The sequence below is a fragment of the Capsicum annuum genome, chromosome 7 (genome assembly GCF_002878395.1).
Source record: "Capsicum annuum cultivar UCD-10X-F1 chromosome 7, UCD10Xv1.1, whole genome shotgun sequence".
NCBI lineage: Eukaryota > Viridiplantae > Streptophyta > Magnoliopsida > Solanales > Solanaceae > Capsicum > Capsicum annuum.
The window spans coordinates 36,695,367-36,767,455 of record NC_061117.1 but is presented as its reverse complement, the minus strand read 5'-3'; the positions used below and the strand labels follow the sequence as shown (position 1 = coordinate 36,767,455).

The 72,089-nt window shown below is 35.3% G+C and overlaps 1 protein-coding gene and 1 pseudogene across 1 annotated transcript; both read left to right on the top strand.

Moving 5' to 3' along the window:
- The first annotated feature begins 38,283 nt into the window (after positions 1–38,283).
- Positions 38,284–44,276, top strand: LOC107877082 (annotated as a pseudogene).
- Positions 44,277–60,646: 16,370 nt separating this feature from the next.
- LOC124885711 lies at positions 60,647–62,991 on the top strand. Its single transcript, XM_047393961.1, has 4 exons — positions 60,647–60,814; positions 61,073–61,447; positions 61,525–61,809; positions 62,761–62,991. Exons 1-4 carry the CDS (start codon positions 60,647–60,649, stop codon positions 62,989–62,991), a joined length of 1,059 nt encoding a protein of 352 aa, XP_047249917.1.
- The last annotated feature ends 9,098 nt before the right edge of the window (positions 62,992–72,089 follow it).

The following is a 72,089-nucleotide window of genomic DNA, read 5'->3' as shown; positions in this document are numbered from 1 at the left end:
AATACAAGTATGAAATAAACTTGGTCACATGCCTAATAATAAAATGTTTATAAAAAATGCATCTCAATGCAAGAGAATATGTGAAAGAAATGAAAACTCCGCTAAGTCAAAAATAAATTTGACTGGAATGGATGATATAATTATTGCAATCATTTCATAAATGAATATTGAGACCAATGTGAAAAATTGGGTGGTAGACTCTAGTGCTACTAGGCACATTTGTATAAATAAAAATGATTTTATATCATACACCCAAGTTGAGAAAGAAGAAGAAATTATTTATCTTGGGACCTCGAGAACTATTCAAGTTCTTAGAAAAGGCAAAGTTCTTCTCAAACTCACATCTGATAAAACCTTGGCATTGAGTAATGTGTTGCATGTCATAATATCAGAATTAATTTGATTTCTGTGGCGTTATTAGGAAAAGTTGGAAAAGGTTATATTTGAATATAATGAGGTCATATTAAATAAAAATGATATTCTTATTGGAAATGGACGTTGTAATCATGGACTTTATGTTCTTAATATTATCAATAATAATGCATCAGCTTCTGTTTATATGGTTGAGTCTATTTCTTTATGGTATACTAGATTAGGACATGTTAATATTAAATATATAAAAAAAATTGCAATCACTTGGTTTAATATCCGGTTTAGACACAAGTAATTTTGATAAATGTGAAATATGTGTTTAAGCTAAAATTACTAAAAATTGTTTTCAGTTAATAGAGAAACTGAATTGTTATCTTTGGTCCACTCTGATTTGGGTGATTTAAAATAAACTATGACTAGAGGTGGAAAAAGATATTATGTGACCTTTATTAATGATTTCTCTAGATTTACTAAGTTGTATTTGCTTAGAAATAAAGATGATGCATTTGATGCTTTTGTGTCTTATAAATCTGAAGTTGAAAATTAGCTTAGTAGAAAAATCAAGAGAATTTGATCCGATAGAGGTGGAGAATACGTATCTTTAAATGCTTTTTGTGAAAAAGAAGGTATTATTCATGAAGTAACTCTGCCTTATTCTCCTGAGTCTAATGGTGTAGCTGAAAGGAAAAATAGGACACTGAAAAAAATAATGAATTCTATGTTAATTAGCTCTAATGTACCTGATAATTTGTGAGGTGAAGCTATTTTATCGGCGTGTCATTTACAAAATAGAATTCCTCATAAAAGAACTGGCAAAACCCCTTATGAATTGAGGAAAGGTTATAAGCCTAATTTGAAATATTTAAAAGTGTGAGGTTGCCTTGCTAAAGTTCTTCTTCTTGAACCTAAAAAGAGGAAAATAGGTTCTAAAACTGTTGATTGCATGTTTATTGGATATGCTGAGCATAGTGCTGCATACAGATATTTTGTCTTGAAAAGTGATGTACTTGATATTAATACTATAATTGAGACAAAGAATATTGAATTCTTTGAACATATTTTTTCACGATATGATAAAATCTCTCATGCACCTGTTGAAAGAGAAAATGAATCGACCTCTAATATTGAGGAACTGAGAAGGAGTAAAAGGCCTAGAAAAGAATATTTTTCTTATGAAAATAATTTTCAAAATTTTCTTGTTGATAATAAACCATCAAATTATTTTGAAGTTGTATCTTCTTCTTATGCTAAATTTTGGAAAGAGGCAATAAAAATTAAACTTGATTCAATTATGAAAAATAATACATGGGTCTTAACTGATTTACCTCCTGTTGTAAAATCGATTGGTTGTAAATGGATTTCAAAAAGAAACTTAATTTGGATGGATCTATAGATAAATAAAAAAACTCGGTTAGTAGCTAAAGGATTTTCTCAAAAGCAAAATATTAATTATTTTGATACATTTGCACCAGTAACAAGAATTGCTTCTATTCAAATTTTAATTGCCTTAGCATCAATTCATAAGTTGTTTATCTATCATATGGATGTAAAAATAGCTTTATTATATGGAAATTTAGAAGAAGAAATTTATATGGTTCAACCTGAAGGATGTGTAATTTCTAGACAAGAAAATAAAATTTGTAAATTAATTAAATCTCTTTATGGCCTTAAACAAGCTCCTAAATAGTGGCATGAGAAATTTGATCAAGTCTTAATAAAAGAGGTTTTTCTTCTATTGAGGTAGATAAATGTGTTTATACAAAAGTGGTATACAATGATTATGTGATAATTTGCTTATATGTTGATGACATGCTTATATTTGGTACATGTTTAAATATTGTGGAACGTACCAAATTATTTTTGTCTACTAACTTTGATATGAAAGATCTGGGTGAAGTGAATATGATATTGAGAATTAAAGTTATGAGGAGTGAAGATGGTATAATGTTTTCACAAGAACATTATGTGGAAAGACTTCTTAAGAAATTTAAATATTGGGAGTTAACTCTTGTAGCCACTTCTTATGATGCTAATTCTAAATTTAAAAAAAAATAATGGTGAACCAGTTGCTCAGTCTAAGTATGCACAGATCATTGGGAGTTTGATGCATTTAATAAATTTTACTAGGCCTGATATAGTCTATGTTGTGTGTAGACTGAGTAGACATACTCATAATCCCAATAATGAGCATTCGTTTGCATTAATGCGATTGATGAAATATTTGAAAGGAACCGTGAACTTTGGTATCTTGTATAGTGGATTTTCTTCTACTTTAGAAGGGTATTGTGATGCAAATTGGATCTCTAATTTAGACGAGACAAAATCCACTAGTGGTTATGTGTTCACACTTGGTGGAGGTGCAGTATCATGGAGATCAGTTAAGAAGAAGATCATTGCTAGATCAACTATAGAATTAGAGTTTATGGCTCTGGAGGTAGCTGGTACTGAGGCTGAATGGCTAAGAAATTTCTTAGTGAATATCCCTTTTAAAAAGGATGATCTGTTGCCTCATAGCCCTTTGAAAAAGGATGATCTGTTGTTTGATATCCCTCTGAAAAAGGATGATCTGTTATCTAATATCCCTTTAAAAAAGGATGATCTGTTGTCTAATATCCCTTTTAAAAAGGATGATCTGATGTCTAATATCCCTTTTAAAAGGGATGATCTGATGCCTCCTGTGTATATACAATGTATTGTCAAGCCGCAATTGTTATTGCGAAGAATAAATCTTATAGTTGTAAGAGTAGACATATAAAATTGAGACATGATATTGTTAAGTAGCTGCTGAAAGATGGAATAATTTTCATTAATTATGTGATGTCAGAATTGAATTCGGCTGATTCACTGACGAAACTTGTGGGAAGATAATTAATTATTCAAGCCTCAAAAGAGATGGGGTTAAGGCTAATATGATTGTCAATAGGGATGGTAACCCAACCTATGTGATTGGAGATCCCATGAAGTAGGTTCATATGGGTGATAATACGTTGATATTGACTCTGTGCACTTATTAAGAGTGCTTGAACTGCTACTAAAATTGAGGGATAAGTTATTAATTCTTAATGAATTCATAGTCCTTACGGATGGTGTATTTAAAGCAGTGTACACTTGATGAATTTACTTATATGTGAAGTGGAATAAGGTCGTTCCTATGAGACTTTTGGCCTTAGTCTCTAGAGCTCACATGAATACCAGGCACGTGCATGGCCTATTGGCACAAAATCACATTGAACAATAAAATTACAGTCAAAATGCAATTGATAAAGTCTCTGGCACACAACAAGAATTATTCGGTTCATAAAAATATTATATTTCACTGCTAATTCTGTAAGTTAAATTTTATTGGTCTAAGTTTGGTTCATAGACCAAATGACACCAAACCTATTGCATTTTGTCCATACAAATCCAGCAAGTTAAAAAAAAATTCTATAAATTATTTTGAAATAATGTGGGGATTGTAGGAAAATATTTAGTTATTTCAAAATAATTTACATTTGAAGTGAATTGATTTATTCAAGAAGCCATCAAGAGATATACTTGAGAAGGCTTACTCTGGAAGCCATCAAGAGATATACTTGAGAAGGCTTACTTTGGAAGTCATCAAGAGGTGTACTTGAGAAGTTAAGTCTTACCTATAAATATTCTAAACTTACTGCAATCCTTATGAATTCCTTAAGAATTCAAAATTTTCCTCTTTAGTATTTCTCTCTTTTTTTATATATAATCTTGCTTAATGGTTCATCTATTATTTTAACTTGTTGATATTTGTATCAATAATTTTGTTGATTCTTGTACCCTCTGGTTAATTAAGGAAGACTTATTTAACTCAAAATATTTTCTAATTAATCAGGAAAGTGCTTGTTTAATCCTGGGGAAATATTTCACACTGTTGAAATAGTTTCTTAGGACAGTGCCTAGCACGACTTAAGTATAATTAATATATTAACTTGTTAAAAAGTAGTTAGATTACTGTTATGTTATTGTATTGCTAATATTATTAATATAATATTTTGTTAACAGTTAAATAATATTGTTGTTATTATTTTTCATTGTTCCCCAACAATAGATGTATTATTGAGGCACTTTACAGTTACCACCTAAAGTGAAGTTATCATCTTTTGTTGAGGATAAGAATTATTAGCCCAATTCATCTATTTGTAGCACATTCATTTTACACAGAGAGGGAAACTTTTTCTTCTCATCCTTCTTTTTCTGTTTCACTTCAATAAATATTTTTCGAATTTCACTTGGTACGTGATGATCCCAAAAATATATCTTTTATTGAAATTTGAATTTGTGAGTTTTGACTAAGAAGGAATGAGTACGTGCCGTTCCATCACAAGCTTTGGAACTCTTTTGCTCCTTTTTAGGATTGGATCGAAAAATTGAAGATACCAAACAGACGAAAGAGAAACAAAATTGCAAGTTGGTTTCACTTGTTAACTAACTGTAAGTCAACTTCTTCATGAATTACTACTTTTAACTTGATAATAACAAGAAGTCAACAACTACTACTAAATATTTTCTTTGTAAAAATTATTTTCGTCCTTCAGTTTATATATATATATATATATATATATATATATATATATATATATGTCAAACTAAATATTCTCTCTCATTTTTTTTTTAAAATAATGCGATAATGATTGATGAACTATAAGTTTATACCTTGACTTTATAATTTGTGTGGCCACTTCCAAACTTTTTGGACAATTATTATGAATATGGTTTTGATGATAATGATTGATGAACTATAAGTTTATACCTTGACTTTATAATTTGTGTGGCCACTTCCAAACTTTTTGGACAATTATTATGAATATGGTTTTGATGTATATTAATGTAGTGCACTTATGATTGTCTCGTATGAAACACTATGAGCACCAGAAAGTGGACGCTTCGGACTGCAGGTGACGAAAGAGTTTTAAAATGAGGTGTGGGTGACACAATTCTTAATAATTGAATGGGGGTGACAATTATTTTACTAAGGATTAAGAAAGTAAGATGAGTTTGAAAATAACCCATAAGTTTTTTAATTTACACTTTGATCTAATGTAAAACTTAATATAACTTGAAACGGAGGGAAAAAAAGACACATTTCTCTTTCTTCTCATTTATTGGAGTTTTCTCTCTCTTCGCAATTTTTATTGTTCATTGTTGTTGTTGTTGTTGTTGTTTTATTCATCATCTTATTCATTATCATCATCTTGTTTTTCATTATCATCTCTTCTTGTTCAGCATCATCATCTTCTTGTTGTTGAACATTGTTGTTGTTACCGCTACTGTTGCTACTTGATAAAATTTTTTAGGTCAAATTTTATTCGTATATCACTTGAGCATTACTTATTAGGTGATTTTAGTAAGTAAAATTATAGTTTTTAGTTGAATTTCTCATCTGGTTGTATCTGCTACTAATATTTTTTCAATAATGGATAAAACATGTAACGTGAATCCAACAGATGAGTAATCTGTTGCAACATATATGACTAATCTCTTGCAACAAATGAGCAATCTGTTGTAACATATATGACTAATCTGTTGCAATAGATTACTCATCTATTAGATTCATATTATAGTGTTGTTACATGAATCCAACATATGGGTCATCTGTTACAGCAGATTAGTCATATGTTGCAATAAATTACTCACTTGTAGCAACAAATTACTCATATATTGGATTCATGTTGCAGGTTCTATCCATTGTAGTAGTAGTAGCTATACCAAATAAAAAATTCAACAAAAATCATAATTATACTTACAAAATCACCTATACAATAATGTCCAAGTGATATACGAATAAAATTTGACCTAAAAAATTCTTAAATTTTCAACAGGGGCACAACGAATAAGTGAAACACATGAAAAATTTTATGAAACATGTAAAGAAGACAAAAATAGCATATCATACATCAAATGCAAAAGGATCAAGAGGACAAACGTTTGAGTTCTCCTTAAAACGTTTGAGTTCCCTAGTATTTTTGCTTTCTAATGGATGACCCATCTGTTATAACAGATTTTCTATCTGTTTGATAATTTCCAACAGATGAATTATCTCTTACGACATGTTAGTTATCTGTTGATTCAAATTAAGCAATTATTAATAATAACTAAATTAATTTACCTAAAATTAAAGATAAGTCTTTAAGACAATGGGACAAATATTTGAATTCTCTTAAAATGTTTCAGTTTCCTAGTATTTTAATTATTTTTCAATAGATGATCTATTTGTTACAACAAGTTAGTCATCTGTTGTAACACATGCTTATAACAGGTTAGTCATTTGTTGATTTAAATTAAGAAATTATTAATAATAATTAAATTAATTTAATTAAAGTTGAAGACAAGACATTAGACAAGGGGAAAACGTTTGAGTTCTCCTAAAAAATATTTAAGCTTAAGTATTTTAAATTATTTTTCAACACATATTTTGTCTATTTAATAATTTCCAACAGATAAGTCATATGTTACAACAACTTAGTCATCTGTTGCAACAGATGTCTAGATCTGTTTGATAATTTTCAATAGATGAATTAGTTGTTGCAACAAGTGAGTCATCTGTTGCAACAGATGTCTATATCTGTTTGGTCATTTTTAACAAATATTTTTATTTGTTTGGTCATTTCCAACAGATTACTCGTCTATTGTAACATGTTAGTCATCTATTGATTCAAATTAAGCCATTATTAGTAATAACTAAATTGATTACTAAAATAAAATATTAATAAGTTCAATTACAGTTTCAATTAATCCCATTATAATTACACGATCAACTAAGTATGGTCGTCTTGAGTAGAGTGATCAATTGATCAATTTTATTTGAAATGATTCAAACTAAGTCATCATTTGAAATAACTATATTTATTTAACTAAAATTAAAGATGAATTAGTAAATTCAATTAAGATTTCAATTAATCTCATAGTAATTATATGATCAATTAAGTGTTTCGTATTAAGTAGAATGATTAATTGACCAATTTTATTTGAAATAATTCAAGTTAAATCATTATTAGAAATAAATATAATGATTTAACTAAAATAAAAGATGAAATAGTAAGTTCAATTACGATTGCAATTAATCTCATGGTAATTACGTGATCAATTAAGTATTTCATCCTTAGCAGAATAATTAATTAATCAATTTTATTTGAAATGATTCAAATTAAGTCATTATTAGTAATAACTATATTAATTTAACTAAAATTAAACATGAATTGATGAGTTCACTTACAATTTCAATTAATCTCATAGTAATTACATGATTAATTAAGTGTATTCGTCCTGAGTAGAGTGATCAATCAACCAATTTTATTTAAAATGATTCAAATTAAGTCATTATTAGTTATAACTAAATTGATTTAACTAAAATTAAAGATAAACTTACAATTTCAATCAATCTCATAGTAATTAAATGATCCACTAAGTATATTCGTCATGAGTAGAGTGATCAATTGACCAATTTTATTTGAAATGAATCAAATTAGGTCATTATTTGTAATAACTAAATTGATATAACTAAAATTAAATATGAATTGATAAGTTCACTTACAATTTTAATTAATCTCATAGTAATTACATGATCAATTATGTGTATTCGTCTCGAGAAGAGTGATCAATCGACTAATTTTATTTGAAATGATTCAAATTAAGTCATTATAGTAGTTACTAAATTGATTTTCACTAAATTAAAGATGAATTGATAAGTCCACTTACAATTTCAATTTATGTATTCGTCCTTAATAGAATGATCAATTGATAAATTTTATTTGAAATGATTCAATTAAGCAATTATTAGTAATAACTAAATTGATTTAACTAAAATTAAAGACAAGACCTTAGACAAGGGGACAAACATTTGAGTTCTCTTAAAAACATCTGAGCTTTAGTATTTTAAATTATTTTCCAACATATATCTTATATGTTTGATAATTTTTAACTGATGAGTCATATATTACAACAACTTAGTCATTTGTTGTAACAGATGTCTATATTTGTTTGATAATTATCAATATATAAGTCATTTATTGCAATATGTTGTCATCTGTTGCAACATGTGTATATATTTATTTGGTAATTTTCAACAGATGTTTTTATATGTTTGGTCATTTCCAATAGATGTCTTTATTTGTTTGGTCATTTTCAACAGATTACTCATTTTTTGCAACATGTTAGTCATCTACTGATTCATATGAAGCCATTATATTAGTAATTACTAAATTGATTTAACTAGAATTAAACATAAATTAATAAGTTCAATTACAATTTCAATTAATCTCATGGTAATTACATGATCAACTAAGTGTGTTCGTCCAGAGTAGAGTGATCAATTGACCAATTTTATTTGAAATAATTCAAACCAAGTCATAATTAGAAATAACTATATTGATTTAACTAAAATTAAAGATGAATTAGTAAGTTCATTTACAATTTCAATTAATTTTATAGTAATTACATTATCAACTAAGTGTAACTTAAGTAGAATGATCAATTGACCAATTTTATTTGAAATAATTAAAATTAAGCAATTATTAGTAATAACTAAATTGATTTAACTAAAATTAAAGATGAATTGATAATTTTAGTTACGATTTCAATTAATCTCATAATAATTACATGATCATCTAAGTATATTCGTCTTGAGTAAAATATTAATTGATCAATCTTATTTGAAATGATTCAAATTAAAACATTATTAGTAATAACTTCATTGATTTAACTAAAATTAAAGATGAATTGATAAGTTCAATTACGATTTTAATTATTCTCATATTAATTACACGATCATCTTAGTATGTTCGTTCTGAGTAGAGTGATCAATTGATTAATTTTATTTGAAATGGTTCAAATTAAGCCATTATTAGTAATATCTAAATTGATTTAATAATTATAATTTCAATTAATATCATAGTAATTACATGATCATTTAAGTGTATAACCTATTGCAACAGCACAGATGAGTCATCTGTTGAAAATTATCAAATAGTTATACACATTTGCAACATATGACTTTATCTGTTTGTCATTTCCAACAGATTACTAATTTTTTGCAATAGATGACTAATCTGTTGCAAAGATGTCTTTATCTGTTTGGTCATTTTCAACAGATTACTCATCATTTGCAACATGTTAGTCATCTATTAATTCATATTAAGCCATAACTAATTTGATTTAACTAGAATTAAACATGAATTAATAAGTTCAATTATAATTTCAATTAATCTCATGGTAATTACATGTCAACTAAGTGTGTTCGTCCTGAGTAGAGTGATCAATTGACCAATTTTATTTGAAATGATTCAAATTAAAACATTATTAGTAATAACTACATTGATTTAACTAAAATTAAAGATGAATTGATAAGTTCAATTACTCTCATATTAATTACATGATCATCTTAGTGTGTTCATTCTGAGTAGAGTGATCAATTGATTAATTTTATTTGAAATGGTTCAAATTAAGTCAGTATTAGTAATAGCTAAATTGATTTAATAATTATAATTTCAATTAATCTCATAGTAATTATATGATCATTCAAGTGTATAACCTATTGCAACAGATTTAATCTGTTGCAACAGATGAGTCATCTGTTGAAAATTATCAAACAGTTATACACATATGTTGCAACAGATTGGTCATCTGTTGTAACAAATATCTTTATCTGTTGGTCATTTTCAATAGATGACCAATCTGTTGCAACATATGACTTTATCTGTTTGCCATTTCCCACAGATTACTAATCTGATGCAATAGATGACTAATCCGTTGCAACAGATGTCTTTATCTGTTTGGTCATTTTCAACAGATTACTCATCTTTTGCAATATGTTAGTCATCTATTGATTCATATTAAGCCATTATATTAGTAATAACTAAATTGATTTAACTAGAATTAAATATGAATTAATAAGTTCAATTACAGTTTCAATTAATCTCTTGGTAATTACTTGATCAACTAAGTGTGTTCGTCCTGAGTAGAGTGATCAATTGACTAATTTTATTTGAAATGATTCAAACCAAGACATAATTAGAAATAACTATATTGATTTAACCAAAATTAAATATGAATTAGTAAGTTCATTTACAATTTCAATTAATTTTATAGTAATTACATGATCAACTAAGTGTAACTTAAGTAGAATGATCAATTGACCAAGTTTATTTAAAATACTTAAAATTAAGAAATTATTAGTAATAACTAAATTGATTTAACTAAAATTAAAGATGAATTAATAATTTTTGTTATTATTTCAATTAATCTCATTGTAATTACATGATCATCTAAGTATATTCGTCTTGAATAAAGTGTTAATTGATCAATTTTATTTGAAATGATTCAAATTAAGACATTATTAGTAATAACTACATTGATTTAACTAAAATTAAAGATGAATTGATAAGTTCAATTATGATTTTAGTTATTCTCATATTAATTACACGATCATCTTAGTATGTTCGTTCTGAGTAGAGTGATCAATTGACTAATTTTATTTGAAATGATTCAAATTAAGTCATTATTTGTAATAGATAAATTGATTTAATAATTACAATTTTGATTATTCTCATAGTAATTACATAATTATTTAAGTGTATAACCTATTGCAATAGATTTAGCCGGTTGTAACAGAAGAGTCATCTATTGAAAACTATCAAACAGATATACACATATGTTCTAACAGATTGGTCATCTGTTGTAACAAATATCTTTATTTGTTGGTTATTTCCAAAAAATGACCAATTTGTTGCAACATATGACTTTAACTGTTTGTCATTTCCAATAGATTACTAATTTATTGCAATAGATGACTAATCTGTTGCAATAAATATCTTTATTTGTTTGGTCATTTTCAACATATTACTATTTTTTTACGACAGACGATCAATCTATTGCAATAGATGTCTTTATTTACTTGGTCATTTCCAATAGATTACTCATCTGTTGCAACAGATGGACCATCTGTTGCAATAGATGGGCCATCTGTTATCAATCTATCTTTAATTTTATTGTAATAGTAAATAATCTTGTGTTTTTATTTAATTTTAGTCTATGACCTTGCTCTCAACCAAACACATTCTTTCTTGTAATTGATTCTTTCGACTCCCGAACGCTAAAAAACCTATACCTCACAACATCTTAAAAAAATAGTCAGAATGAAAGAAAATAAGAATAAAATCAGTCAATCAAATATAGATTTTTTCATTCATTACATAAAAAATATTTACAACATTAGGTAGATCCGATAAAATAAACTACATATGATAAAAAAAATAGATATAACCTAATTATTATTATTATTATTATTATTATTATTATTATTATTGTCAATCGGAACTTCATTAGGCAACAGACCCCTCAGCCTTCGAATCCCACGAAGCACCTTTGCTCTCGCGGCGCTCAACTCTCACTCGAGTTCATGAACCAGTCTTTCAAGTTCCTACACGGTGTCAAGTAGAATTGTCATGTACCAAATCAGATCAGTCATATCTAGAACATGCATGAACAAATAACGTAAAATACTAAACCACATATACTACCAACTGGTAGTTTAACAAAAAAAATGTCAAACTTAACTAGAAAATAGATGTATGTTAATAATTTTCATATTAGAACAAGAAAATAAAACATACCTTAACTAACCAACAAGAATTTATTTTTGAGAAGTGATTGAAGATATAATGGCGGTTTTATGCGACATAAGATGCGAGAGATATCGCTGAGGAGACGTATTTATAAAAGATTGAATGAGTGAGTAGTGTAGTGTGTTAGGAAAAAAATCATGACCATTCACGTCTTTTTTAATAATTATATCTCTTAATTAAATCAAACTTAATGACTTTTTAATTATTTAAATTAAAAAATAGATTTAAATACGAAAAAGGTAAAAAGTCATAACTTTTCAGCTTTTTGGTATTTTAGTTATTTAAATTAAATAGCTACAAAATTATGTTTATCATATTTTTTTCATATTATTTATTTACGAATTATTTTTTTAATTACATGATCGAAAAGTCATGACCCTTGAGAGATGATCTATTTGTTGCAACATATGGTCCATCTGTTACAACAAATGATCCTTTTGTTGCAACATATGACACAACTGTTGGAGTAATTGATTCATTTTTGTAACATATGATTCATCTTTTGCAATAAATTATTCATTTGTTGCAACAGATTATTTATTTGTTGAAAAAATAAATCAATAGCAAGATTTATTCAGTAGAAACAATAACAAATCATCATTTATCAATACACTATTTTTACCATGAGATTAATTGAAATCGTAATTGAACTTACTAATTGATACGAGTGTGATCATGTAGATGGACTCATGTGGGTGTGTATTGAAGTTTTCCAAGTGTGTGTGTAAGAGAAGTGTAATTAAGGGCCTAAATACACACCAAAACAGCCCGTTATATACACTAGAGGGGAGGCCCATTCTTGAAGGGCCCTTTTGGTCATTTTAACTTCTAATTCTATTGTAATATATAAGAAATATTTCTAGGGTTTCATTGGCAGATTTTATATGTTGTAAGTCTTGCAAGACACAAGGAACATCAAGTCCTCTCTCCTTTGAGGCACCCAAACCCAAAATTGTAACTAGGTACATCAAAAGGGTAGATTCTCTTTTATTGTTTGCTTTGCTTGGAAACATTGATGCTTGGGATGTGGAATCCAAACTTGTATCATTGTAAGAGATCGGTTTATTATTGTGTGTAGCGTGAAGGGTCAAAGATTTTTCATTCTTGGGCTCTTAAGATTATACCTTCATATGGTCTATCTATCTATCCTTTTACTTTTCTTGTAATTGTGTTTGTGTTTTCGTTGTAACCTTCTGTTCTTGTTGCTATTGTTAACTCCGAATCTTTTGACTTTATTTTCATCTTTTTCTTCACATATTTTTTCTATTTTGGTGTATAAATACACCATTATATCTTGTATTTTTGTGTTTTTGTTGTTGGCCGAAACTAGTTCCAAAAGGGCTCATGGATTTCTTCTAATTTATGGATTGTTTTTGGACTGATTTTAGTGTTCCATTGTTTGTCTGGTATCATTGATGATACAAGTCAAATGGCCACCTTAATTTTTGAAGACATGATTGGAGGTCATCATTTAAAGGCTCAAGACTTGGTCACCCCTAGGGCACAAGAATATGCAAAGAAGGCCCATTTTGAGCACAAACAAGGCCGTGTGTGAAAGATTTCTTGGAGCATCAAATACTTGAGGACTCACGGTTTTGGAAAACACTTAATGGGTCATGATTTGGTCATCTTAATTAAGGGTATTTTGGTCACTTCATTGGGTCCAAATGCACTCCATGGCCACCCCACCCTTTAAGGGCATTGTTGTTATTTTGCCTTGTCTTGTAATAGAATATAAATAGAATATTTTAGGTCTTTTTCTCATTAGTTGTTCATTGATGTAAGACTTGAAACATAAAACACCTTTAGTTGTAGGGCTTGGAATATCCACCACACCAAAATGAGGGAAACAAGTGTGGATATCACTTATGTTGTAATGTTGGCTTGAGACGTTGGTGTTTAGATGAGGTAAAGTTCTTGTGTCAACGTAGGAGTTAGGTTAACCATTGTGTGTAGTGTTAAGGGTCCAATATTACCATATTCTTGGATTCTTAAGATTATACCAACCAAGGTCTAACTATCTATCCATTTTGTTTATGTTGAAATCATTTGTTTGTATTCTTGTAATTCAAGTCCTCGACTTGTTGTTCTTGTTCCATTGTTGTTGTTCTTCATCTTGTTGTTTTTAACATAGTTTGTTGTTATCTATTTTTAGGTGATAAACATACCAATACATTGTGTTCTTGTTGTTGTTTGTTGAATCCGAGTGTGATCTTCAAAAGGGTCCTCGGATCTTTGATCTTGTGGACTGATTTTGAAGTGTGTTTTGTGTTGTCCTTGTAATTCTTGGATCATTTCGTATCAGAGCCATCTTTGATTTTTTTCTGACAAGATTAATCTTGGTCTTGAGAGTTGAAAACAAAAATATAAAAAAAAAGAGTTGAAAAACTGGAAAAAAAATTCTAGAAAAGGAGTAATCTGCCCATTCTTGTTGTTCTTGGCCAAGAAAGTTGTTGTTCTTGTTGTTGTCTTGGACGAGACATGTTTCTTTGTGACTAGATCTTGTAGTATTTTGTTGTTTAGAGTGTTTCTAGTATTGGTTTCTTTCTTACCAACACTTAAAAGTGTCCAAATCTAAGCTTGAACTTGAACTTGTTGATGTTGTTAATGTGAACAAAGTATGGCTGATTTGATGTTGCTGTCATTCTAAGCCTTGACCGTGTTGAAGGCCTTGTTGTTGTGGAGTTGGGCGTTTGAATTTATTGTTGTTCTTGGAGATTATTGTTGTTTTTCTTGGTGTTGTTGTTGTTCTTCATCCTTTTCATCTTTTGTTAAAACAAAAAGTGAACATTAGATCCACAAAAGGTGAAAGACCAAGTTGTAGTACTTGTTGGTGAAAGATTTGATCACATCACTCAAAAGACTTGACAACCACTTTTCACCTACTTTCCTTGATTTAAGGACCTTGTTTCAAAGAGAAAGTACCAAGAAGGTCAAGTCTTCTTTTGAATTGAAAATAAAGCTCCAAGACCAAATTTCCCTTCATTAACCAAATCCACCATTTCCAAATTGTAGATTGGTCAAGACTTGAAATTGGAGAGTAAAATTTTGACAAAACATAGGCCAGTAGTGGACTGCCACATCACTAAATTACTGTTCATGCAACATTTTGAGTTCAACTTTTACATATCTTAGTTTCATTTTTTTGTTTCTTAGTTTCGTTTGTTTGTTCGAACACTAATTGACGGCCTAGTAATCTCCTACTAGCTTGTTATTTAGTTTTTATGCTCATTTGTTCGTGTTAGTGTTATTTTGTGCTTTTCTTGTTTATGAATCGTAGAATTTTTGGTTCAAGTTCGGACATTATTTCCTTGAGTCTTCAAACAAAGAATCCATTCCGACCAAGGAGTAGACTCATCCCTCGACTCATCACGAACTACAAGCCGACTTGCAACACTTGTGAATCCAAGTGTGAAACGATCATATGTGTGAGAGTGTGGTGAGGTTGTTTTGAACTAACTTGTGTTTTATTTTGTAGACTTGTTCTTTTTTTTTTTTTTAGGTGCAATTACGATGGAACCCGCGGCTACAAGTGCTATTTTGGCTAAACTTGAAGCTATTACCCGTCAATAGGAAGTGATAAATGAAAGGTTGGATTATATGGGAGTTTCAAGGGAGCAAGTGGGATACCCGGACACACATCAAGATGAAGAGCTCATGTGAGCTACGAGGTAAAAATATTATCCCCTACACTCATATGAACGTAGTTACGGTTTTACCTAGTGTAGGAGTGCATGAGTCTTCATTTTGTGATACTCTTGATATTGTTAGGTCACATAAGGACCAAACTCTTGTTGTAGGTACACAAGCACTAGTTGATCCTTTAGATGACGAAATTGATTTTCCTCATGAGAATGATTTGTGTCCATCTGGTGCTAGCACTTACAACTTGACTAAGGTTCCATACCAAGTGACGAGAGTATTCACACATTAGTTGACCCTTGTGAAAAACAAGGTGAGTCTACGTTGGTATGTGAATTGTCACTGTAACGCCCCAAAAAACGGGTCCCAGAGCGTCACACGGTGCTTGAGGCTACGAGTAGTCCCAGGTTAACACTTTGAGCCATTTTCATTTAGTTCAACACAAATCAACGGGATTTCCATAAATAACCCTCAAATATCAACAGAGTAATCATCGTCCAAGAATAAAAGAATTTCAGAAAGATAACAAAATACGACTTATTAGTCAACTCCCAACATCTATACTAATCTGACAAGCCTCTAACAAAATCAATAAAACCAGTGAGCCATTGAGACATGTCCCAACTGACTCATACTAAGTTATTAAATGTAAATGATTCTGTGAAACCAACATCAGAAATCACGTCCTCGAAACATGAGAACTCACCATAACAGAGGATGTAGAACAGCGTGCCCGAAGAATCACTGTCGAACCTGGAACTAAGCACCTGAACCTACATTCCAAAAAAATGCATCCCACATTCGAAGATGTGGGTCAGTACCATGGAAAGAAACCGAGTATATGGGGGTGTATGCAGTTGTATAAACATCATCATCATAAATATTTATAAAAAATATGCAGGATGTATGAAAGAATCACATAGCCCAAAGAAAATCATCATAATCATGAGAGGATGAAATAATTACAATAACACATATGAGTCATCATATAATTTGTCAATCACTTTCAGTTCATCAAGACTATCAATTCTCATAATGTAAATATCATTTAAATCTTTTGAAAGAATAACTTTCACAATTCCACTTACAAATCACTTCACCATTCACCATAGACACAAGGAAACACACACACACTGGGAGATCCTATAACCGACATAAACCATGTGAGCTACATGGAGTCCAACATAAAACCCACGTTGGGGAGAGTCGTCCTATCCTTGCCATCGGAGTAGGAATATCGATATCAAATCCACACAAACTAGTGATCACTATATAAATCAGCCTCAGGCTCACTCCTATGGAGGCACGTAGTTCGATGGAAGTAAGGTCACTTTATACCTCCCACTCGATGCTAAAAATTTCTTCCGAACTTAGCTCAAATCATTTCAAAGACAATCCATAACAAAACAATTTTAGTAATATATAAATATACATCGGGAGCCATCATGCTTCCCATCTATCAAAATCAACCACGTTGTGGATTTCTTTCACACTCGAGTTCAAAACAACTCCATTAAGATCAAAAGGTCAAATCATTCAAAATATCTCAAATATTCAACATCAACGTGCTTATAACACACTTTCTCAAAAAACACAATTTTCAATGGGGATTCACGACCCAAATATCAAAATCATGATAAATATCGTTCAAGATTCATGCTTTACATCTCCACACATGTAAATTCATCTTTCAAAATCATAAACATCAAGATTTCATAATAATCATCATAAGATATGGGTTCATGCTTCAAATTCGTAAAAATCAAATAAAAATCATGCCTTTGTAAAGAAAATTACTTTTGGGCACAAGAACGAAAGAGAGTTCTTGTTGAAAAACCCCACATACCTTGAATGATGAACTTTAGATCGATACTCATTTTTGAAATGTTAATCATGCCTTTGAATGATGGTTCTTGGAGTTCTTGAACTAGGAACTTAGAATCTTGAATAAATTTGCAGAATTAATGGTGAACTTGGGAGGTTCTTGAAGTTGGATGTAGGAGCTTAGGGTTTTCTTTTTGAGGGAATTTGATGAAATATAACATATAATGCTTCTAATAGGATTAAATATAGAACTTGGATGGATTTTGGGTGAGGGGGGATGACCAAAACGCCCCTAAAAATTAAATAATTCTCGAATCTGTCTTTAGGTGGACTATTTTGATAGTTTGAAGTAGATCAACCATAACGTTTTACTCCAATATCCAAATTAGATGAAACCAATTTCATTAGAAAAAGGACTCTCATATCTTTCCGTTGATATATAGTATCTTACCCATATCATTGTGTACGAGGAGTTATGATCATTTGAAGTTACCCCAAAAATTTGCTTTTAATAGGCTGAAGTAGATCGACCATAACTTTTTGCTCCGATATACAAATTGGATGAAACCAATTTTATTGGAAAGAGGACTCGCAGAGATTTCTGTTGATATATAGTAGATCACCCGGATCATTATGTACAAGGATTTATGATCATTTAAAGTTGGAATAAAAATACGCCAGGCCTCAGTACTTTTTCCTGCACGTTTTACTGTCACTACTATTCACGGTTCGATCGGAATGTTCATAACTCGTCGCTCGGGTGTCCATTTTGGATGATCCACATATCGTTGGAAAGATTATTCGATACTCTAATCAATGGTAAGTCATAATCTAAGACATTCCACACGAAAAATTTATAATTCATTCTAGAAGACAGAAACCAAAACGTTTACGCACAAAATTTCAACGAAAAATTTCCCGGTATTACATCATCCCCTCCTTGGAAACATTCATCTATGAATGACGCTAAACATGCCAAGATTAGATAGGTAATAGATCATACAGCTGAAACCATTCGTTAGACTCATCACCACATCATTTCTCACTCCGAATGCAACATAGAATGCATAAATTCAAGAAACTACAGCTGAACACATAATAAATGACAGCTGAACTGCTGCAAATTTTATCAAAAGTACATGATTTAGGAAAGAACAGTACCTTCGGCTTGATCAAAGTTCGCGGAAAATAGGTGCGGGTACTTGGATCGCATATCCGTCTTAGCTTCCCAAGTTGCACCATCAACAGATTGGTTTCGCCACAACACCTTGACCAAGGGACCTTCTTTGTTCCTTAGTCTTCGGACACTGAAATCAAGAATCTCAATAGGAATCTCATCAAAAGAAAGATTTTCTTGAATGTCAGCACTCACAGAGGAATCCACTACCACAGCATCGCTAATATGCTTTCTAAGCATGGAGATATGGAATATTGGATGAACAGAGGACAACTCGGAAGGCAACTCTACCTCATAAGCTACCTTACCAACACGGCTAAGAATTTTGTAAGGACCAACATAACGGGGACTAAGTTTCCCCTTCTTTTTGAATCTCTTCACCCCCCTCATGGGTGAAATTTTCAGATACACTAGGTCACCAACTTCAAACTCAAGGTCTCTCCTTGTAACCTCCGCATATGACTTCTGACTACTCTGCGCAGTTTTCAACCTTTCCCTAATCAACTTAACTTTTTTCATAGCCTCAGATACTGAATCAGGACCACTCATAGCCGCTTCACCCACCTCGAACCTACCTATGGGTGATCTACACTTCCTCCTATATAAGGCTTCAAACGGAACCATGCCAATACTAGAGTGGAAACTGTTATTGTAAGTAAACTCTATCAATGGTAAGTGATCATCCCAACTTCCCTTAAAGTCAAGTGCACAAGCTCTTAACATATCCTCTAAGGTCTGGATGGTCCACTCAGCCTGACCATCGGTCTGTGGATGAAAAGCAAAACTCAAAAGCACTTGGGTACCAAGACCCTTCTGAAAAGCTTTCCAAAATTGCAAAGTGAACTGAGTACCCTTATCCGAAATGATAGACAAGGGAACTCCATGCAGTCTGACTAGCTCTCGGATATACAATCTAGCATAATCCTCAGCAGTATATGAAGTATGAACACGTAAGAAATGAGCAGACTTAGTCAACCTATCAACCACAACCCAAATGGAATCATGATGGCGTCGGAAAGGAGGTAAACCAATCACGAAGTCCATATTTATCTCTTCCTACTTCTAGGTGGGAATACTAAACTCTTGCATCATACCACCAGGTCTTTGGTGTTCAACCTTAACCTGTTGGCATGTTGCATACTTAGCTACAAACCCTGTTATATCTTCTTCATGCCACTCTACCAATAGATTTCCTGCAAGTCTCAGTACATCTTGGTGGCACCAGGATGAATAGAATATCGTGCCCCGTGTGCTTCAGCCATAATCCTCTATCTCAGATCATCAACATTCAGGACACACAATCTACCCTAAAATCTCCACACACTATCTCCCCCTTGGGAGAAAACCTCTACTTTTTGGTCCTTGACTGAATCCTTCAGTCTGACCAAACTAGCATCTAAGTATTGTTTTTCCTTCACTTTCGAAACAAAGGAGGATTCAGAACTACTCTGAACCCCTATACTACCTTCAGCAGAGTCAAACTACCTAACCCTCAATCTAGCCAAATGATGTACATCACAAGACAGCTCTTTCTTACCTTCTAACACATGTGAAACACTACCCATGGACACTCTACTTAGGGCATCCGCCACAACATTGGCCTTGCCCGGATGGTACAGCACACTCATATCATAGTCCTTTAACAATTCTAACCATCGTCTCTGCCTAAGATTTAATTCTCTCTGGGTAAACACATACTGTACACTCTTATGATCAGTGAAAACATCAACATGGACACCATACAAATAGTGTCTCCAGATTTTCAAAGCAAACACAACAACAGCCAACTCAAGGTCATGGGTAGGATAATTTTTCTTATGGAGTTTCAACTGTCTAGAAGCATAAGCTATCACCTTACCCTTCTGCATCAATACGCAACCCAAACCAACTCTCGAAGCATCACAGTACACCACAAAACCATCAACACCATCAGGCAAAGTCAAAATAGGGGCTGAAGTGAGTCGAGTTTTCAACTCCTAAAAAATCTTCTCACAAGATTCGGACCATAAGAACTTCACTTTTTTTTGGGTCAACCGAGTCATAGGAGATGCTATAGAGGATAAACCCTTAATGAAATAGAGGTAATAGCCAGCTAAACCCAAGAAACTTCAGATATCAGTTGGAGAAGTAGGTCTAGGCCAATTTCTAATAGCTTCGATCTTTTGGGGATCAACTCTAATACCCTCGGAAGAAATGATATGACCCAGAAAAGAAACTGACCTTAGCCAAATCTCACACTTACTGAACTTGGGAAATAACTTGTGATCTCTAAGGGTTTGCAAGATAGTTCAAAGATGATTAGAATGTTCATCCTCACTACAGGAGTACACCAGTATATCATCGATGAACACTATGACAAACATATCCAGATATGGTCTGAACACTCAATTCATGAGGTCTATGAAAGCTGCTGGGGCATTAGTTAACCCGAAAGACATAACAAGAAACTCAAAATGGCCATAACGAGTTCGGAAAGTGGTTTTCAAAATGTCACACTCCCTAACTTTGAGTTGATGATAGCCAGAACGAAGGTCTATCTTTGAGAAATAACTTGCACCTTGCAATTGGTCAAACAAATCATCTATTCTCAAAATGGGGTACTTATTTTTTATGGTGACTTTATTCAGTTGGCGATAATCAATGCACATACGCAAAGAGCCATCTTTCTTTCTCACAAACAACACAGGAGCACCCCAAGGAGAAACACTGGGCCTTATAAAACCCTTATCTAGTAGATCTTTGAGTTTCTCTTTCAACTCCTTAAGTTCTGCAGGGGCCATACGATAAGGAGAAATAGAAATGGGCTGAGTATCGGGAAGAAGATCAATCCCGAACTCTATCTCTCTATCAGGAGGTACTGGGAGATCATCCGAAAAGACATCAGAAAACTTATTGACGATGTTAATAGACTGGAGAGTTGGAGTCTCAGACTTAGTGTCTTTGACTCTAACGAAATGGTAAATACACCCTTTGGAAATAAGCTTTCTAGCTTTGAGGTAAGAGATAAAATGACTCTTGGGTGACACAGAATTCCCAAACCACTCAAACACGGATACACCCAAAAACTAAAACTTGACCACTCAGGTTCGACAATTAATAGAGGCATAAGAAGAATATCGCCAGTCTATACCCAGAATCACATCAAAATCTACCATGCCTAACTCAATCAGATCAGCCAACAAAACTCTATGAAGAACGATAATTGGACACTTTGTATACACTTTCTGGGCAACAATCGAATCACCCACTGGGGTAGAAACTAGGATAGGCTCAGGAATAATCTCAGGAGTCATTTCAAAATTTACAGCAATCAAAGGTGTAACATATGAGAAATTGGATCCAGGATCCAACAAAGCATACACATCAAACTGAAATATACAAAGTATACCAATAACAACATCAGAAGATTCCTCCTATTCCTACCGGGATGGTAAAGCATAGAATTTATTCTAGCGCTGCCCGCCAGCATTGCTAGAAGAGGCGCCCTGAGTTGGGGTTGGGCGAGTCGCTGGAACTGGAGCACTAACAGTCTGAGTCTGGGTCTGAGGGCGATAGTCACGACACCCTTGTCCATCCTGTGGACAATATCTAACTCTGTAACCCATGTCACCACACCGAAAACAACCCCTCTTCTTACCCCAACACTCACCCAAATGAGCCCTACCACACTTAGGATACAGGGGACGATTTGGCTTACTACCAGTACTGCACTGGGATCTGGATGCATATGACCTTCTACCTTGATTCTTCCTACCTCTAGGCATGGGAGCTCTAGCAGATAATGGTGTTGGCATAGACGAACGATCCTAATACTGAGGGCGACTCCCTCCCTGCGATCTAGTTTGACCCTGTCCGTGCTGCTCGGACCTAGCTCTCTTATTCCCTCTCATTCTATCTCTTTCCTTAATCTTGTTTGGCTCAATCTGTTGGGCATGAGTCATTAGTCTAGAAAGATTCATTTTACTATTCAGCATATCAGACCTACACTCCTTAACCACATAACTAGACACTCCAATCACAAACTTACTCATACTAGCCTGATTATCAGCCACTAAGTCAAGAGCATACTTGGCCAACTGATTGAACATTAGACAGTACTCCCTAACAGTCATAGAGCCCTATCGTAGGTTCATAAACTCTTCTACCTTCTCCTCCCTCATCTACAAAGGGAAAAACTTATCCAGGAATATATCCTGGAACTCTTGCCAAGTTGTAGGGAGAGCTTCCTCACCTCTACCTTTCCTCCAAGAAACAACCCAGTCATAATCAAGGTCTTTCAACCTATACGCAGCCAACTCCACACTATGTTCCTCAGATATATGCATCACCTGAGTAATCTTCCGCACCTCCTCTAAAAATAATCGTGGATCCTCATCAGACTTAGACCCATAGAATTTGGTGGATTCATCTGCATGAAGTCACGGATCCTGGCAGCAGCTGAATCACCTCCCTGCTGCTGTGGAGTTGTGGCTGGGTTGGCCAGAACATTTGCAGTAACAGCTTGGACCAGCGCCTGAAAGGCTACCCGAAATTCAGCATAAGATACATTTTCATTCAATGGGTCAGCGGGTTGAGGTTACTGACCATCATTATTTCATCTCGCTCGATGTGGAGGCATATTTCTAAAAGAGGAGAGTACGAATCAATAGCAGAGAGAGACACTTTAAGCACGGTAGACTTCTGAAATAAAGAAATCACACTTTTTCCTAAAATGTATTGTAGCCTTTTGCTCATAGATGTGGTGCGCTACACACCGATGATCAAGACTCTACTTAACATGGCTTGTCAGAATCCCTAGGAAAGCTTAAAACATTAGACTCTGATACCAAGTTTGTAACACCCCGGAAAATGAGTCCTAGAGCATCACTCGGTGCTTGAGGCTATGAGTAGCCCCAAGATAACACTTTGATCCATTTTCATTCAGTTCAACACAAATCAACGGGATTTCCATAAATAACCTTCAAATATCAATAGAGTAATTATCGTTTAAGAATAAAAGAATTTCAGAAAGATAACAAAATATGACTTATTAGTCAACTCCCAACATCTATACTAGTTTGGCAAGCCTCTAAGAAAATTAATAAAACCAGCGAGCCATTGAGACATGCCCAACTGACTCATACTCAGTTATCAAATGTAAATGATTCCGTGAAACTAACATCAGACATCACGTCCTCGGAACATGAGGACTCACCACAACAGAGAATATAGAATAGTGTGCCCAAAGAATCACTGTCGAACCTAGAACTGAGCACCTGAACCTACATTCCAAGAAAATACAGCCCACATTCGAAGATGTCAGTACCATGGAAAGGAATCGAGTATATGGGGGTGTATGTAGTTGTATAAACATCATCATCATAAATATTTATAAGAAATATGCAGGATGTATGAAAAACTCACATAGCCCGAAGAAAATCATCATAATCATGAGAGGATAAAATAAGTACAATAACACATGTGAGTCATCATATAATTTGTCAATCACTTTCAATTCATCAAGAATATCAATTCTCATAATGTAAATATCATTTAAATCTTTTGAAAGAATAACTTTCACAATTCCACTTACAAACCACTTCACCATTCACCATAGACACTAGGAAACATACATACACTGGGAGATCCTATAACCGACATAAACCATGTAAGCTACATGGAGTCCAACGTACAACACACGTTGTGGAGAGCAGTCCTATCCTTGCCATCAGAGTAGGACTATCGATATCAAATCCACACAAACTAGTGATCACTATATAAATCAGCCTTAGGCTCACTCCTATGGGGGCACGTAGTTCTAGGGAAGTAAGGTCGCTTTATACCTCCTACTCGGTGCTAAATATTTCTCCCGAACTTAGCTCAGATTATTTCAAAGACAATCCACAACAAAATTTCAGTAATATATAAATATACATCGGGAGCCATCATGCTTCCCATCTATCAAATCAACCACGTTGTGTATTTCTTTCACACTCGAGTTTAAAAAAACTCCATTAAGACCAAAAGGTCAAATCATTCAAAATATCTCAAATATTCAATATCAACGTGCTTATAACACACACTTTCTAAAAAATACACAATTTCCAATGGGGATTCACGACCTAAATATGAAAATCATGATAAATATCGTTCAATATTCATGCTTTATATCTCCACATATGTAAATTTATCTTTAAAAATCATAAACATCAAGATTTCATAATAATCAGCATAAGATATGGGTTCATGCTTCAAATTTATAAAAATCAAATAAAAATCATGCCTTTGTAAAGAAAATTACTTATGGGCACAAGAACGAAAGAAAGTTCTTGTTGAAAAATCCCACATACCTTAAATGATGAACTTTAGATAGATACTCATTTTTGAGATGTTAATCGTGCCTTTGAATGATGGTTTTTGGAGTTCTTGAACTAGGAACTTGGAATCTTGAATAAATTTGCAGAATTAATGGTGAACTTTGGAGGTTCTTGAAGTTGGATGTAGGAGCTTAGGGTTTTCTTTTTGAGGGAATTTGATGAAATATAACATATAATGCTTCTAATAGGCTTTAATATAGGGTTTGGACGGATTTTGGGTGAGGGGAAATGACCAAAACGCCCCTAAAAATTAAATAATTTTCGAATCTGTCCTTTGGTGGACTGTTTTGATAATTTGAAGTAGATCAACCATAACGTTTTACTCCGATATCCAAATTGGATGAAACCAATTTCATTAGAAAGAGGACCCTCATATATTTCCATTGATATATAGTATCTTACCCATATCATTGTGTACGAGGAGTTATGATCATTTGAAGTTGACCCAAAAATTTGCTTTTGATAGGCTGAAGTAGATCGACCATAACGTTTTGCTCCGATAGACAAATTGGATGAAACCAATTTCATTAGAAAGAGGACTTGCAGATATTTCCGTTGATATATAGTAGATTACCCAGATCATTATGTACAAGGAGTTATGATCGTTCAAAGTTGGAGAAAAAATACGCCAGGCCTCGGTACTTTTTCCTGCACGTTTTACTGTTCACTACTATTCATAGTTCGATCGGAATGTTCATAAATCGTCGCTCGGGTGTCTGTTTTAGATGATACACATATCGTTGGAAAGCTTATTCGATACTCTACACAATGGTGGGTCATAATCTAAGACATTCCGTACGAAAAATTTAATTCATTCTATAAGATAGAAGCCAACACGTTTACACATAAAATTTTAACAAAAAATTTCTTGGGGTATTACAGTCACCAACTAGTGAGGGTGAGCAAAATGATCGATCGGGCGTAGATGATATTGATTTTCTTGAATATTTAGAAAACCCAAGTTGTGATTGTCTTTATGGAGATGATTTTGATTGTGGTCCTTTGGCTTTCCGTGATGGTTTGTACGTATGTGAGGACAACTCTTGTGAAAGAGAAGGTGATATGTTCTTAGAAATACCATCTATTTCATATTTATGTGTTTCTTATGTTAGGCATATTCCTAGTGAAAATTTTAAAACTAGTAGTAAGTGCATGCATGGGAACCCTTTATTTGAAGTTGGCTTATGGAGCACATTTCTCAACCCTCTTTTAGTTCATGATATTTTCAATGGTGATAAAGAGGGCTTGCTTAATTTTGAGGATGACACCCTAGGAGAAAGTGAGAGTGGCCGAGACCTAAGCCCTTGGTTACGTCTCCCATTCGATCCCGATAACTTCTTAAGGTGTGAAGGATGGATAGTTGTTGGTCGGTCCACTTGTTTGAGTGATATTGTTATATGTGTTAGGTGAACTTTACTTTCAATTAGGACACCACCCCTTGATGGTGATTCCTTTCGCCAACTTCTTTGTAATTTTTTTCTAAGTCTCTCGTGACTACAACAAAGAACGTGTGGTTTTATCTCAAGTGTGTACCTCCTTGGCATGTTGATGTTGTTTATTATACTAACTCTAACCCTCATGTCATGAGGATATGGTGCTTGTTTGTCTTCTCTTTGTTCTTACAAGGTTTAGATTTGAGGTCGAATCCTTTTCAAGAAGGAAAGGATGATACAAGTCAAATGGCCACCTTAATTTTTGAAGACATGATTGGAGGTCATCATTTAAAGGCTCAAGACTTTGTCACCCTGAGGTCACAATAATATGCAAGAAAGACCCGTTTTGAGCACAAGCAAGGCCGTGTATGGAATATTGCTTGGAGCATCGAAGACTTGAGGACTCATGGTTTTGGACAACACTTAATGGGTCATGAGTTGGTCATCTTCATTAAGGGTATTTTGGTCACTTCATTGGGTCCAAATGCACTCCATGGCCACCCCACCCTTTAAGGGCATTGTTGTTATTTTGCCTTGTCTTGTAATAGAATATAAATAGAATATTTTAAGTCTTTTTCTCATTAGTTGTTCATTGATGTAAGACTTGAAACATGAAACACCTTTAGTTGTAGGGCTTGGAATAGCTACCACATCAAAATAAGTGCAACAAATGTGGATATCATTTGTGTTGTAATGTTAGCTTGAGACGTTGGTGTTTAGAGGAGGTAAAGTTCCTTTTGTGTCAACTTAGGAGTTAGGTTAACCATTGTGTGTACTGTTAAGGGTCCAAGATTACCATATTTTTGGATTCTTAAGATTATACCAACCAAGGTCTAACTATCTATCCATTTTGTTTATGTTGTAATCGTTTGTTTGTGTTCTTATAATTTAAGTCTGTGACTTGTTGTTCTTGTTCCATTGTTGTTGTTGTTCATCTTGTTGTTGTTAACATAGTTTGTTGTTAGCTATTTTTAGGTGATAAACACATCAATACATTGTGTTCTTGTTGTTTGTTTGTTGAATCCGAGTGTGGTCTTCAAAAGGTTCCTCGAATCTTTGATCTTGTGGACTGATTTTGAAGTGTGTTTCGTGTTGTCCTTGTAATTCTAGTATCACTCATTCATCTTTAATTTTAGTTAAATCAATATAGTTATTTCTAATGATGGCTTAGTTTGAACCATTTCAAATAAAATTGGTCAATTGATCACTCTACTCAGGACGAACATACATAGCTAATCTTGTAATTACCATGAGATTAATTGAACTTATTAATTCATATTTTATTTTAGTTAAATCAATTTAGTTATTACTAATAATGGCTTAATTTGAATCAATAGATAACTAATATGTTGCAATAGATGAGTAATCTGTTGGAAAAGACCAAACAGTTAAAGTCATCTATTGAAAATGATCAAATAGATAGACATCTGTTGCAACAGATGACTAACCTGTTGTAATAACTAACTCTTCTATTGAAAATTATCAAACAAATATAGACATCTATTGCAACAGATGACTAAATTATTGCAACATAGAATCATCTGTTGGAAATTATTAAATAGACAAGATATATATATATTGAAAAGCAATTTAAAATATTAAAGCTCAAATGTTTTTAAAAGAACTCAAACAATTGTCCCTTTGTCTAAGGTCTTGTATTAAAGACTTGTCTTCAACTTTAATTAAATTAATCTTGGGTCTATGATTCAGGGGAATGGCGAGATTGATGAGGTTGTCTCTAAATGTATTGGAGCAGGATGGATGAAATGGAGGCTTGACTTGCGAGTGTTGTGTGATAAAATGATACCCCTTAAGCTTAAAGGCAAATTCTACAGAGTGGCAGTCCGTCCGACCATGTTGTATAGAGCGGAGTGTTGGCTAATCAAGAAATCACATATTCAAAGATTGAAGGTGGCAGAAATGAGAATGTTTTGCTGGATGTGTGGCCTTACTAGAGGGGATAAAGTTAGGAATGAGACTATCCCGGAAAAGGTGGACGTGGCTTCGGTGGAGGATAAGATGCGAGAAGAAATGTTGAGATGGTTTGGGCATATGATGAGAAGGGGCACGGATGCCCCAGTTTGAAGGTGCGAGAGGCTAGCTTTGGATGGATTCAGGAGGAGTAGATGTAGGCTAAAGAAATACTAGAGGGAGGTAATTAGGCAAGACATGGAGTAATTTCAGCTTACTAAGGACATGACCCTAGACAGAAAGGTGTGGAGGTCGCGGATTAGGGTAGAAGGCTAGTGTGAGTGGGTGGGTTGTGGCTAAGTGTTAGGAGAGTTTGGGTGTGATTGGTTTCTTAGGTCTGTGAATGTGTGTGACTACTACATCGGTATCCGTTTTCCTTATTTCTCATTACGTATTGTTCGTTGTTCTCTTATTTTCTTTTCTCGAATATCTAGTGTTAGTATTTCTTACCTTTTATTTTGTTATGCTAACCATCCATTTTTATATTTTATTACGACCTTGGTATATTATTCTATATCTTAAGTCGGGGGTCTATCAAAAATAGCCTCTCTACTTCCTCGGAGGTAACGGTATGGACTGCGTACATTTTACCCTCCCCAGACCTCACTTTGTGGGAATACACTGGGACTGTTGTTGTTGTAGTTATTATTAATAATTGCTTAATTTGAATCAACAAATGACTAACCTATTATGAACATCTGTTGCAACAGATGACTAACTTGTTGCAATAAATAGGTCATCTATTGGAAAACAATTAAAATACTAGGAAACCCAAATATTTTTAGGAGAACTCAAATGTTTGTCCCATTGTCTTAGAGACGTCTTTAATTTTAGCCAAATCAATTTAGTTATTACTAATAATTTCTTAATTTGAATCAACAGATGAATAACATGTTGAATCAGATGATTCATCTAATGGAAATTATCAAAAAGATAGAAAATTTGTTGCAACAGATGGGTCAACTATTAGAAAGCAATTAAAATACTAGAGAACTTAAATGTTTTTAGGAGAACTCAAACATTTATCCCCTTGATCCTTTTGCATTTGATGTATGATATATTATCTTTGTCTTCTTTACCTGCTTCATAAAATTTTTCATGTGTTTTACTTACTCGTTATGCCCCAGTTGAAATTTTTGGAATTTGTTTAGATCAATTTTTGTTCGTATATCACTTGGACATTACTTCATAGGTGATTTTGTAAGTAAAATTATGATTTTTGTTGAATTTGTTATTTGGTGTATTTGCTACTGCTACAATGGATAGAACCTGCAATATGAATCCAATATATGAGTCATCTGTTGCAACAAGTGAGTAATCCATTACAACATATGACTAATTTGTTGCAATAGATGACCCATATGTTGGATTCATGTTACAACACCATAATACAAATCCAACAAATGGGTAATCTGTTGCAACATATGATGCATCTGTTACAACAGATTACCCACATATTATTGAAATATTTGACTCATCTGTTGCAACAGATTAGGCAATTATGTTACAATAGATTAATCATCTGTTGCAATAGATTAGTCATATATATTGCAATAGATTACTAATCTGCGCAATAGATTAGTCATATATGTTACAACAGATTAGTCATATATGTTGCAACAGATTACTAATCTGCGCAATAGATTAGTCATATATGTTGCAACAAATTACTCATCTGTTGGATTCATGTTACATGTTTTATCTATTCTTGAAAAAACAGCAGTAGCAGATATATCCAGATGAGAAATTCAACTAAAAAATAATAAACATAAAAAAATAACAAACACCAACAAATCAAGTTCCTCGTTTTCTTCATAACTAAAAAATCCTAATTTTTTACCTGTGAAAATCGAAAAGAAACGATGAAGAACTCAAAGTTGTTGTCGTCGGAAAATATTGTCACGTCGACTGACGGTTGAAAGTCAAAAAGGAACGGGTAAGAACTCAAAACTATTTGTCGCCAGAGGTTGAAATTGCACAAGATTGAAGGGAGAAATTTGAAAAGTTGTTGGTTGGGAGAAGTTAGAGAGAGAAACTATTGAGAGAAAGAGAGAAGAGAGATTGATTTACAGAGAGAGGGAAGTTTTGTGGGTGTGGGTTGATTTATATTTTTGAAAAGATTAAAAAGTTTGAAAAATATTAATCAAGTCCACAATTAACCTAATAAAGTTTCTTAATTATGTTTGACCCTTTAAGTTGGTCAATGTCACCAATCCTTCATTCAAGACTTAAAAGTCACCTTTCCTTCAATTTTCTTCAGAAAGTGTGTATGTATATATATGTGTGTGTATATGTGTTTGTGTGTGAAACGTCAAACATTAAACATAAAATGTTTTCGCCTGATATTTACTATGACTTGGAAAGGTTAGGGTTCAAACATTCATGCATACATAACTGAACAATGAGTAAAAATAGGTTGAACTTTAGGCATGTTTAGTCTGAAAGTTTTTTTTTTCTAAAAACTAATTTTATTTTTCAAATTTAAACATCAAATTCTACTCTAAATAAACTCAAATTTGAAAAATAAGTTTCATATATCATAAAGAACAAAATTCAATCATCTTGTTAGTATAACAACAAATTTAACAAACCCATTTAACACCATTTCAAATTTTTTCATATTTGTATATGCTTAGTCATACATGATTGAAAACATGTTAAAAATAACTAAATTATTAGTAATATGTGTCTAATGCGAAAGTGAAAAGAAAAGAATATTATTTCGCCTGAAAGTTATTTAATATTAGGTAATAGGTATTCATGCAAAAATGGGTATTACATAAATGGGCCGATCAAAATAAGGTGTTTGTGAAATTTTTACGAGCGAGTTTTGTCAAAGCTAGCACATGATTTTTATTGATTTGGAGAAATCTTATTTAATACCCCGGAAAATTTTTCGTTGAAATTTTGTGCGCAAGCGTGTTGGGTTCTATCTTCTAGAATGAATTATAAATTTTTCGTGTGGAATGTCTTAGATTATGATCTACCACTGTGTAGAGTATCAAATAAACTTTCCAACGATATGTGGATCATCCAAAACGGACACCTGAGCGACAAGCTATGAACATTCCGATCGAACCGTGAATAGTAGTGAACATAAAACATGTAGGAAAAAGTACTAAGGCCAGGCGTATTTTTGCTCCAACTTTAAACGATCATAAATCCTTGTACATAATGTTCTAGGTGATCTACTATATATAAACGGAAAGCTCTACGAGTCCTCTTTCTAATGAAATTGGTTTCATCCAATTTCTCTAACGGAGCAAAAAGTTATGGTCGATCTACTTCATCCTATCAAAAATGAATTTTTGGATCAACTTCAAACGATCATAACTCTTCGTACACAATGATCTGGGTGAGATACTATATATCAACAGAAATATATGAGAGTCTTCTTTCTAAGGAAATTGGTTTCATCCAATTTGGAAATCGGAGTAAAACGTTATGGTTGATCTACTTCAAACTATCAAAACAGTCCACCAAAGGACTGATTCAAGAATTATTTGATTTTTAGGGACGTTTTGGTCATTCCCCCTCACCCAAAATCCATCCAAACCCTATATTAAAGCCTATTAGAAGAATTATATGTTATATTTCATCAAATTCCCTCAAAAAGAAAACCCTAAGCTCCTACATCCAACTTCAAGAACCTCCAAAGTTCACCATTAATTCTGCAAATTTGTTCAAGATTTCAAGTTCCTAGTTCAATAACTCCAAGAACCATCATTCAAAGGCACGATTAACATCTCAAAAATGCGTATCGATCTAAAGTTCATTATTCAAGGTATGTGGGTTTTTCAACAAGAACTCCCTTTCTTTCTTGTGCCTAAAAGTAATTTTCTTTACAAAGGCATAATTTTTATTTGATTTTTATGAATTTGAAGCATGAACCCATATCTTATGATGATTATTATTAAATCTTGATGTTTATGATTTTGAAAGATGAATTTACATGTGTGGAGATATAAAGCATGAATCTTGAACGATATTTATCATGATTTTAATATTTGGGTCATGAATCCCCATTAGAAATTGTGTTTTTTTTAGAAAGTGTGTGTTACAAGCACTTTGATGTTGAATATTTGAGATATTTTGAATGATTTAACCTTTTGGTCTTAATGGAGTTATTTTGAACTCGAGTGTGAAAGAAATCCACAACGTGGTTGATTTTGATAGATGGAAAGCATGATGGCTCCCGATGTATAATTATATATTACTAAAATTATTTTGTTGTGGATTGTCTTTGAAATAATCTGAGCTAAGTTCGGGAGAAATCTTTAGCATCAAGTGGGAGGTATAAAGCGACCTTACTTCCCTAGAACTACGTGCCCCCGTAGGAGTGAGCCTGAGGCTGATTTATATAGTGATCACTAGTTTGTGTGGATTTGATATCGATAGTCCTACTCCAATGTCAAGGATAGGATGACTTTCCCCAACGTGGGTTGTACGTTGGACTCCATGTAGCTCACATAGTTTATGTCGGTTATAGGATCTCCCAGTGTGTGTGTGTTTCCTTGTGTCTATGGTGAATGGTGAAGTGATTTGAAAGTGGAATTGTGAAAGTTATTCTTTCAAAAGATTTAAATGATATTTACATTATGAGAATTGATATTCTTGATGAACGGAAAGTGATTGACAAATTATATGATGAGTCACATGTGTTATTGTACTTATTTCATCCTCTCATGATTATGATGATTTTCTTCGGGCTATGTGAGTCTTTTATACATCCTGCATATTTCTTATAAATATTTATGATGATGATGTTTATACAACTGCATATACTCGGTTCCTTTCTATGGTACTGACCCACATCTTCGGATGTGGTCTGCATTTTCTCGAAATATAGGTTCAGGTGCTCAGTTCCAGGTTAGACAGTGATTCTTCGGGCACGCTGTTCTACATCCTCTAATGTGGTGAGTCCTCATGTTTCGAGGATGTGATATCTGATGTTGGTTTCACGGAATCGTTTACATTTGATAACTGAGTATGAGTCAATCGGGGCATGTCTCAATGGCTCGCTGGTTTTATTAATTTTTTTAGAGGCTTGTCAGACTAGTATAGATGTTGGGAGTTGACTAATAAGTCGTATTTTGTTATCTTTCTGAAATTCTTTTATTCTTGGATGATGATTACTCTGTTGATATTTGAGAGTTATTTATGGAAATCCTGTTGATTTGTATTGAACTGAATGAAAATGGCTCAAAGGGTTAGCTTGGGGATACTCGTAGCCTCAAGCACCGTGTGACGCTCCGAGACCCATTTTTCGAGGCGTTACAGCTTATTAATGTGCAGTAAATTATTTACTGTACAAAAGTTGAAGTGAAATAATTTACTGCACAAAGGTTGATTTTTGAAGTGAAAACAAAGAAAGAAAGAAAGAAGAGAATAAATAATTTACTGCACAAAGGTTGATTTTTCATTAATCTGAAGTAGTGCTTAAATACTAAATAAATGCAATAACTAAAGCCTATAATTAATCCACCACTTTGTACATGATTTCATGATCAGCAATATCCAAAACAACTACACCACTAACATCTAAATATCAGCCACTAAACTAAGTTGAGAACATGGCTAAAAAAAGTTGGATAATGTCCAACAATTGCTCCTACTTTTACTGCAGTAATGAGGCAATAATCAACACTTATGACAGAGACCCTCGAGGGGTTCTTTGGAGATGATTGGAGTCTAGAGGCATACCCGGGTTTACACTAGGATGATTTAGGACAGGGACGATTAATCTGAGGCCAGGGTGAGGATGGAAGGAAACTCTAAACACTTTTCAATCATGATGGGGTTGCATCAGGGTTCAACTATTAGCTTATTTCTTTTTGCACTGACTATGGATGAACTGATGCAACATATCCAAGTAGAGGTGTCATGGTGAATGTTACTCGTTGATGACATAATTTTATTAATGATACTAGGAGCAAAGTTAATGTTAGGCTAGACATTTGGAGACAAACCCTAGAATCTAAGAAGGTTTAGGTTGAACAAGACCAAGACAGAGTACTTGGAGTGTAAGTGGTAGCATCCAGGCTGGCCCACTTGCATTAAGATTTATGGGCTTCAATGTGAATCAAGAAGATGCTTATGATGAAAGAAGAGCCCAAGAATGAGTCCAAGAATTATGGAGAAGCATGGGCTAAGTGATACACATATTTCATGATTCAATTTCAAGTCTAAATGCAGAAGATTAGGCCCATGGGGTTTTGATTAAAATCAGAAACTTTTGCTTTTCTAGTTTAAAAGTTTAAAAGTTTCCTAGTTTAAAGTTTCCTAGATTTATTTATTTCCATAAAAGTAGAATTTAAATTCCCTGCTATTTGGGATAGCTTTTTCCTAGTCCTTGCTAGATTTGATAAAGGTAGATCTCAATCCCATGCTATTTGGGATAGGTTTTTTTTCCTATATATAAGGATGGATTTTGTTATTTTCAAAGAGACAATATTATTATTAATTGAGAGTTTCTCTTATTTACACCTTTGTGTGTGGCTACTTGGGATTTATCTTGCAACCCTATAAGAACGATTCTTTAGGAGGTAAGATTAATTCTTAATTTGATATCTTTGGTTTCTATTAAAGTTAATTAAAGAAGGTGATTAGTCTTATACTAATTGTCGTCTGTAGTTTCTTTTAAATAGGGGTCTAGATCACTTTTGATCTAAGTTCTTGAATTGACTCTATTAGTATCATAATTAGTCTTAATCCGCTAATTTTGAATACTAAGATCAATTAGGGTTCTTAGCACTTAACCTTGAAATTGGGGATTTTATTCTCCAATTTTGCCTATTAGTATTTTCGCTTCCGCATTATTTTCTTGTTTATTAACGTAACCCGATTCTTATCAAGTGGTATCAAAGCGGTATCAAGGTTCTGTTCTTGATAATTCTTGGGATTTTCCTAGTAAAAAAAAAGAGGTTGCTTTAGATCAAGAAATTCCAAATTTATTGTGTTCTTGTTTTCCAACATCAAGGAGGAAAAAACAAGAAGAGGAATAAAAAAAAATTTTAATTGGTCTTTTCTTGTCTCACCAAACCCAATCCGTCTGGTAGTTGGTAATTTTTTTTATCTCTACATCTTACTTCTAAAGGTATTGTTACTAGTAGGTTTAATATATAAATCCTAAAAGAATCAGCCAAAGATTGTAAATTGAGTGGGAAAAGGCAAGAGGGGTGAGATAAAAAAAAAGGCCAATTTGAGAGTTTTTGTTTTCTTTAACTTTTGGAGATGTATCAAACCATAAAGGATGATGATGTTGGGACTCAAAACAATGACATAGTCGAGGCACTTAGAAGGATTTTTGCTCGACTTGATGCATTAGAGGTCACCCAAAACCCACCTAATCAAGTAAATAAAACTGATTTAAGGAGAAGTGTTTTTCATACAAGGTATGGGATAAAGAATAATATTTGCTCTATGAAAATTGATTTTAAAAGTGATGCTAACGTGATAAGTTCATACTTGGTGGAGAAGTTGAAACTTACATGCATCAAACACAATGATTTTGGTGAACTTAAGGTGACTAAGAAATGCATGGTTTCTTTCTCCATTGGAAAGTACTCTGATAATGTTCTTTGTGATGTAATTCCAATACAAGATTGTCATATCAAGCTTGGACGTTCCTGGCAATTTGATAGGAATGCAATTTATGATAGGGGGAAGAATAGAGTTTCTCTTGAGCTAAACGAAAGAAAATATAAACTTGTATCTTTAACTCTATCCCAAGTTTATGAAGATCACAAATGTGTGACAGAAGCAATAAAAAATTTTAAGAGAGAAAAGAATGATAGGAGTAAGGGAGAGCATGTTGATATTCCAAGAGAGGAAAGAAGAAAGGTTGCGTTGTGTGAAGAGAATGGGATGTCAAATGAGGTCAAGAGAAAACAAAGAAGAGATGATCATGAGAGTAATAAAGAGAGGGATAATAATGAGGTAGAGAAAGATAACTAAGGGAGTTTGAGTGAGGTTATTTCTTATTCTAGCACTAACCTTCCTACTTCTTCTTTTGGTTGCTTTGATTCTCTTATGGGTACTCATGGAAAAGTTTGCATTGAAAATTCTTTAGTAGATGAACTTAATACTAAGGTGGTTGAAACTACATGTCCCATTGAGCAAGTATTTATTCATAAGAAGAATATAGGTAAAGAGAATTATTTTGGACTTGTCCAAGATGAGACTTATGACAAGAAGTCCAACAAGACAGATGTAGATCTAACACTAATGAGCAAGAAAAAATAAGGTAATATTATTCCTTTGCTACATAAGACCAAATTAAGGCATGACTCCTCAAGTCTTGTGATTGTAAGGAAAAAAAAATTTGCTACTAGTGATGAGAAAATCCTTGACTATTATGATACAAGTGATCAAATGCCCATTGTTGAACCTATTCATGATTCCTTATTGGTGAATTTGAGCAGCTACTTAGAATTCAATGGAGATTGTATTTTGAGATTGAAAGATTCTTCTAACCTTCTTGAAATATCCTATGCTTATGTGAATAAATGTTATGTGGAAAAGTCTTTAAGTGCAATTGATGATACTTGGCTATATCATAAAAGTGTTAAACTTGATACATATTTTATGGAGCTTATGACGTCTTTGACAAGCCCAGTGGAGTACTTTATTGATAGAGCTAAATTGGAGAGACACATATCATTCCCTACGTCATCTAAACATGAATATTGTTATGCTCATACAAGGAAGATAATTTTCTATTGGGATGATGATGTCCACATGCTTTATAAAGGTGTATTTATACATGCAAGTATTAATTGGGTTAAGTGGATGCATGGTCACTATCTTGTTTTGTTCCTACCATTTTTGTTTTCAAGTAATGGATGTTGTTTACTATTGTATGTCGTCTTGATTATGCAAGATTTAAATTTGAGGACGAATTATTTTCAAGAAGAGGGGAATGATAGCATCCAGGATGGCCCACTTGCATTAAGATTGACGGGCTTCAATGTGAATCAAGAAGATGCTTATGATGGAAGAAGAGCCCAAGAATGAGTCCAAGAATTATGGAGAAGAATAGGCTAAGTGATACACATATTCCATGATTCAATTTTAAGTCTAAATGCAAAAGATTGGGATGAATTATTTTCAAGAAGAGGGGAATGATAGCATCCAGGCTAGCCCACTTACATTAAGATTGACGGGCTTCAATGTAAATCAAGAAGATGATTATGATGGAAGAAGAGCCCAAGAATGAGTCCAAGAATTATGAAGAAGTATGGGCTAAGTGATAAACATATTTCATGATTCAATTTCAAGTCTAAATGCAGAAGATTGGGCTCATAGGGTTTGATTAAAATCAGAAACTTTTGCTTTCCTAGTTTAAAGTTAAGTTTCTTAGTTTAAAGTTTCCTAGATTTATTTATTTCCATGAAAGTAGAATTCGAATCCCCTGCTATTTGGGATAACTTTTTCCTCGTCCTTGTTAGATTTGATAAAGGTAGATCCCAATCCCATGCTATTTAGGATAGATTTTTTTTCTATATATAGGGATGGATTTTGTTATTTTCAAAGAGACAATATTATTATTAATTGAGAGTTTCTCTTATTTACACCTTTGTGTGTGGCTACTTGAGATTTATCTTGCAACCTTATAAGAATGATTCTTTAGGAGGTAAGATTAATTCTTAATTTGATATCTTTGGTTTCTATTAAAGTTAATTAAAGAAGGTGATTAGTCTTATACTAATTGTTGTCTTTAGTTTCTTTGAAATTGGGGTCTAGATCACTTTTGATCTAAGTTCTTGAATTGACTCTATTAGTATCATAATTAATCTTAATCCGCTAATTTTGAATACTAAGATCAATTAGGGTTCTTAGCACTTAACCTCGAAATTGGGGATTTTATTCTCCAATTTTGCCTATCTTTAATTTCTTGCCTTTAATCTTAGTATTTTCACTTCCGCATTATTTTCTTGTTTATTAACATAACCCTATTCTTATCAGTAAGTGTAGTGATGTGCCGCATGAGGATGATGTGAAAGTGAATCTTAATACACAAGCTATCCAAATAAATATAGTTTTAAGTATCATGGGTTTATTATTCAGCGTAACATAGAGATTGATGCGGATATCACCCACCATACTGGTACAGGGTGAAAGAATTTGAGGCTTGCATCTTGAGTCTTGTGTGATTAGAAGGTGCCCCCTAGACTTAAAGAACAGTTCTACAGAGTGGTGGTTGGACCAAATATGTTTTATGAGGCGAAGTGTTGGCCAGTTAATGGAACACGATCAAAATATGAAAGTAGCAGAGATGAGGATGTTGTGATGAATGTGTAGGCATACTAGGAGAGATAGGAATGAAAATAAGGATATCCGAGTAAAGATGAGAGTGGCTTCGGTAGAAAACAAGATGCGGAAAGCGAAGTTGAGATGATTTGAGCATGTGATAAGAAGAGACACGGATGCCCCAGTGCAGAGATATGAGAGGTTGGCGATGGATGGATTCAAGCGAGGTAGAGGTAAACCCAGGGTGGCTCTACCTTGTAAAAAAATAGGTGGCCGCCTAAGGCCCCAAATTTGAGAGGCCTCATTTTTTATAATAATATAAATAGAATTGAATATTATTTATAGAAAAAATATTTTTTTATATAAAAGAAAAGAATTATTAAAATAAGTTCATATATTTAGTGTACTATGTCTCAAGAAAGATTAAATGCATTGATTATATTATTACTTAAAAAGGAATAATTAGAAAAAATCGATTATATAATTTTAAAAATAGAGTTCATTAAAAAAAGTTATTTTTTCTTAAAATTTTAAGGCCTCCATTTGATTTTCACCTTAGGCAATAAATATGCTTGAGTCGCCCCTGGGTAAACCGAAAAAGTATTGGAGAGAGGTGATTAGACAAGACATGGCGCAGTTGCACCTTACCGAGGACATGACCTTAGATAGGACGGTTTGGATGACGTGTTTAGGGTAGAAGGTTAGTAGGTATCAGTGCATTGTCTTGTGGCCCTTACTAGTTGTCGTAGTACTAACCTTGTAGCTTCTTTTTATTCGATTTCTGCTACTATTTATTGTTTCATGTATTTCGCCGGTAGTGGTATCTTGTTGTAGGACTATTCTGATACTAGCTATTGTTTCCATATATTGTCTCTTGTACTTTCATTACGTCTTTTTCTAGATTGTTTCTTTCTTTAGCTGAGGATCTATCGGAAACAACCTCTCTACCTCACCTCTAAGGTAGTGGTATGGTCGCATACACTCTACCCTCCTCAGACCTCACTACTACACTGGGTATGTTGTTGTTGAGCCTTGGCCTAACAGGTAAAGTTGTTGCCAAAATAGACCTTTGTGGTTTGGACTTTCTCTGAGCCCCATGCGTAGCGGGAACTTAGTGCACCGCTCTGCCCTTTTTTATATACCAAACATTATAATTAGTTTTTGCTCGAGGTTCTGGTAATACAGTTAAAAAGTTGACGCAACAAATTTGAAATAACATAAAACCGTAGTTATTCTGTTCATATTTTTGTACTTTTCTTGTTCTTTGTGTTGTCTGCATTCCGTTGCCTGTCAATACAAGTGAGTTATGCACTACAAGACAAATCTTGAGAATTTTGTGAAATTTCCTATAATCGAAATGGTACAGATGCTGTATAATCTTTCACAAGCATTAACATAGCTCCCAACCGTAGATACATAAGAAAGACAAAGAAAAATGCTGCTCTTCATGAAACTAATATTTCAGTGTTGGTGAACTTGCAGGAATTTTGTACTTTATCCGTGGTAGAATATGGCTCAAAATGTCATTGACGATATGTTAGATCACCTAAGAAGGATTAAGAATGGATGCCATCTGAATGTTGACAAGATTTATCAAATTGAGAAACTTGAAAGGCAGCTAAGATTTTTTAGAACTTATGTGTAGTACCATCATGTTCTTGTGCCTTATTCTGAAGTCATTATCAGAAGGAAGGCTCAATGGATTGCAAGAACGCTTTACCGGATATTTGGTGGAATACTAGATGAGTGCAAAACTAATTACCTTAAAATGGAAACGCTAGCATCACACGTGATGCAATTCCTTGAAGGTGGTAATACTAGTTCAAGGTTCAATTATGAGCTGGATGATTCCTTTCTGTTGGAATATATGGATTGCCTTGACCAGAATCTAAACGATGTACTGCTGTGCATGGATTACCTAGAAGTCCTTAAAGAAAATCGATTTCTAAAGCAAGTGAAAATCATTCAAAAGAAAATGAGATTTTTGAGATAATTATATGCCAGAGAGATTAATCGTTATGTTAACCATGGGAAGCTGGAATGTTTGGAGACTCGAATTCAGTTCATGGCTAACAATGTGGGACAGTTTTGTCTTGCTATTTCGGTTAACGATAAAAATTATTTAAATGAGCATGAGGATTTTATATGTGCACCTGAGGATAATATCTTGAATAAACCTCCTTATTAGTTATGCTTGATTGTGCTAGTGGAATTGGAAATGAAGAAGATTCTCTTTGGTGAATTAAACGCTTCAAAGTTTACTCAATCAAGAACTTTCAAGGACAAGAAATTACCTAAAGGATTTTCACATTATCTCCAGTCTGCTTAAAATATTGATGTGGCAATAGTGTTCTTGTTGATTTTTCTTGTTGAAGTGTCAAATCATGTTATTAATGGTATAAAGTTGGATGAGATCTTGGTAAAGATTGGAGCTATAACAGGTGATGTTCTGTATGTAATTCAAAAGCTTCTTCCTAGCTCTATAAACAAAGATATCTCTAGAAAAGTAAGTCTTTGCTCGATACAGATATTGGAGAAAACTAAAGATCTAAAGGCACAAATGGAGACGTACTTTAAATCCTTAAAATTCACTCCATCTCAGTTTCTCGGTGTTGGTGGATTGAGCTTTCTGGATTCTCTTTTAAGGAAATTGAACAAGATGTTAAAATCTGAATCAGGTTTAGATTTCATTATGAAGCCTAATATTGGTATTTTAGAGAAAGAGTTTTCGGCTTTTATATCCATTTTAAAGAAGGAGCTATCATCACTGCCATGGATTTTCAGAGATGTTGCAAAGTTGCACCATGAACATGAAAATCTTAAAGATCTTCAGAGGCATACTATCAATTTTGGTGTATGAAGCTGAAGTAGCAATTGACTCTATTCTTGCTCAATATAATACTCTTTGGCATATTTTTTGCTCACTTCCAACAGTCTTAAAAGAGATCAAGCATATTCGTGTGGAATTGACAGAGATGAGGTTTAAAAACGTTCTTCTTAAGAACTTCCCTGTGGTAGAGCCAGCTAAGCATCTGCCAACTCAAAATAGCAATCCTGCGAACGACGAGGACATAGTGGGTTTATAGAATGAAGCAGAAATAATTATTCACTTTTTGTCTCGAGGTACAAATGAGTCGGATATCATCCCAATTGTTGGAATGGGCGGACAAGGGAAAACAACTCTTGCTAGGAAGGTGTATAATAATGGCATGATTGTTTTTCACTTTGATTGTCTAGCATGGTGTAGCATTTCCCAGACATATAGCCGGATAGAGCTATTACAAGAGATTTTCAGTCAGGTTACAGGTTCCAAGGGCAAGGTAGATGAGGTTGGTAAACTTGCTGACATGTTGAGGAAAAGCTTAATGTGCAAGAGATATCTGATTGTCTTGGATTATATGTGGGATGTTACGGCGTGGGAAGATTTAATGTTATCTTTCCCAGATGATAAAAACAGAAGTAGAATAATCGTAACCACCCGACTTGAGAAAGTTGGTGAGCATGTCTTGAAGCATACTGATCCTTATTCTCTTCCATTCCTCACACCCGATGAGAGTCTGCAGTTGTTGCAGAAAAAGGTGTTTCAACAAGAAAGATGCCCGCCTGGACTATACAAAGTGAGTCAAGCAGTTGCTAAAAGATGCAAAGGATTGCCTCAAGTGATTATCTTGGTAGCTGGAATAATCAAAAGGAAGAAAATGGAAGAATCTTGGTGGCATGAGGTAAAAAATGCTATATTTTCCTATCTTGGCGAGTCTGAAGAATATAGGCTTTCAGCTATGCAGTTAAACGATGATTATCTACCTGACCATTTAAGACCGTGCCTTCTTTACGTGGGAATGTTTCCTGAGGATGCAAGAATTCCGGTTTCTAAATTGATAAGTTTATGGATTGCGGAAGGATTCGTGCAGAACATTGAATCTGGGGGATTGGAATAGACTGCTGAAGATTACTTAGTGGAAGGACTCATGAAGAACATTGAATCAGCGAGGTTGGAAGAGACAGTTGAACATTACTTAGCGGAAGGATTCTTGCAGAACATTGAATCTGGAAGATTGGAAGAGACTGCTGAAGATTACTCGATGGAGCTCATTAGAAATAACGTCGTATTGGTTTCAAAGAGAGAATATAATGGTAAGATCAAATACTGCCAGGTTCATGATGTAGTGCTTCACTTTTGCTTGGAGAAGAGTAGAGAAGAAAAGTATATGCTGCCAGTGAAGGGCAATCGTAGCCACTTTCCACCTTTTTGTTGGAAGGGAAGTCGAGTAATCTTCACTTTCAGTAATGATCTTTCTAAGTTTTCATCTCGGGGCTCAACAAAAAGGAAGCCTTTCCACCAACACTTGAGGTCACTGACACTGACCGATCTAGGAGAATTTTATAATTGGAATCCCTTCAGCCAGTGTAGTAAATTGAGACTTCTTAAGGTCTTGGATTTGAGTTACATTAATGTGAAATATTTGTCGTCAGCTGCATTGAAACCACTAATTCACCTAAAGTACCTTGCAGTTGACACAGATGCATACGATTTTCATCCAGAACCACATCTTCCCTATCTGGAAACTTCAATGGTGGAGGATTTATACAAGTCAACGGTGTTACCAACGAATTTTTTGAAAATGGAAAGATTGAGGCATGTTTAGATTAGAAAAGCAAAGTATGACTTGGAAGACAATGAGCATTGGATGTGTGAAGAATCCTCTAAATTGGAAAATTTGAGGATATTAAGGAGGGTTAGTTTTAGAATTCGCAATGCTGATAGTCCGGAAGTCTTATTAGGTAGGTGTCCTAATCTTCAAGAACTTGAAATTAAATTTCGGGGCTATGAAGGTTACAGAAGTTCAGTGGATGTCTTATTGGAGCGTCTTTCCCAGCTTCAAATTCTTAGCCTTACCATTCACTGGACCCTATATATACCCAAGTTACACCTGCCTACAACTTTGAAGAAGTTGGTACTAAGAAAGTTTATTACAAAAAGCGTGATTTCTGCTATTGGCAGACTACCAAATCTGGAGTTTCTCAAATTACAGATTGAGTCGGATGTGTTGGATGAGTCGGAAGAAACAAAAGAGTTGGAAGAGTGGTTTCAATTCAGAGATCACGTTCCATAAACTTATGTTCTTGAAACTGTCCTACTTAGATATCTCAAAGTGGGATGCCTCAGAGGAATCCTTTCCACTGCTTGAAACACTTGTTATAACAGGGTGTGATAAGCTCGAGGCGATCCCCCTTAGCTTTGCAGATATTCCAACTCTGAAACAGATTAAGCTGATTGGGTCCCTGAAAGAATGTCTTGAGGCTTCAGCAGAGCAAATTAAGGAAACAGTTGAAGATATTGAAGGATGTGACCGTATTGACCTCATTATTAGAGTAAGTAGAAACAAACTCCTATGTGCTGTTTTTTCGACATCTGTGTGTGGTGCACCTCTAATGTGCAAACAATACGTTCAATACAGGATTAGTAGGGAAATCTAAAGCGGCTGTGAATCAAGCACGTGCTCGTCATTACAACATGTATTTTTCATGTTTTTTCTTGAGTTGATTTCTCGTATGGTCACTCAAATAATAGTTCTATCTCAGGAAGTTACTTTCTTTGTTCTTGACTTTCCGAGATAATAGCTTTTAGTTGAGTGACAATCAAAGAAATCAACCCATTTTTTCCTGTTCCTTTATGTTTTTTCGTAGTTATATGCTTGCTTTCTCTCATAGCGTGGATGTCTTTTCGAACTGAAACTAACAGCACTGTCTTTGAATTTGACAATAGCAGCAAAAGTTTTCATATTCCAGTTTCCAGTTAGAAATCAAGAAAGAATGTCAAGCACTGTCAAGTAAGTCATTCGTTGCAAAGGTATGACATCTGTTTTTCCATTTCTTAAACATAATGTGAACTTTCTTATTTCTTGGTTTCTGTTTTCTTTTTCCTCCTTATTTTCCTTTTGATAATTTTGGTATGAATTTTGAATTAAAGCCGATGTGTTTTTATAGGTGCTGTGTCATGGAAACCAGGGTACCCGTTACTGATCGAGGAAGTAGGATTTCCAGCAAACATCATGAGTTGGATCGACTTTTTCTTTTCAACTCCTTCGGATAATGTAGGACCAGAATTCAGTCTTTCCTATGCATTCTTGGACATTTGGCAGCGGGGTATGTTGTTCCAATTGATTGATTTGGAATTCATCATTGATCATCACTAAAACCAAAAGGATGCCAACTAGAGATTCAGGACGAACAATCGAGGTTCTCATCAACAGAAAGCCTCCATTTATCGACCTCTACCAATAGTGAGTACGATGTAGTTCATGATGGCTGTGTTGCGGAATTGAAGTTTTTGCAATGATTTTCTCACCAAAATTAAGTTTTTACTTTTTCTTATAAGAAAAATAAAAGTAATCATAAATATTTTTACTTTTCCTACAAGTAAATTATAAAACTTTTTCATATTTGTTTAACCTTTTTCTCAGAGAAAAGGTTTTAGAACTCTATAAATAGATACCATAACATAATATCATCCACAATGTATTCTCATGTTATAACATAATAGCATCCACAATGTAGTCTTTAACGAGTTTTTGTTTAGGGAAAGATTTTTTCTCTCATTAGTTTTTATGTTTTTAATATTAGGTTTTATATGTAGGCCAATTGGTCAAATAATATAATAATATTAAGTTTTTAGTATTGTTTTATGTGTCATCTGAATTGTCACCACAATGGTTTGCAACTAATAGCTTCCGCATGACGTTCTCTTGATTTCGAACCCAAAAAGTGGTATTAGAGCCCATGGTTCGATGGTTCAAATTGAGGAGATGTTGAGATCAAAGTTGCAACTAATTTGCTGATAATGAAGATATATGTCCAAAAGTTATATGTGGAGATGATACATATTTGAAAAAAAGCTCTAATGTTTTTAACCCGAAAGGGCTTATATATTTTTAACCTAAAAAGCTTCAATTTTTAAAGAATGTCAAACAGCAGTGATATATGAAGAATTTGTGAAGAACGAATATTGAAGATTATGCACAAGAAGAAGGAGGATCAAGAATATTTTGCAGAAAATCAAGTAAAAAATGGGAGATTTGTTAGGATTTTTGCCCTGATTTTCTTACCAAAATTAAATTTGTATTTTTTCTTGTAAGGAAAATAAAAGTAAAACCATAAATATTTTTACTTTTCCTAAAAGGAAAATATAAAACTTTTTCATATTTGGCTAACTTCTTTCTTAGAGGAAAAGTTTTGGAACTCTATAAACAGATATGGCCCCTTTCTCATATCATAACACAATAGCATCCACAATGTAGTTTTAAAGAGTTTTGTTTAGGGGTGATTTTCTCTCTCGTTAGTTTATATGTTTTTAATATTAGGTTTTATATATAGGTCAATTGGCCAAATAATATAATAATATTAAGTTTTTTAGTATTGTTTTATATGTCTTTTTAATTGTCACCACAATGGTTTGCAACTAATAGCTTCCGCATGACGCCCTCTCGATTTCGAACCCAACAATCCAACCTCTCCCGCCCTTCCCCTTCTCTTCTTGTCTCTTGATTTTGTGTTTACGTCCTTATCTGTGGAATCTGACGGAGAAACGATGATAACTTATGTACCTTAAATATCAGTAGGTTGAGTTAATGGGTTCAGTTGATTGATCAAATGCTTCTTTTTCAAAAAATTGCATGTCATAGACCCAAATATGTGTGGCTTTAGATATTTGACCCCAAACAAGAATGTATTTGAAGAATAGCCTTCCTTACTTTTAATATGCTAAAAGTACCATTTTGCCCCTCTACACCTCAATATATTTTTAATCTTTTCATACTCATTTATCTCTCAAATTTTATTTTTTATTATTTTCACTTTTTTATTTTTCCTTTACTTTTATTATTCTACTTTTTTTCAGTTTTTATTTTTTTCATTTAAATTTATTATTCTATTTTTTATTATTTTCACTTTTTATGTCTTAGGATTTGCAATTAACTCTTTCTTGATTATTACAATATGTTAGTTGCCAAACTAAAATTTGAAAAATAGGAAGGTAGTAAAAGAAATCACTTTTTCGTTGAAATTTATATTACATATGTTTTATGTTTTTTTTTTCCTTTATAATAATGAAACAAAGATGGAAGACCTAACTACTTGTCGGTCAAATTTTAGTTTGAAAATAATCATTAGAATAATGAAAATATCAATTAATTTAGTATCATTTTGGACACCCAATTGTGGGTGGCTTTAGATATTTCACCCTAATAAGAAATGTCTTTAAAGAATAATCTTTCTTACTTTTTAAGCATGGTACAAGTACAATTTTGACCCTCTACACCTCAAATATATTTTTTATTATTTTCAAATTAATTTTGACCCTCTACACCTCAAATATATTTTTTATTATTTTCAAATTTTAATTCTTCATTTTTTTCTTAATCTTTATTTTTTTCTTGCCTTTTTTTTCTCACTCTTTTTTTTATTTCTCTATTTTGTTTGATCGCTTTTTCTTTTTTCAATTCTCTTTTTTCCCTCATTTTTCTCAAACTTTATTTTTATTTTTTCTCTTATTTTTATTTTCCTCAATTTTTTTAATTCTTTGATTTTTTCTTAGTCGTTATTTTTTTTCTTTCCTTTTTTTCTCAATCTTTTTTATTTCTCTATTTTGTTTGATCGTTTTTTTCTTTTTTCTCAACTTCTATTATATTTTGCTAATAAATAAAAAATTGGATAATCCACAAAGATATCTTATTTTTTTGCTATCAAAGCAAATTTAAGGGCATGAATTGTTGTTACGAAGTTCTTTGAAAATTCTTGAGATAAGTCGTGTCTCTATAGAGAGAATTGTAGCATATCTCATAAATAAAGGCATAATCTGGTAGTGTTAACTCTTGCCCGTGGGGCATAATTTATTATTTAAAAGTCCTTAAGTCTTGCCTCTAAGGCAAAAATTGTAGAATATCCCATAAATAAAGACATAACGAGGTAGTGTCAATTCTTGCCCGTGGGGCATAATTTATAGTTTAAAAGTCTTGAGCTAAGTTTTACCTCTAAGGCAAGGTTGTAGAACATCTCATAAATGAAAAACATAACGTGGTAGTGTCAACTCTTTTCGTGGGGCATAATTTGTAGTTTGAAAGTCCTTGAGCTAAGTCTTACCTCTAAGGCAATAGTTGTAGAACATCTCATAAATGAAAACATAACATGATAGAGTCAACTTTTGCCAGTGAGGCATAATTTGTAGTTTGAAAGTCTTTGAGCTAATTAAGTCTTGCCTCTAAGGCAAGAGTTGTAGAATATCTCATAAATGAAAACATAACGTGGTAGTGTCAACTCTTGCCCGTGGGGCATAATTTGTAGTTTGAAAGTCCTTGAGCTAAGTCTTGCCTCTAAGGCAATAGTTGTAGAACATCTCATAAATAAAAACATAACGTGGTAGAGTCAACTCTTGCCCGTGGGGCATAATTTGTTGTTTGAAAGTCCTTGAGCTAATTAAGTCTTGCCTCTAAGGCAATAGTTGTAGGACATCTCATAAATGAATAGATAACATGGTAAAGTCAACTCTTGCCCGTGGGGCATAATTTGTTGTTTAAAAGTCCTTGAGCCAAATCTTGTCTCTAAGGCAATAGTTGTAGAACATTTCATAAATGAAAATATAATGCGGTAGAGTTAACTCTTGCTTGTAGGACATAATTTGTAGTTTGAAAGTCCTTGAGTCAAGTCTTACCTCTAAGGCAAGAATTGTAGAACATCTCCTAAATGAAAACATAACGTGGTAGAGTCAACTCTTGCCCGTGGGACATAATTTGTTGTTTGAAAGTCCTTGAGCTAAGTCTTGCCTCTGAGGCAATAGTTGTAGAACATCTCATAAATGAAAATATAACGTGGTAGAGTCAATTCTTGCCCGTGGGACATAATTTGTTGTTTGAAAGTCCTTGAGCTAAGTCTTGCCTCTAAGGCAATAGTTGTAGAACATTTCATAAATGAAAACAAATGTGTGTAACGCCGCAGTTTTCTGAACCGGATCGCTACACGATGCCCATGATCCCAAGGGACCACAAGCTAACCCATAACTAATATTTGTACCTGTATACTGCAATATATGACGTAATAATGCGGAAAACATAAACAATAGGCTATAGGTTCAACTGCATAGAATATCTGACAAATCATAACATCCATATGGGGTAACGAATACCCAAAAAAACTAAAATCTGAATCAAATCTGAGCTAAATTTGAAAGCCTCTAAATACTGTCTGAATAAGGAGTTGAAAGAACATGTCTCCAACTAACTCTGTCTAGTAAAACTGAACTGAATTAATAAATGAAATAAATAACATCATCCTCGAATGGATGAGGACTCACTGCAACTCTGCGACTGGAATGCTACTACTAATGTTAATCTAGAGCTCGTATCTGTGAACCTATGATGTAACGTGAAAGAAAGTACTATAGCGCAAATGCGTCAGTACAACTGGGAGTACTGAGTATACGAGTGAGGTAGGCTAAATGCAAAAGGTTTTACATACATGAACGATGCTAACTGACTAATTGATATGAATGCAAGAGTGCAAACATGCATATCTAGTAACTAAGATCGTGATTACATGATATCTAGATTTGGACACTAATACATGATCTACTAATATCTAGCATGAGAAATACTAAAATTCTGATAACATAGATGACTGTGTCTGACAGTCCTTAATCTAATAGAACTATATGTGTTCCATTCTGTAATTAAATTGACTGTATCTGACAGTCCTAATATACTAAAATCTGAAGAACTATCTGAGTTCTTTTACTGAGACTGAGACTGAAACTGTGGGAGGTAGTTATTTAACCGGCATGCCTCAATAATGCACATAGCTAAGTTGGGGTCCAATCTCTGCCCCGACTAAAAGGGTGTCAATACTGTACCACCAGTAAGGACAACTGTGAGTGACCCTTAGCAGGCAGGTACTCAAAATAGGAACGGTGGGAACCCTAAACTGACGGATTAAGCGACCTCATCAACCCTAATCTGACAGGTTAAGATGTCTTAACTTACGTTGGCTACGTAGTTCTGGAACACAAGGATGATTATTAAGAATCACACCCTAAACTGGCAGGTGAGTTCCCATCCTTGGGTTCACTCGATATTAACTTCTACTCCCATCTGAAGAGACTGAACGTGATTTAACTGATGGTACATGGACTGAGTAACTGACGGATTAGTGCTACTATTTGAGAATTAACTGAAATCATGAGATTTCTGAGGTTTCCTGAGTCACATGCCCGACTAAGTTCTATAGATCATGGATTGACTGAGATTATCGTGATAACATGACATGGCTCTAGGTACACAGCTATATCTTTCGGGTACAAGTACCCCCAGGACTCAATGGAAGGAAACTGACATACATGACTGACTTGGTCGTAAGAGTAGAGTCCACAATTTACCATATCATGAGTAGGGGATTTCACATTAAGCATAGTTCTCAACATCTTATACATGGAAGGAAAATTCATACAACATGTATATACTTGCATAGCTTCAATATCATGGTCAATCCATATCACAACAACAACGCATATCACTCACATAGAATTCATGGGAAATCGTAAAGCATAGAGCATGGACTTGTCATTTAAGCACTATTAAATCATGGGACATGAATGATATCATCTAGGCATATTATCAAACACGTTGCATGCATTCTTTTAGCTTAAATGTGTTCATGAATTTCACCATATTAAGCCACATAACATAAGGATGATGGGTTTCAACTAACAAACACATATACTTCATGAAATTACCTTTAGATATCATCTTGAAACTTAAACAACAATCATCAACATATACATTCTCATATCACAACAAGACAATAACAAAATAATATTTAAAACATGGTTCTTGAGCTCTATGAACGAAATGGACCCATAGATGAACACTAAGCATACCTGACTTAAGGTTCTTGATGTTTTTAAACTTGAAGGATTTGAAATCCTTTGATTTTTTAAGAAGATAGGGTCTTGTTCTTGGAGATTAAATTTAGAGAAAAATCCTAATTTTTGTTTGTGAAATAATAATGAGCAAAATGGCTAAATTCAGACTCATCTGGGTATATATATATAGGCGAGTGGTAAGTGACCAAAATACCCCTATTAAAACGGCTTGGAATTAAACTGAACGTTGTATATGACAACCCGACTGACGGTCCATCATTTCGACCGTCATACGTGGACCAGAAATATGGTTCACTGGATAAGAGTGACGGCCTGGATGACGATCCGTCAAAAATCTGATGGTCCGTCAAATCGTCCGTCAATCCTTATCCAAAACGTAGCCCTACTGCCTTGGATGTGACGTTCAAAGTGGCGGTCCTTCACTCGTTTGGCGGTCCATCAACTTGGATGTCGTACTTGGGTGTTTCGGTTAGTTCTGATAAAACATCCATAACTTCCTCATCTGGTGTCGGATTTGGATAAAATTGGTATCGTTAGAAAGCTAAATCAATTTCCCATGTGATAGAAAGTAGAAATCTCAAAAATACCATAAGTACAAAAATATATTTGTATTTCAAACCAAGTACTAGCATCCTTAAGATGATTTCTAGCTAGGAATAAGCACGGGTATTACAATATCTCCCCCTTGAGAATATTCATCCTCGAATTAGACTGACAAAGAGGGAAAATAATAAATGAGCATGAACTGAACATGGGTGACTAAGACATGACTTCATGACTGACATGCTAAATATACTGAACTCATACACATCTGATGTATGGCTAACTGGTACATGAATGCGGGACTTGAGTGTTCTGATAAATTGAGTTTCTCAAGATGAGAATGCATAGCTGATGCATGATTTTAGAACTGAACTGATACATGAATGCATGACAGGGTATGAAATGGTAGTAGATACCACGTTTATAATGGGAACATGAATATAAAATTGAATAAGCTTAAGGCGAACTATTACCTTGAGCTTGATCTGGATCGGTGAAGAAGAGGTAAGGATACTTGGTATACATATCTGCTTCTGTTTTCTAAGTAGCTCCCTCGACGGACTAATTTTGTCAAAGAACCTTAACTAGAAGGACCTCTTTGTTCCTCAATCGATGAGTCTGATAGTCTAAGATTTTGACTAGAATCTCTTCATAAGAGAGACTGCTCTGAACATCTATGCTCTGAATAAGGACTACAATCGCTAGGTCACCTACGCACTTCTTGAGCAAGGATACATGGAAGACCGGATGAACTGAGGCTAAATCTGAAGGTAATTTGAGCTCATAAGCTACCTTGCCTAAACGACTGAGAATCCTGAAGGGACCGACATAGCGGGGACTGAGTTTCCCTTTCTTGCCGAACCTCTTCACTTCCTTCATGGGAGAGATCTTGAGATAGACTTAGTCATCGACCTCGAACTCGAGATCCTTTCTACGAACATTAGCATAAGACTTCTGTTGGCTCTAAGCTGCCCGGAGTCTCTCTCTGATCAACTGAACTTTCTCTAAGGTGTCAAAAACTAAGTCAGGACCTATGACTAAGGCCTCACTAACTTCAAACCAACCAATTAGAGATCTATACCTCCTACCATAGAGATCTTTAAATGGAGCCATTTTAATACTAGAATGATAGCTATTATTGTATGCAAACTTAATCAAAGAAAAGTGGTCATCCCAACTTCCCTTGAAATCAATTGCACACGCCCTTAGTATATCTTCAAGAGTCTAAATGGTATTTTCTACTTTACCATCTATCTGAGGATGAAAGGCTGTACTGAGATGGACTTGGGTACCAAGACCTTTTTGGAATGCTTTCCAGAAGTGAGAGGTGAACTGGTACCTCTGTCTGAAATAATAGATAATGGAACACTGTATAATCTGACCAACTCCTTGATATAGAGTTTGGCATAATCCTCTGCAGAATAAGAGGTATGAACTGGAAGGAAATGAGCTGACTTGGTCATCCTGTCTACAATAACCCAAACTGAATCGTGCTGATAACGAGTTCGAGGAAAATCCATCACGAAGTCCATGTTCACTTCTTCCCACTTCCAAGTAGGAATGGTGAACTCTTGCATGGGTCCACTAGGATTCTGATGCTCTATCTTGACTTGCTAATATGTAGAGCACTTAGCCACAAACTCTGCGATATCTCTATTTATCCCACTCCACCAATAGATTTTCTACAGGTCATGGTACATCTTAGTGGCCCCTATATGAATAGAGTATCGTGCACCATGCTCTTCTACAAGAATCCGCTGCTTTAAGTCATCTACAGCTGGAACGCATAGACGACCCTGAGAACGAAGAACCTTATCTCCCCCTTGGAAGAAAAACCTCTACTCTCTGATTCTGAACTGACTCTTTTATCTTGACAAGGCTAGGATCCCTGTCTTGCTTTTCTTTCACCTTGGAAACTAGAGATGACTCTGAACTACTCTGAACACATACACCACCCTTCGAAGAATTGACTAAGCGAACCCCTAGTCCGGTGAGCTAATGGATTTCCTGAGCTATCTTTTTCTTACTGTCCTCGACGTGAGAAACACTAGCCATGGAGAGTCTACTGAGAGCGTCGGCCACAACATTGGTCTTGCCTAGATGGTAAATGATACTCATGTCATAATCTTTCAAAAGCTCTAATCTCTTTCTCTGATGAAGATTGAGATCTTTCTGAGAAAAGACATACTGGAGACTCTTATGATCTGTGAAGACATCTACATAACTCCGTATAGATAATGCCTCCAAATATTTAAGGCAAATACCACGGCTGCTAACTCAAGATCATGAGTAGGATAATTCTTCTCATGGGGCTTTAACTGTCTGGAAGCGTAGGCTATGACCCTACCATGCTGCATGAGGACACAACCTAAACCTACTCTTTACGCATCACAATATACCACGAACCCATCTGAACCATCTGGAAGAGCTAGAACTGGAGCTGAGGTGAGTCGAGTCTTCAACTCTTGAAAACTCTTCTCACAAGGATCTGACCACTGAAACTTGACCTTCTTCTGAGTCAATCTGTACATGGGGGATGCAATAGAAGAAAATCCATCGACAAACTATCTGTAATAGCCAGCCAATCCCAAGAAACTCCTGATATCTGATGGAGAGATGGGGCGAGGTCAGGTTCTTACCGCTTCGGTCTTTTGAGGATCTACTCTAATGCCATCACCGAAAATAATATGGCTAAGGAATGCTACTGATATTAGCCAAAACTTGTACTTACTAAATTTGGTGAATAGTTGGTGATCTCTAAGAGTCTGAAGAACAATCCTGAGATGGTCTGAATGATCACGCTCTATGCGGGAATAGACCAGGATATCATCTATGAAGACTATGATGAACATGTCCAAGTACTGCTTGAACATACATTTCATCAAGTCCATGAAAGCGGTTGGGGCATTGGTAAAACCAAAGGACATAACTAGAAACTCAAAGTGAACATACCAGATATGAAAAGCTATCTTCGGGATGTAACATTCTCTAACTCTGAGCTGATAGTAGCCTGATCTGAGGTTTATTTTTTGAGAAATAACTGACACGCTAAAGTTGGTCAAACAAGTCTTCTATTCTATGAAGAGGATACTTGTTCTTCACCATAATTTGTTGAGCTGACGATAATCAATATACATCCTAAGATAACTTTTTTTCTTGTGCACGAATAAGACTAGTGCACCCTGTGGAAATACACTGGTCCTAATGAATAACTTTTCTAAGAGATCCTTCAACTGACCCTTCAGTTTCTTGAGTTCTGTTGGTGCCATTCTGTATGGCGGAATAGAAATTGGCTGAGTATCTAGAATAAGGTCAATACCGAAGTCTATTTCCCTTTTGGGAGGAATGCCTAGAAGATCTTCGGGAAACATGTTTGAATACTCATTTACAATTGGGACTAATTCAAGACTAGGAGATTCAAAATTGGAATCTTTAATATGCATGAGATGATATACATACCCCTTAGAAATCAATTTCCTTGCCCGAAAGTAGGAAATAAGCTGACCCCTGAAAGATAAAGTACTGCCCTTCTACTCAAGGACGGGCTTATTCGGGAACTGAAACTGAACTACCCTAGTTCTACAGTCGACTGTGGAATAGCAGGAATGAAGCCAATCTATGTCTAGAATGACATCAAAATCAGGTATCTCTAAGTCGACTAAATCTACTGACGTGGCTTTTTGAAATATCATAATCGGGAAGTTCCTGTATACTCGCTGAGCTATGATGGTTTTACCCACTGAGGTAGAGATTGAAAAGGGCTCTGCTAAAATTTTAGGACTGATTCTGAAATCGCCTGCTATATAAGGAGTAACAAAAGACAAGAATGCACCTGGATCTAGCAAAGTGTAAACATGAACATGGAAAATTTGTAACGTATCAGTAACGACATCAGGAGAATTTTCCTGATCCTATCGGGTTTGAAGAGCATAGATTCTTTTTGGACGTTGCCTACTAGTAGCACTGGAAGCAGCACTCTACTGATTTGGGCAACCGAAATAGGCTGTGGAGTGATTCTGCTGACCCTATAGACCTGACTACGGACACTCTGTAATCTTATATCTTGGCTTATCACAATCGAAACAAACATCGCTACCAGCTCTACAGGTACCCTTGTGGTTCTTACCACAGGTCTGACACAGGGGATTAGTTTGGGCACTACTGATACTGCCCTGAGACTTAGAGCCTGGTGCTTGATCTCTATTTTCGTCTCTAAATTTTGGCACTGGGGAATTGGCGGAGGAAGGATCTAGAATTGCTAGCTTAGGACGAAACTACAAACGGTTTCCTCCTTCTAATTTTGGTTGAGCAAAACTGAAACTGTCTGACCTTGCTCTTTTGTTCTTCCTCTCCCTAGTCCTAATCTTCTGCTCCTCTATTTGTTGATCATGAGTCATGATCCTAGCTATAGTTATATCACTATTCATTATCGTAGACCTACACTTATTTACCACGCTATCATTCACCCCTGACATGAACTTGCTCATCTTAGCCCTGTTGTCTGCAACCACATGAGGGGCATATCTGGCTAGCTTAGTAAATCTGAGAGAATAGTCCTTAACCGTCATATTGGTTGATAAACTCTAGAACTTTTTCCTCCCTCAGCTCTTGGGGAAAGAATCTATCTAAGAAAGTCGTGACAAATTCCTTCCACTCTATAGGACCTACATCCTCTAACCTCTCAGACTTCCACTATTTGTACCAAGTGTGAGCAACATCCTATAACTGGTATGCGGCTAACTCGTCACTCTAACAAAAAGTAACTCCCATGATGTCTATGACCTTCTGGACTTAGTCAGTGAATTCCTGAGGGTCTTCATCAGACTTAGACCCAAAGAAAGATAGAGGGTTCATTCGGGTGAAGTCCCAAATCCTAGTTGCCGCTGAGTTGGCCACTGGATTGGCCGAGATAACTGGTGGCCATTCATTTTAGGAAGCCACGGACTGAGCAAGTGTGGTGAATGTGGCCCTAAACTCCGCATGAGAAATATGTTCTCCCAAAGGATCTTCGGGCTGAGGAGCTTGCTAGTTTCTTCTCTTTAGAGGCATATTCAGAAATAAGAGAAAATTGGATTAGACTGAGATTTTAACTTGAGATTATGCTCACTAGCATGATATGAATACCAAAATAAGGGAAATTATTCCTAAAACATCTTATAGCCTCTTGCACATAAATGTGGCGCACAACACACCCATGCACAAGACTCTACTAGATGCGGCTTTCAAAATTCCTAGGACTCTATTGAACCTTTGGTTCTGATACCAAGTTTGTAACACCTCAGTTTTCTAAACTGGATCGCTACACGGTGCCCATGATCTCGAGGGACCGCAAACAAACCCATAACTGATATTTATACCTGTATACTACAATATATAACATAATAATAGAGAAAACATGAATAATAGGCCATAAGGTTCAACTACATAGAATAGTTGATAAATCATAACATCCATATGGGGTAACGAATACCCAAAACAACTGAAATCTGAATCAAATCTCAGCTAAATCTGAAAGTCTCTAAATACTGTCTGAATAAGGAGTTGAAGGAATATGTCTCCAACTAACTTCGTCTAGCAAAACTAAACTAAATTAATAAATAAAACAAATGGATGAGGACTCACTGCAACTCTGCGAATAGAATGCTACTGCTACTGCTGATCTGGAGCTCGTATCTGTGAACCTATGGTGTAACATAAAAGAAAGCACCCTAACGTAAATACGTCAGTACAACTGGGAGTACTGAGTATATGAGTGAGGTAGGCTAAATGCAAAAGGGTTTACATGCATGAACAATACTAACTAACTGACTGATATAAACGTAAGAGTTCAAACATGCATACATAGTAACTAAGATCGTGATTACGTGATATCTAGATCTGTACACTAAGACATGATATATTGATATCTAGCATGACAAATACTAAAATTCTGATAACATAGATGACTGTGTCTGATAGTCCTGAATCTAATGGAACTATCTATGTTCCATTTTGTAACTGAATTGACTATATCTGATAGTCCTGATATACTAAAATCTAAAGAACTATCTCAGTTATTTTACTAAGACTGGGACTAAAATTGTGGGAGGTATTTGTTTGACCGACATGCCCCAATAACGCACATAGCTAAGTTGGGGTCCAATCTCTGCCCCGACTAAAAGGGTGTCAATACTGCGCCACTGGTAAGAACGGTTGTAAGTGACCCTTACCTGGAAGGTACTCAAAATGAGAATGGTGGGAACTCTAAACTGACGGATTAAGCCACCTCATCAATCCTAATCTGACAGGTTAAGGTGTCTCAGCCTACGTTGGCTACGTAGTTCTGGAACACAAGGATGATTACTAAGAATCACACCCTAAACTGGCAGGTGAGTTCCCATCCTTAGGTTCACTTGGTGCTAACTTCTACTCCCATCTGAAGAGACTGAACGTGATTTAACTGGCGGTACATGGACTGAGTAACTGACTTTCGTTGACTGACAGATTCGTGCTACTATTTGAGAATTAACTGAGATCATGAGATTTCTGAGGTTTCCTGAGTCACATGCCCGACTGAGTTTTATGGATCATGTCTTGACTGAGCTTATCGTGATAACATGACATGGCTCCAGTCACATGATGTGTGTGTAATTGTGAACATATTTAAGGCCTTTAACCTAGAATAATTGCGAAGTTTTAAGCAACTTTGTTGTTTTTTTGATTGTTTTATTATTTTAATACAGATACTAGTGATCAGGGAGGAACCCAAAGAAAAGAAAAATAAATTAGCTGAAATCTGGTGCAAATGAGCTAAAGTATAGCTGGAGCCATTTCTGAAGCGTCGTCAGACATATGACAGGCTGTCAAAGTAGCCGTCAAGCTTAGACAGAACTTGAGGAGTTGTGATAAAATGTGATGATATTTCGCCAGCGCCGTCAATCATGGGACAGGCTGTCAAAGTGTCCGTCAACCTGAGGGAGATTATGCTGATTTCCAGTAAGGATGTGATGACATTTTTCATGGGTCGTCACATATTTGACATGCCGTCAGATTTGCCGTCAGAAAAATCAAAAGATAGTAATTCACTGGAAACTTTGACGACATCCTACACACGCTGTCAGACGTATGACGCGCAGTCAAGAATGTCGTCACCTATTCCGAAGAAAATCATAAATTTTAATTTTAATTCCTTATTTAGGGTTGACTATTTAAAGAGCTGTAGGGGGGATCAGACAATTAACTCGGAGGGTGGCACGTAAAATTGCTTCATCTTTTTCATCAGATATTTTTCTTGTTTTCTTTTTAAAAACTTATCAACTATTGTGGGTTTCTATCTTGTGATTGAATTGAAGAAATACTTATTGGATTTCATCCATCAGTAAGTTTATCCATATTACCATGAATTCAACTTTCTATTTTATACAACAAATCATGAGCGGCTAATTCTATTAGCCCAAGTTATGGGATTCATGGATTAGGGTTTGATATGATGCTAGGTATTTAAAGGATTCAAAGAGTAGTAGGACATCTTGAAATTCTGTTGCTTTAACTTGAATCTATTAGTTCCAAACAATAGGTTATCCCTTAGGCTTATTTGTGTTTAACAGAGAAATAAACTAGAGGACGTGAATTATCAACAGGGACTCGGAAGCTACCAACCTTCTGTTTAATGATTAATGTCGCAACTGGATTAATCTAACTGAGATAAAATCCTATTGGAAATAGATAAGTTATCTAAGTTCGAGAGAATTAGATAATAAATTGTCTGGTGAGGTCGAGAGATAAGTCAGGTAGTATCATCGTCAGGGATATTCTGTTGTTTCTACTTACTTCAAGAATCTTAAGCATTACCTAATATCTGTCAAGTCCTAAAACTCATGGTGAACATAACTCTGGTATCCTATTTATCTTGGTTACAAACACTAAAATATTGAAAGTGACAATTGACTCTCTGTGAAACTTAAACCCCCATTTTCGAAAATAGTAAAATACCAGTAAAGCATTTCGTAAACAAATCAAAGTTCATACCCTATTCCCTATGGGATTCGACCCCAACCTAGTTGGATTTTATATTGACAACAATTACTTACACCCATTCAAGAGTGTATTTTGAGCGTTATCAAAAATGGCGCCGTTGTCGAGGAATACGATTGTGGACTGAAAGTTTGTGTTCGAAAATTTTTTGATAGTTAAGTTTTCCAAATTTACGTTCGGTTGTTGTTTTTGTTTATTTGTAGGATCTTTATAGGTTAAGACAAGCACTAGTCAATTTGGAACACCACCGCATAAGAAGAATGGTAGAAAAACCACTGCAGTATGAGGTTGATGAGGATGACGATGTGGATGGAACAGGTGCAACGGGTGCGATCATTCCCCCTCCGTTGGCACCTGGAGCAAAGTTCAATATTACAAGCACTATGATCCATCCCCTGAATCTGAAGGGGTTGTTTGGAGGCCTTCCTGGGGATGACCCCAACCTGCATCTGGTAAATTTTATTACCATTTGCAAATCCTTTGATAACCCGGGGGTAAGCCAGAGCGCTATCCGATTGAGGTTATTCCCGTTGTCTCTATCTGGAGAGGCAACATTATGGCTAAATGAGTTGACACCTGACTCTAACCAACTGGATAAAGTTAAGAGAAGCTTTCCTTGAAAGGTTCTTTCCGCCATCCAGGAAGGTACAGTTGAGGGATAAGATCAATAATCTTAGACATCTCCCGAATGAGGCTTTATATAAAACTTGGGAGAGGTTCAAGAAGAAGCTAACACAGTGCCCGAACCATAACATGACGGACATACATTTGATGGAGACTTTGTACAGAGCTTTTAACTCTATGACAAAGCCAGCAATAGATAACGCTGCTGGTGGGTCATTTGCTGCTCTATTATTTTAAGATGTTGCTGATATGCTGAATAGGATGACCAAACTAAGTAGGGATTTGTACACCAGCAATTCTGTGGTGGCAAGTCCAACTATTCATATTGGAATGAACGATGAACAACGCAGAAGAGATAAGAAGAAGGATCAAGATATGGCCCATCTAAAAACTCAAATGAACCTGCTCACCAAGCACTTCTTGTCAGGAAGTATGGAGAAGATAAAGGTTGTAATGATTTGGGACTGGGTTGATATGGAGCCTAAAGAAGAAGCCAACTATGCTACTAATCAGGGGGGGTTTTGAGGCAATAGACACGGAAATCAAGGTTGTAATGGGTATGACAATCCTAATCACAGAGACAGAGAGCAAGAAAACTAGAGAAGCAGCAATGACAGAAGTGGGTTGTATATTCGTGCTAGAAATCAAAAAATTGTTGCAACTAGATTGGGAAAGTGTTCTATGGAGGATATGATGAAAAAACTGTTGAAAGGAGTAGAGGCTACCAACACAGGAGTAACTAGTATGAGGAGTGAATTTTTCACTATGAGTCAGTTGGTTAGTTCAGATTCAACTTCTATCCAGTAGTTAGAGCAACAGATAAGTCAACTTTCCTCAACACTGAACCAGGGAAGAGTGGTACTTTACTTAGTAAAATGGTTCAGGATCAGAAGACAAACGGTTCATGTATAGCGATTACCACTAGGAGTGGTAAGATTTTATCTGGACCTTCTACAGAGGAACCAGCAGAACAACACCCAGAGGAGTCTGAGAAGCCGAATAGCTCTGTTGATATATCGAACAAGGAGAAGGAAGAGGAAGTGGTGTTGAAACCCATCCCAAGGCCACCACCTTCATTTCCTCAACGACTGAGAAAGAAGGTAAATAATGTAAAATTCCACAAATTCCTGGCAATGCTCAAGCAATTAGCAATAAATATGCCTTTGATCGAAGCACTTGAGCAAATGCCAGGATATGCAAAATTCATGAAATACCTTGTTACTGAGAAACGATCAGTGAGTTGCAAACTAGAAGCAGACCTCTATATTTGTAGCAGTATTTCCACAAGGACCTTGATGCAGAAGAAGTTAGATCCAGGTGCAGTCAGCATTCCCTGCATAATTGGAACCATGGAATTCACTAAAGCACTGTGCTATTTGGGAGCAAGTGGTAACCTAATTCCATTGACTATTTATAAAAAATTGGGTCTGGGGAATCCCACACCTACCAACATGAGACTGGTGATGGCAGAAAGGTCAGTAAAGCGACCTATTGGTATTCTGTATGATGTGTTGGTAAAGGTCTCAAATTTCATATTCCCCGCAGACTTCGTCATTCTGGACTACGAGGTGGACTTCGAAGTGCCCATAATCTTGGATCGACCTTTCCTTACAATCGAAAGTGTGTTGATCAATTTGAGAGCGAATGAGCTCTTATTCAGGGTGAACGATGAAGTGGTGCGGTTTGATATGGGCAAATCAATGAAACGGCATGAGTAAATGAGGACGAATAGGATGTGCTCAGAATTGAACAGCTTGTTATCGAGCCTTTAGTCGCAGTTGTGATAAACTATGATAGTGAAGGCATTGAGGAGTATGAAGAGATAGCTTGTGCCCTGACTGGCCTGGGCTTGCATTCTTATGTTCCTAGAAATATGGACCTTGACCTGGATAATCGACCAACACCACCATCCAAGTCGTCTATTGAAGAACCTCTGGTATTGGAATTGAAGGAACTGCCTGGTCACTTACGATACATATTTCTAGGGAAAGAGAGCACGCTACCAGTTATTATTGCAGCTGATTCGGAAAAACAACAGGTAAATGCACTTATTTTAGTACTTCAGAGGCACAAGAGAGCAATCAGATGGACCATCGCAGATATTATTGGCATTCCACCTGGCATTTGTACGCATAAAATCCAACTAGAAGAATATTGTACTCCTACCATTGAGCATCAGTGCCATTTTAACCTACCAATATAGGAGGTGGTTAAAAAGGAGATTATTAAGTAGTTTGATACAGGAGTAGTTTACCCTATTTTTGACAGCAAATGGGTGAGTCCAGTTCAATGCGTGCCCATGAAAGGGGGTATAACGGTGGTTGCTAATGAAAAGAACAAACTAATTCCACTCATACCAGTAACCGGGAGGAGAGTCTGCATGGATTACCTTAAGTTAAACTCTTGGACTCTGAAGGACCACTTCCCAATGCCCTTTATGGACCAAATGCTTGATCGATTGGCTGGTAGGGGGTGGTATTACTTTTATGATGGTAATTCTGGATATAACCAAATCTGCATAGCTCCGAAAAATCAAGAAAAGATGACATTCACATGCCCATATAGCACATTTGCATTTAAGAGGATGCCATTTGGGCTATGCGATGCACCCGCCACTTTTTAATGGTGCATGATGTCTATCTGTTTTGACATGGAAGAAGATACCATAGAGGTATTCATGGATGATTTCTCTGTGGTAGGTGATTCATTTGAAACGTGTTTGGAGAATCTAAATATGGCCTTGCAAAGATGTGTTGAATTTAATCTAGTGCTTAATTGGGAAAAATATATTCTTATGGTAAAGGAGGGTATTGTGCTTGGGCACAAAATTTCTGAAAAAAGGATTGAAGTTGATTGAGAAAAGGTAGAAGTTATCGAGAAATTACCCCCTCCCATTTTAATAAAGAGAGTGTGTAGTTTTCTTTGTCATGCAGTATTCTATTGGAGATTCATAAAAGACTTCTCAAAAGTTGCAAATCCACTTTGCAAGCTTTTGGAGAAGGAAGTGAAATTCCTCTTCGATGACGAATACTTGAAGGCATTTAAGTGCCTTAAAAAGAAGCTAATTGAGGCCCCTATTGTTAATGCACCGGACTGGTCAAAACTATTCGAAATAATGTGTGATGCAAGTGGTGTCACGCTGGGAGCTGTATTGGGACAGAAAAGGGATAAATTATTTCACCTGATATATTATGCCAGCAAAGCACTGAATAGAGCATAAAAGAATTACACAGTAACCAACTAGGAACTGCTAGCTGTGGTGTATGCTTCCAAGAAATTTAGATCTTATCTACTTAGACTAAAGTGGTAGTCCATACTGACCATACTACCTTACGGTACTTAATGGCCAAGAAGGATGCTAAACCAAGGCTTATTAGATGGGTGTTGCTACTGCAAGAGTTTGATTTCAAAGTCAAAGATAGGAAAGGTTATGAAAACCAGGTTGCAAATCATTTATCTAGAATGGAAGGTGAACAGGAAGCTAATGATGAAACAAAGATAAATGATGCATTTCCTGATGAGGAGATCCTGGCAACTGCTGTGGAAACATTGCCCTGGTACGCGGATTTTGCAAACTACGTTGTGAGTGAGATCCTCCCAGAAAATCTTTCGTACCACCAAAGGAAGAAGTTCTTGCATGATGTAACACACTACTTCTGGGATGAGCCTTATCTTTTTCGGCAATATGCAGACAATATCATACAGAGATGCGTGCTTAAAGTAGATATACTGTGCATACTGGAAGCATGTCATGCTTCCCCAGTTGGGGGTCACCATGCAGGTGACCGAACAGCCAAAAAGGTGTTGCAGAGTGGCTATTATTGGCCAATATTGTTTAAAGATACCCATGAGTTTGTCCAAAAATATGACGAATGTAAGAGGCAACGGTCCATATCTAAAAGGCACGAAATGCCCTTGACTAAGATGCTTGAAGTGGAATTATTTGATGTCTGGGGCATTGACTTCATGGGTCCGTTTATAAGTTTTTACGGAATGAAGTATATTTTGGTTGTTGTTGACTATGTTTCTAAATGTGTCGAAGTTGTTGCTTTGGCTGACAATGAGGGATAGAGAGTTGTTGCTTTTATCAAAAAGAACATCTTCTCTCGCTTTGGAGTACCACACACTATCATTAGTGATGGAGGATTTCACTTTTGCAACAAATTATTTCAAGCAGCTCTAGCAAAATATAGAGTGAAACAGCACAGAGTGGCTACTCCGTACCACCCGTAAACCAGTGGGCAATGGAGGTGTCAAATCGTGAAGTTAAGTCCATCCTATCCAAGACGGTGAATGCTAGCCGAAAATACTGGTCCCTAAAACATGATGATGTCTTGTGGGCATACCGAACTGCTTTCAAGACACCTATTGGCATGCCACCATTTCAGCTGGTCTAGGGAAAAGCATTTCATTTGCCAATAGAGCTAGAACAAAAAGCTCTATGGGCGCTCAAGAGGTTAAATTGGAATTAGAAGGAAGCAGCAGAGATGAGACTAGGGCAACTAAATGAGATGGATGAATTTCATCTCAGGGCATATGAACGAGCAGATTTGTATAAAGAGAAAATGAAAAAGTACCATGACTGGAAAATAGAGAAATGAGAGTTCAAAAAAGGGGACTTGGTGCTTCTATTTAATTCCAGACTCAAATTGTTCCCAGGGAAGCTTAAATCTAATTGGTCAGGTCCTTTTAAGGTAAATCAAGTCCACTCTTCTAGAGTAGTGGAGCTCAAAAACGAAGATGGCAATACATTCAAGGTAAATGGGCAATGGGTCAAGCTTTACATTGGCCCGGAAGAATTAGTGAAAAACATCACCATTATCTGTCTCGATGAATTCTGAGGTAATCGAGACACCTGAGTCATGCTGCGACATTAAATCAAGCATTGCATGGGAGAAAACCCATGATACCTGAGGATAACCCATTCTAGGTATACCCTAACTCTTGAGCTAGTTTTTGCTTTAGTTCTAAGTCGAGGGTGGCTGGTACTCTACTGTTTTAACATAGTTTTTGGTAAAAACAAAGAGCAGTGACATGTCTTGATCAACGTTTAACCATTCTTCCAATGTCTTACTTGATAAACTGTGTGGATTACATTTACTTGTGACCATTGTGAATCTTGTTGTGGCATTAATTATAGCTGCTTGATGATCATTACTGAACAATTGCATGAACTAGATAAGTGGTGATATGTGATATACATGTGTTCCAGATGTGTGCGAGCTATTACTTGTTTCCCTTTGTATGCTAAAGCTAGAACTTGCCTAGTTAGTCTTGCCATGGTCTTAGGATAGGAGTCAGGACAGGATCATAGGTCGTCATTGATTAACTCACTTTGAGCCTAAATATCCTTCCATGTATGTATAATACCCTTTTGATCCCTGTTTAGAGACTAGCTTGACCATTTCTTTTGTATGACACCGTTCACCTTCCCATTTATACCATAATAAACATATTTACCCCTAGGCTTCCTTGGAAACTGAGCACCTTGATTTAGGCAAATAGCCTAAGTTGAGGGTGGCTGTCATAGGGGTGCATGGTGTAAGATGAGGAGTATGAAGAAGGGTGGAATAAAAGAGAATGAACTAAAGTTGGGTGCTAATAATGCAAAAAAAAAAAAAGAGTTGTTGCAACACCTAACTTGAATATGGATAATCAAGAGAAGAAGAAAAACGAAAGAGGATAATTAGTGAGTCCAAGAAAGAAGTGCAGTGTCAAGGAGCCATAGTCACTCTAAATAACCTTGGATTTCATACCAGCCCCAAACCACATTACAAACCTAAAATAGGTCCTATAGTGATCCTGGCTGGCCTATCTGAGGTCTGGTAATGAAAATAAGTGCAAGCCTATGGTACTTAGCATACATTGACTGGAACTTTTTTTGTGAGAGTAAGAGTTTGGTGATAACCCCCAATTTGTATGGTTGGATTTATCGTATGAGGAGAGGGGGATTTCTTTGTTATGAGGGCCACGGGTATCTTTACTAGCTACTCGCTTGTTTACATAATGTGGCATTGATATGTGAATGGTTATTGTGGCCAAGGTTGATGCTGCCGCTTGATTCCCTAATGTTACAATACTGTTTTCAATGATATGCACATTGGTTTGGCATTGAAAGGATAACTTTGTGTTGAGCTATGTGTGCTAAATATGCTATGTGTTTTCTTAATTAGATTTACTTACTTGAGGACAAGCAATTTCTTTAAGTTGAGGGTCTTGATGTGTGCGCAATTGCGAACACATTTAAGGCCTTTAACCTAGAATAATTGCAAAGTCTTAAGCAACTTTTGTTGTTTTTTTACTATTTTTATTGTTTTAATGCAGATACTAGTGATCAGGGAGAAACCCAAAGAAAAGAAAAATAAATCAGCTGAAATATGGTGCAAATGAGCTAAAGTGTAGATGATGTCATTTCTGAAGCGCCGTCAGACATATGACGGGCTGTCAAAGTAGCCGTCAAGCTTAGACAGAACTTGAGGAGTTGAGATGAAATGTGACAACATTTCGCCAGCACCGTCAAACATGGGACAGGCTGTCAAAGTGGACGTCAACCTGAGGCAGATTCTGATGATTCCCAGTAAGGATGTGACGACATTTTTTACGGGCCGTCACATATATGATATGCCATCAGATTTGTCATCAGAAAAATCAGAAGATAGTAATTCACTGGAAACTTTGACGGCATCCTGCATACGCCGTCAGACGTATGACGCGCAGACAAGAATGTCGTCACCTATTTCGAAGAAAATCATAAATTTTAATTTTATTTCCTTATTTAGGGTTGATTATTTAAAGACCTGTAGGGGGATTAGACAATTAACTCGGAGGGTGGCACCTAAAATTACTTCATATTTTTCATCAGATATTTTTCTTGTTTTCTTTCCAAACACTTATCAACTATTGTGGGTTTACATCTTGGGATTGAATTGAAGAAATACTTATTGGGTTTCATCCATCAGTAAGTTTATCCATATTACCATGAATTCAACTTCCTATTTCATACATCAAATCATGAGCGACTAATTCTATTAGCTCGAGTTACGGGATCCATGGATTAGGGTTTGATATAATGCTAGGTACTTAAAAGATTTAAAGAGTAGTAGGACGTCTTAAAATTCTGTTGTTTAACTTGAATCTATTGGTTGCAAACAATAGGTTATGCCTTAGGCTTATTTGCTTTTAACAGAGAATTATCAATAGGGACTCAGAAGCTACCAACCTTCTGTTTAATGATTAATTTCGTAACTGGATTAATCTACCTGAGATAAATCCTATTGGAAATAGATAATTTATCTAAGTTTGAGAGAATTAGATAGTAAATTGTCTAGTGAGGTCGAGAGATAAGTCAGATGGTATCTTCGTCAGGTATATTCTGTTGTTTCTACTTACTTCAAGAATCTTAAGCATTACCTAATATCTGTCAATTCCTAAAATTCATGGTGAACATAACTCTGGTCTCCCATTTATCTTGGTTACAAACACTAAAATATTGAAAGTGACATTTAACTCTCTATGAAACTTAAACCCCCATTTTCGGAAACAGTAAACTACCAGTAAAGCATTTCGTAAACAAATCGAAGTTCACACCCTATTCCCTGTGGGATTCGACCCCAACCTAGCTGGGTTTTATATTGACAACGATCGCTTACACTCATTCAAGAGTGTAGTTTGAGCGTTATCAGCACACAGCTATATCTTTCAGGTACAAGTACCCCCAGGACTCAATGGAAGGAAACTGACACACACGACTAACTTGATCATAAGAGTAGAGTCCACAATTTACCATATCATGAGTAGGGGATTTCACACTAAGCATAGTTCACAACATCTTATACATGGAAGGGAAATTCATACAACATGTATCTACTTGCATAGCTTCAATAGCATGGTCAATCCATATCGCAACAACAACACATATCACTCACATGGAATTCATGGGAAATCGTAAAGCATAGAGCATGGACTTGTCATTTAAGCACTATTAAATCATGGGACATGAATTCTATCATCTAGGCATATTATCAAACACTTGCATGCATTGTTTTAGCTTAAGTGTGTCCATAAATTTCACCATATTAAGCCACATAAGGATCATGGGTTTCAACTAACAAACACATATACTTCATGAAATCACCTTTAGATATCATCTTGAAACTTAAACAATAATCATTAACATGTACATGCTCATATCACAACAATAAAATCACAAAATAATATTTAAAACATGGTTCTTGAGCTCTATGGATGAAATGGACCCATAGATAAACACTACGCATACTTGACTCAAGGTTCTTGATGTTTTTGAACTTGAAGGATTTGAAATCCTTTGATTTTTGAAGAATATTGGGTCTTTTTTTGGAGATTAAATTTAGAGAGAAACCCTAGTTTTTGTTTGTGAAATAATAATAAGCAAAATGGCTGAATTCGGACTCATCTGGGTATATATATAGGCGAGTGGTAAGTGACCAAAATACCCCTGTTAAAATATCTTGGAAGTAAACTGAACGTGGCGTGTGACAATCCGACTGACAGTCCATCAGGAACTTGACGGTCTGTCATTTCGATCGTCATACGTGGACCAGAAATGGGGTTCACTGGATAAGAGTTGATGGCCTAGATGACGTTTCGTCAAAAATCTAACGGTCTGTCAACTTGTCCGTCAATACTTATCCAGAACGTGGCCCTACTGCCTTGGCTATGATGGTCAAAGTGATGGTCCATCACTTATTTGGCGGTCCATCAACTTGGACGTCGCACCTAGGCGTTTCGGTTAGTTCTGAGTAAAACATCCATAACTTCCTCGTCTGGTGTCGGATTTGGACAAAATTGGTATCGTTAGAAATCTAACTCATTTTCCCACGTGATAGAAGTAGAAATCCAAAAAATACCACTTGTGCAAAAATAGATTTGTATTTCAAAACAAGTACTACCATCCTTGAGATAATTTCTAGCTAGGAATAAGCACGGGTAATATAATATCTCCCCCTTGAGAACATTCGTCCTCAAATGAGATTGAATAAGAGGGCAAATAATTAATGAGCATAAATTGAACATGAGTGACTAAGACATAACTTCATGACTGATATGTTAAATATACTGAACTCATGCACATCTGATGCATGGCTAACTGGTACATGAATATGTGACTGAGTGTTCTGATAAATTGAGTTTCTCAAGATGAGAATGCATAGCTGATGCATGATTTTAGAACTGAACTGATACATGAATGCATGACAGGGTATGAAATGGTAGTAGATACCACGTTTATAATGGGAACATGAATATAAAATTGAATAAGCTTAAGGCGAACTATTACCTTGAGCTTGATCTGGATCGGTGAAGAAGAGGTAAGGATACTTGGTACACATATCTGCTTCTGCTTTCCAAGTAGCTCCCTTGATGGAATGATTTTGCCAAAGAACCTTAACTAGAAGGACCTCTTTGTTCCTCAATCAACGAGTCTGATAGTCTAAGATTTTGACTGGAATCTCTTCATAAGAGAGACTGTTCTGAACATCAACACTCTGAATAGGGACTACAATTGCTAGGTCACCTATGCACTTCTTGAGCAAGGATACATGGAAAACCGGATGAACTAAGGCTAAATCTGAAGGCAATTTAAGCTCATAAGCTACCTTTCCTAAACAACTGAGAATCCTGAAGGGACCGACATAACGGGGACTGAGTTTTCCTTTCTTGCCGAAGCTCTTCACTTCCTTCATGGGAGAGATCTTGAGATAGACTTATTCATTAACCTCAAACTTGAGATCCTTTCTACTAACATCAGCATAAGACTTCTATCGGCTCTGAGCAGCCCGGAGTCTCTGAGTCTCTCTCTGATCAACTGAACTTTCTCTAAGGCGTAGAAAACCAAGTCAGGACCTATGACTAAGGCCTCACTAACTTTAAACCAAACAATTGGAGATCTACACCTTCTACCATAGAGAGCTTGAAATGGAGCTATTTTAATACTGGAATGATAGATATTATTGTATGCAAACTCAATCAAAGGCAAGTGGTGATCCCAAATTCCCTTGAAATCAATTGCACATGGCCTTAGTATATCTTCAAGAGTCTGAATGGTCATTTCTGCTTGACCATTTTTCTGAGGATGAAAGGCTGTACTGAGATGGACTTGGTACCAAGACCCTTTTAGAATACTTTATAGAAGTGAGAGGTGAATTAGGTACCTCTGTCTGAAATAATAGATAATGTAACCCCGTGTAATCTGACCAACTCCTTGATATAGATTTTGGCATAATCCTCGACTAAATAAGAGGTATGAACTAGAAGGAAATGATCTGATTTGGTCATCCTATCTATAAAAACCCAAACTGAATCGTGCTGATAATGAGTTCGGGGCAAATCCATCACGAAGTATATGTTCACTTCTTCCTACTTCCAAGTAGGAATGGTGAACTCTTGCATGGGTCCACTAGGATTCTGATGCCCTATCATGACTTGCTGACATGTAGAGCACTTATCCACAAACTCTACGATATCTCTTTTCATCCCACTCCACCAATAGATTTTCTATAGGTCGTGGTACATCTTAGTGGCCCCTAGATGAATAGAGTATCACGCACCATGCGCTTCTACAAGAATCCACTACTTTAAGTCATCTACAGCTAGAACACACAAACGACCCTGACAACGAAGAACCTTATCTCCCCCTTGGGAGAAAAACCTCTACTCTCTGATTTTGAACTGACTCCTTTATCTTGACAAGGCTAGGATCCCTGTTTTTTTTTTCTTTCACCTCGGAAACTAGAGATGACTCTGAACTACTCTGAACACATATACCACCCTCCGAAGAATCGACTAAGCAAACACCTAGTCTAGCAAGCCAATGGATTTCCTGAGCTATCTTTTTCTTGTTGTCCTCGACGTGAGAAATACTACCCATGGAGAGTCTACTGAGAGCGTCGGCCACAACGTTGGTCTTGCCCGAATGGTAAAGGACACTCATGTCATAATCTTTCAAAAGCTCTAACCTACTTCTCTGACAAAGATTGAGATCTTTCTGAGAAAAGACATACTAGAGACTCTTATGATCCGTGAAGACATCTACATGAACTCCGTATAGATAATGCCTCCAAATCTTTAAGGCAAATACTACGGCTGCTAACTCAAGATCATGAGTAGGATAATTCTTTTCATGGGGCTTTAACTGTCTGGAGGCGTAGGCTATGACTTTACCATGCTGCATGAGGACACAACCTAAACCCACTCTTGACACATCACAATATACCACAAACCCATCTGAACCATCTGGAAGAGCTAGAACTGGAGCTGAGGTAAGTCGAGTCTTCAACTCTTGAAAACTCTTCTCACAGGGATCTGACTACTGAAACTTGACCTTCTTCTAAGTCAATCTAGACATGGGGGATGCAATAGAAGAAAATCCCTAGACAAACCATCTGTAATAGCCAGCCAATCCCAAGAAACTCCTGATATCTGATGGAGAGATAGGAAGAGGCTAGGTTCTTACCACTTCGGTCTTCTGAGGATCTACTCTAATGCCATCATCAGAAACAACATGGCTAAGGAATTCTACTGATCTTAGCCAAAACTCGCACTTACTAAATTTGGCAAATAACTGGTGATCTCTGAGAGTCTGAAGAACAATCTTGAGATGGTCTGAATAATCATGCTTTGTGCGAGAATAAACCAGGATATCATCTATGAAGACTATGACGAACATGTCTAAGTATTTCATGAACACACGATTCATCAAGTCCATGAAAGTGGTTGGGGCATTGGTAATACCAAAGGACATAACTAAAAACTCGAAGTGACCATACCGGGTACGGAAAGTTATCTTTGGGATGTCACATTCTCTAACTCTAAGCTGATGGTAGCCTAATTTGAGGTCTATTTTGGAGAAATAACTGGCACCCTAAAGTTGATCAAACAGTTCATCTATTCTGGAAAGTGGATACTTGCTCTTCACCGTAACTTTGTTGAGCTGATGGTAATCAATACACATCCTGAGAGAACCATCTTTCTTGCGTACGAATAAGACTGGTGCACCCAATGGGGATACACTGGGCCTGATGAATACCTTATCTAAGAGATCCTTCAACTTATCTTTCAGTTCCTTGAGTTCTGCTGGTGCTATTCTGTATGGAGAAATAGAAATAGGCTAAGTATCTGGAATAAGGTCAATGCCGAAGTTTATTTCTTTTTTTGGAGGAATGCTTGGAAGATCTTTAGGAAACATGTCTGAATACTAATTTACAACTAGGACTAATTCAAGACTAGGAGATTCAGAACTGGAATCTTTAATATGCACGAGATGATACACACACCCCTTAT

Coding starts and splice junctions, on each gene's coding strand:
- LOC124885711 (XM_047393961.1), top strand. CDS start 60,647: ATGGTTCAGGATCAGAAGACAAACGGTTCATGTATAGCGATTACCACT. Junction 61,448..61,524: donor TCAGGGTGAACGATGAAGTG/GTGCGGTTTGAT, acceptor AGAATTGAACAG/CTTGTTATCGAGCCTTTAGT. Junction 61,810..62,760: donor CTGATTCGGAAAAACAACAG/GTAAATGCACTT, acceptor CCACTTTGCAAG/CTTTTGGAGAAGGAAGTGAA.